A 58,079-nucleotide genomic window follows, 5' to 3' on the forward strand; every position below is an offset into this window, starting at 1 on the left:
CACCACTTCCAGTTTCCTAGTAGTTAGTTTGAGATAAGAGTCTCACGGACTTTCCTATTTGGGCTGGCTTCAAACTGTGATTCTCATATCTCAGCCTTCTGAGTAGCGAGCATTACAGGTGTGAACCACCAGCACCCGGCTTCCTTTCTAAGAAAGTGCTACTGTTTTGCAGGTCCTAAGTAGTGGAGGGTCTTGATTTACAAATTACTAGTAATGTCTATGTGTTTTCTGTATTTTTATCTATTATATAACTTTAAGAGTTAAAAACTAAGCTGGGGCTATGATAGTGTGATAGTGGAATCTCAGGGAAGGTTTTCTGCTCAGAGCAGGACTTGGGGATGTTATTCAGGTTTCCCATGAAGGACAAGGAAAGGAACAACTAGGAACCAAGTCCTACCAGGTCTCTGGTAGTGGCTGAGTACTTGGAAGGATAGATGCAAAGCATATCCCAATACATGCAAATGAACCAAGCTCTCCCAGAATTTGTTTGTTTGTTTGTTTTATCTGTGGGGGAGGGAGCCAGGGGGATCTGCCTCCAATCAGGCACCACAGCCTGACTTTCCTGGGAGAAAGGAGGCCTGGGGTCCTGCAGGCGGCGGGTGGGGATGAGTATCAGCTCCTAATCCTTGGCCTGCTGAGGCCACCACTCTCCCTTATCCCTGCACTGACCCTGGATTCTGGCTACAGCTAATCTCCAGCCCTAGAGCCCCAAGGGCCAGCAGACAGTGCAGTAGCAACATGCTCCTCCCTGAGGTTTGCGGGAGGGGACAGCCTTAATGCAGGGCCTGGGATCCTTGTGGCCTAGAGAGAGGTCTATTAATCCAGCATCACACAGCTTGAGGTCAGCTCAGCAGCTGCCCCTGGCCCACCCAAGCCTGGTCTTTAAGAAGGCTGAAGGGGAGTGGCCCAGTGTCTGGGTACCGTAGCGACGTTGCTAAGCGCAGCGCCCTCACAATCCAGCTGCAACGGGCATTGTCTCTGCACAGTGTTCCCTTCTGGCTGTGCATCAGCCCAGTCCTTCCCCTCCCCCTCCTGCCCACCGAACGGTGGAGGAACACAAGGTCCTTATAAGCCTGTGTACCTGGATCTGTGTCCTGAAAACAAGGTAGCATTGTTGGTGGGTAGAAGCAGAGAAGCCTTTCTTCCTTCCCTGCTCTACCCCCATCAAGTCCCATCCCCTACCTCTGCCACCCCTAGGCACTTTCCCCAGGCCTTGTCACCCTCCATAGTCTAAAGCCATCTTCCTTTCTACTCACCCAGCCCCTTCTCCATCTCTCATCTCCAACGTGAAGTAGGGAAGATAGTAAAATTCCTACTAAAATTCCTACTAAAGTGTAAATGACTGGAAGGAGGTCCTGGGAATATCTGCTTTTTAAAGAGGAGACACTAAGAGTTGTGGATGTAGCTCTGTGGCATAGCATTTCCTTAACATGCCAAAGGCCCTGGCTTTCATCCCCAGCACCACAAAAGAAAGAGAAAAAGAAAAAGGAGTTTGTTTCAATTCAAGCTAAAATAGACCATACACTAAAAAGCAGATGCTACATCTCTAGCTATGTTTCTCCAGTTCAAATCTTCCCTTTCTTCTAAACAACTATCTCTCTGGAGAGTCTGGGGAAAAGGCCAGATGTCTTAAGCAAAGGCATATCCACAATTAGACTTGAGCTCCTTTTCAACTCGTATGTGGCTTCCTTTTCCTGTTTATTCCTTACAAGACTCAAATGCCACCTCTCTTAATCCATTCCCTGAACACCCAATACCAGCCTTCCCATACTGCCAGACCTCTTCTCCTCCTATACTGACTCCTTCACAGCCCTGGGTGCAGAGTGTGTGTGTGTGTGTGTGTGTGTGTGTGTGTGTGTGTGTGTGTGTGTGTGTGTGTGTGTGTGTGTGTGTGTGTGTGTGTGTGTGTGTGTGTGTGTGTGTGTGTGTGTGTGTGTGTGTGTGTGTGTGTGTGTGTGTGATCAGAGTCAATAAGTGCTCGACTCATAGGCTAAAGGTGTGTCCCTGCGTGGAAGGTCTCTGACCAGCAGGAGCCTAAACTGAACGCTCTTTACCCGGTTACCCAGCTATGGCCCGCATCATTGACGTGGTGCCTTGTGACGACCGTTCTGCCCATGTGTATGCGTCCCCAGCCATCCTTCTCCCACTGGAGCGGCAGCGCAACCAGCTGGCCGGCGTGAAGCATCAGCTCTACCACCCAGCCCTGCCCACCCTGCGCCGCATGGACATGGACTCAGTCAAGGCCTGCCTCCCCGACACACACTGCCAGTCCTCCACCTATTGCAGCAAAGGTCGGCACCTCGCCATGCACTGGCACCAGGCCCCTTTGGGTCTTTTGTTTGTCTGCCACTAGTTGGTCTGGTACTCTGCCACTTGAGCCACACCTCCACCTCTAGCGTTTTGTTGGAAGATAGGAGTTTCATTGACTTTCTTGCCCTGGCATGGTCTTCTGTTTCTTTCTGGCTTCAAAATGTAATCCTTGGATCTCAGTTCCCTGAGTAACTAAGATTACAGGTGTGAGCCACTGGCACCTGACTTGTGTGGGTTATTGAGCTAAGGTCTCAAGGCCAGGCTGGCCTTGATCATTCTGCCTTAGTCTCCTGAGTGCTGGGATTACAGTGGTGCACCACCACACCCAGCTGGTGATGGCCTGGTCACAGCAAATTCTCCCATGGTAAGAGACAAGAATCTTGTATGGACAAGTGCGTCTTTCTTGTCTTATTAATGGAGAGAGAACTGTGAGGAGATTGCTATAGTAGGAAAAATAAAAATTGTAACAAGAACTTGTGACCAGTCACCCCTGAACCTCTGGATCTCTCCTAAGCACCCCTTTAGGAGTTCATCCCTGAACTCCTCCTAAGCATACCCAAAGGCCTGTCCCATGAATGAGGGAGAAGATGTGGGTCACATGTGGAGTCCTGATCAGCCAGGTAAACAATGCTGGCTAGAGTCTTCAACAGGTGACAGAGGCCATGTTGGCCCTAATACAGCAACAGAGGAACTGGGCCACCTACTGTGCATGCTGCTGTGTTTAAAAACTTGGCTAAGGAAGTGACCTAAACATATATTGTTTTCTGCCTCCAGTAATCTTAAGCTTCAAATTCTAAACAAGTGATATCAAGTTATCACTTGTGTGTTTGTGTATGTGATACTACTGATGGGACCCAGGGCCTTAGCGTGTGCCATGATAGGTCAGTATTCTACCACTGAGCTACATCCCCAGCCTTGGTTTTTGTTTTGTTTTGGTTTGGTTTTTGTTGGTTGTGGGGCTTGAACTCAGGGACTGGGTGCTGTCCCTGAGCCTCTTTGTGCTCAAGGGTAGCTCTCTACCACTTGAGCAAACAGTACCACTTCTAGTTATTGAGTGGTTAATTAGAGTTAAGAGTTTCATGGGGACTTTTCTGCCCTGGCTGGTTTTGAACCACCAGCCTCAGATCTCAGCCTCCTGAGTAGTTGGGATTACAGGTGTAAGCCACTGGCTCTCGGCATCCCCTAGCCTTGGTTTTTGAGACAGGGTCTCAAGGTATAGCTCAGGCAGGCCTTGACCTTGCCATGTAGTACAGACTGGCCTCAAACTCACAATCTTCCTGCCTCTACCTCCTGAATCCTGAAATTACAGGTGTGTGCCACTATAGCTGGCTCTCACATTATCTTTAAGAACTGCACAGTACAGATGTGGTATGATTTATTTAACCAGTCCTTTAATGATAGAAATTAGAGTTGTTCCCAGTCATTTACTATCACAACACTGCAACGGGTCTTCATCCCACACTAACACTTGTGTCCATATAGGACCACAGAACCAAAATGAAACTAGAGATTTAGGTTCCGATCTCAGACTCCTGGGATTCTTCATGTTAGATTCAGCCACTGGCCCCAACACACCAAATAAAGAATAGTGGTGAAGGACAGAGAAAGATTTATTACAAGGCATAGGCACGCCTCGGGATGAAAGTACTTCAGTCCATCTTCCAGGTACAGACATTACCTTTAGGTTTCAATAGACAAAAGATTTTATTAAACACTCCAGGTCAAAGTGTGGCTGGTTGGTCCTGAAGGGATCATGAAGAAGGGGTTATCACTGTCATCATTTGTAGAGAGCAACTGCTCAGAATATGCAAGACATTGTTGCCTGGTGAGTGGTCTGTACTAGGAGGCTCTGCTGTTCCTTTCTCTTTTTTTTTCTTTTTTTTTGTCGGTCATGGGGCCTGAACTCTGGACCTAGGGGTGTCCCTCAGCTCTTCAGCTCAAGGCTAGCGCTCTACACTTGAGCCATAGCGCCACTTCTGGCTTTTTCTTCTTATGTGGTGCTGAGGAATTGAACCCAGGGCCTCATGCATGCAAGGCAAGCACTCTTCCACTGAGCTATCTTCCCAGCCCTCGGCTGTTCCTTTCCTTGGGAGCTGTTTCCTCCTTGCTGACAGGTTATCCTCAGTCCTGTCCTTCCTAGATTACAAGGACTGCAAGATTAATGGCTCAAGCTGGGCTCCGGAGGTTCACACCTATAATCTTAGCTACACCAGAAGGCTGTGATCTCAGGATCCTGGTTCAAAGCAGAAAAGTCCCCATGAGACTCTTATTTCCAGCTAACCACTCAAAAACTGAAAGTGGAAAAAAAAAAAAAAGAAAAGTGGAGCTGTAGCTCAAAGTGATAGATCACTAGCCTTGAGCAAAAGAGCTCAGGGACAGTGCCCAGGCCCTGAGTTCAAGCTCTACAACTGACAAACAAAAAACAAAAGAATGGCTCAAAGACAGTCACAAAAATGGAGGTAGGGATGCCAAACTTCTTTCCTGCCTTTGGTTGATTTGTGGGCCCAAGTAAGGAACCAGTGCTTTTCAGCAAAAACATTTTTGCCAGGCACCAGTGGTTCACACTTGTCATCATAGCTATTTAGGAAGCTGTATAGCTATTCAAACTTTGTAAGTCATAGTTTTAATTCAGCCAAAGAAGAAAAGTTTGTAAGATTCTTATCTCCAATTAACCACACACACACACACACACAAAACAAACAAAAAAAGCTGTAGCTTGGGTAGTAGAGTCCTAGCCTTGAGTGAAAAAGCTTAAGGGATGGTACCTAAGCCCTGAGTTCAAGCCCCAGTACCAGCACAAAAATAAACAAAACAAATAAATATACATTCTTCTTATGAAATAAAGTTGAGCTATCTATACAATGTTGTGTAGCCTTTTGCTTCTTTTTCAGTCTTGATTTCTAGGAGCTCTTGCAAATATTAGAGGAATTGCCTCATGTAAAATTGGTAGAACTATTTTTTCATTTATCTTTTAACATATTTTGTCATGCAGAAGTGTATGTTTATGCAATCAAAGTTATTAATCTTGTATTTGGCTTCTATTTACAATGACGCTCCTTATTTATAAGGGAATATGCCCACATTTTCCTCTAGTAATTCTATGACTTCATTTTTTTTATTTACATTGATCTGTATGGAACCTATTGTAAAAGATGAAATATGATGCCATTTTAGATGATGAAAAGCCAGCATTTTTTATTCTAAGTTTAAAGCGTAGTGTGAGTAAACCTCTCTTGTGTGGGGGGAACACCTCTTCTCCTTTTATCTTCTCTCCACAGATGAATTTGACAATGTCCGGTTCTCACTCCTGGGGGTCCCCAACAAGCCTCTGCAGTGCTTGGTGAGTGCCCTTTGCCCTGGTCCTGGATTTGCTCCAGGACACCAGCCTGCACTTGGTCCCAAGCCCCTCTGGTCCTGGGCTCTACCCCTAAAGACTGCCCTCAGCTGCCTGCCTGGACCCCACCCCCACCCCCCACCCACCAATCCCTCAGACCAACAGGTCAAATGCCAACTCAGCCCCCCAGCCCACGAGTCTCGCCACCTGCAGTGGTTCTGACCCCTACCACCCCGGCAGGGCATCACACAAAGCGGCCAGAAACTCCACGATAAGTACCGAGAGGGAAAGCTGCAGCCCATCGCTCCAGGCATCAACTGCGTGAGGTGGCCCTCCTACAAGCACGCCATCGAGGACTGGTCCCGCTTCCTGTGCTCAGGAGAGAAGTTCAAGAGGCCCTGCCCAAGCAAGAAGGGTCAGAGGATGCTCTGGGGCGGGAGAAGGGCGGGAAGGAGACCGGGACAGCGGGGAGGGGTGGGGGGGAGGTGAACAGCGGGGAGGGGTGCGGGGGGGAGGTGAACAGCGGGGAGGGGTGCGGGGGGGGGAGGTGAACAGCGGGGAGGGGTGGGGGGGAGGTGAACAGCGGGGAGGGGTGCCGGTGGGGGGGGAGGTGAACAGCGGGGAGGGGTGCCGGTGGGGGGGGAGGTGAACAGCGGGGAGGGGCGGGGACAGCCAGACGGCCCCTGGGGAGCGGAGACCTGCGAGGCAGGAGCCATTGGGCCACCTGCAGGAGAGGCGGAGACCTGCTGTGGGTTCGGAGGCGCTCGTCGCAGGGAGGGGGCCAGGGCCTGGTCCAGTGAGCCCTGCGTCTGATACTGGGCGCTCAGACGGTTCTAGAACGGGAGGAACCGGGTCTGCAGACTGGGCCTTGCCCGGGGCTTCAGTGAAGAGCGCGCTGCGCTGGGAGCAGAACGTAGGCGCGGGCGGGGCTTTGGCTGGTTTCCTGCTGGGCGGGGCTTGGCGTTGGGGCGGGGCCTGTGGGCGGGGCTTGGGTGCGGAAGGCGGGGCTTGCTGGGACTGTGGGGTCCTCCAAGGTGGGCTCTCTCCGCAGTGGAGCATTTCTGCGGCTACGGGGTGCGACGCTTGAAGCCCGAAGTGACCCAGAACTGCCGGGTAGAGAAGGATATCCCCCCGGGGGTTCTGGTGGGAAATGGCTAAGTTGGGGGACAGAGGAGGCTGAGGCCTGGGTTCTCTGGTCCCCAGGGCCAAGATCTCCAGTAGGGAGTGCCGCGGGGGGGGGGGGGCGCGGATGGGGGCCTGGATCCCCCATCTTATTAGCCTCTCCCTGTGGCCCGGTTCAGTACTGTCTCAATCAGAACCCCAATGTAGACCGCTTCGGACAGAAGCCCTTGCCCTACAACGCGCTGTAAGTGACGCCAGGCACCCCGGGACCCCATGTCCGGAGGAGGGAAGGTGGGGTCTTGGTCACTTCCCCGGGCGCATGCCCAATGCTCTTTGCAAATAGAAAGCCTGAGAAGTATCCATTAGTCCCAATATAGCACAGGAAATTGCTATTTCAAAAATACCGAATTCCTACCCAACCAAGCACCTTGTTGTCCAGTCCTTGGTGTCTCTCTGCTTTGGGAATGGAGGCATTAAACGGAGAAGGTTGCTTGTGATCCCTTGGTGGTGGAGGCCCCTTCCCACTTGAGGTCCTCTCTCCATGGTTTTTGTTGTTGTTGGTTTTTGTCTTTTGTTGTTTCCAGGAATGCTTTCAGAACCTTCGGATCCCATTACAGGTAGGGAATGACCTGTCCCTTGTCTCCCAAAGGCTGACCATGTCCCCATCTGGTCGTTTGGGGCTTGCTTAAGGCTGCCCTGGTAGGAGAGGTTGGCACTCTCAGGGTCACCCTAGAGCAAAGGTCCTCAAATGTAAAGGAGGAAGAGTACTGTGAGATCTTCAAGCATCTTCACAATCTGCCCATCTCACACCTTCCTAGCCCTACTTGCACACTTCAGCAATACCAAACTCTTGGTGCTGGCCAGGCACCCCAGCACAACCGTGCACTGTTTTTGCACTAAGTAGTCCTTCCTCCTCTGCATGGGAAATGCCTCTTCACTCTTCCAAGCTAACCCAGATTTCCCATTCCTCCATGAAGTCTTCCCTGGCTCTCTGCTCAGGGAAGAGAGACCACCTCACATTCCATTATCACCTGTGCATCCCTAGCATATGGCACCCAGATTATTTTATTATCATTGTTGATGGGAAGGTGCTTTCCTCATGTACACACACAAGAGAAAACTTTGGATTTACTTCTGACAGAGGAGGTTCACTAAAAGAAAAATTGAGTGAAGTAGTTCATGGTTGGAGATCAGTGGAAATAAGGCTGAGGTAAGGGGTAAGGGGAGGAGCCTGAAAGCCAAGAACAGCCACAACATATAAAAGGAAATTGGGAGCCATGGAAAGCTCCTGACTGCACACGGGCTGAAATAAAACTGTGTTTTTAAAGCTTTGAGGGTAGAAATCTGGCTACACAGGAAAGGACTGAAGAAGGCCTTGATTTCTCCTCAGGATTTCTTGCATCTTTTTTTCTCCACAGTCGTGCCAACTACCTGACTCCCTGGCATTAATCTGTGGAAAGGAGAATGACTCCCAAACTGCTGGACCAAGCCACCTCAGGTCCCCCAGTGGAACAGGGGTTGTATTGTGACACCACCTATCTCCTCAGAAATTCAATTCAGCCTGCCTACAAATAAATCTAATTGGTCCTCAGGGTTATGTGTGTGGGGAATGGTGTGTGTGGGGGTGTGTGTGTGTGTGTGTGTGTGTGTGTGTGTGTGTGTGTGTGTGTGTGTGTGTGTGTGTGTGTGTGTGTGTGTGTGTGTGTGTGTGTGTGTGTGTGTGTGTGGCTAGAAGGTCAAGACCATAGCATGTTTTTTCACCCTTGTCTGTCCCCTGCCCACTCCTTGAGGACTGGTGAAGGATACTTGGTGCCCTTGGGAGGAGTGCCACGGTCTAAGCCTCAAGCCTGGCCAGGGTAGGTCTGGAAGCCAGGCTTCCTTGTGCTCTTGTCTCATGCTTGCGACCACATCCCCACTCCTACCCATCAGAGCCTGAACTTGAGCCCCATGGAGAAAGTGGAGTTGGGGGGGGGGGGCTAGAAAATGACTTATGGGAATCTCTGAAACTCTCACATTAGTATACTCTGGGAGCTTCCTGGCCCCCAAAGTTTCCCTGAAGAGACAAAGGTGGGCTCTGAGAATCTGGCTAGTCCTGTAGCCTCTACTTCCCATGGAGCAGCATGATATAGAACATAAACTTGTATAAGATCCCTGAGATGAAAACATCCTGTTCCCTGAGGTATCACCAATAAACACAGTAAGCAAATCTCATCTGTCCTATCCATGAGGAAGCAGGACTAAACTTCATCTGTCCCTAACCTCCCGGTCCTGCATCCTTTATGTGAAAGGCAGGTATGACAGCCTGGTCAGACCAGGTAGTCCTAGGGCAGAAATCCTTTGCCTGGCATAGGGGTAGGACCTTTATTCTTGGCCCTTGAGGGAAGAGGTTTCCATAACAAGTTTATATTGGAACAAAGAACCACTAAGCTCAAGAACCCCCACATGAAAATCTTTTGGTCCTAGGCAATCTGAAATCATGTTGATCAATCAGTCATCACATGCCAAGTTGTGTATCCACCTGCGTGTGTATTTACTGTGGAAAGGCTCAGTGTTTCCACCTGAGTCTGTGTCCACTGAGGTTGGAAATTCTAGTTCATGCCCTGTCTTTCCCATCTACTAATATCTACTGAGAACTTACAGTACACAAGGCCAGAGTATCTGGAGGAAGGAATTTAAACTCCTCCCTTCCAGCTTTGTTATACAATTGGAAACATTACCACCTTCTGGAGTTTCCTCTAGGTCTCACTAGCGTTCCCAAGAAGTGAGTAGAACCAGTGTTCCCTTTCACAGCTGGGGAAACAGAGGCTGAATCAAACCCTGGCTAGCTTCAGGCCAAACCTAGAACCTAGGTTTCAAGTCTCATGACACCACATGGCATTGTGCACATAATGTAGAAAAAAATTCCCAGATAGTGTTCTTGCCGCTCAGTTTAAAAGCTAATTAAGGTGTTGTGTTGTGGCTTGATAACACAGTAAGTTCTGCCTCACTGATTTGTCATTTCTTCTAGGGACAGAGAAGAGGGGAAATGGTATCTATCTCTACTCTTAAGTATGGGACTCTGCTGATGACAGGGCAGAGGCCTGGGCCTAGAAAACAGACAGGAAGTAGTTTACGATCACAAAGTCCCTTGGGAGTATCTCACCTTCTGCCACATTGTACAGGAAAATATTTTCTTGTATGTGTAGAAGGGAATGTATGACTGGCAAAGTCCATCCCAGAATGCAACCCATGAAACATCTGAGGCCTTTGCCTGGGCTAGTGCTGGGTGGCTAACCAGATGCTGCTTTGGAGGTGTTCCTGGTCCACTGGGACAGAGAAGCAGGCATAGCTTACTCAAACCTAAAACCATATTATTCTGGCTCAGGGCATCCTGGATACCAATCCTTACCAACAATTTAATATAGGAAATTGTGCCTAAGAATAAAGAAAGCATAGAGTAGAAAGAAAAAGCAGGCCTGGTATAGAAGGTAGGTAATTTTAAACCCATCTTACAGGTGGTGATGTAGGCCTGGGGAGATTAGGTGACTGGCAGAGCTGGAAATTGAAGCCAACCTATCTGGTCCCTGAGTCCGCTATACTATATTTTGATGCTTTGCTTCCCTGCTCACAGAGACAAGCCCAGAGCAAGGAAGAGACCAGGGGTGAAGGTGGAGTTTCCTGGGGCTGAGGTCATCCAACTAGGGCTAAGGAGGATAGGATATCTCATCAGAAAGCTCTCAGAAGTTAAAAATCCAGTAGCAAGCAATTGTAGGAGTCCGGGGGCATCTTGTAGCCCCAGCTACTTAGAAGGCTGAGGAAAAGATTGCTTGAGCCTGGGAGTTTGGGACAATCTAGGACAACATAACAAGACTGTCTCAAATGAGGGGTGCAGGGCTGGCGGGCAGAGCTCTAGGAAGAAGCCAGACTTTGGTGGCTCACATCTCTAATCCTAGCTACTTGGGAGGCTATGAATGTGAAGATAGTGGCTTAAGGCCAGTCTAGGCAGAAAGATCATAAGATTCCATCTTAATGGGGAGAAGCTGGGTATAGTGCTGTGTACCTTCCTTACTAGCATACACTCCTAAACCCTAAGGACAGGCTTATTCCTGAGGGCCCCAGGTATCCCGTCGACATCCTCCCAGACATCCCACCAAAGCTTCAACAATGACTCTATTTATCTCTCATAATATCTGGTCAAAGCAAGGATTAACCCTCATCTCTAGCTTTTTTTATATGCCTTTGAAGTCCCCAAAAGATCTTGGCCAAGGCTATGCAGCCAGAGCAGTCAAAGCTTAGGATTTAAACCTATCCCATGTCTAGTCCCAACCCGCCACTCCGGTCCACATAGCTCCCTCCCCCCAAGACCCGCCCTTCCTATAAAGAATGATCAGACAAACAGAGGTCTGGCCTATGATGGTCAATGCCTTTACTTCTAAAGCATACATTGGACTCACTATATATTAACATCAAAAGTGGCTACCTAAAATGGAGTCATTCTTTTAAAAAATCCCAATATTCACATTTATGTATAAGATCCAAAATGACATGAAATTAAACTATACAATGTTATGAATAGTATAACAAACTGCTTTTAGAAAGCAAAATGAAAGAAAAAAATTAGCTGTTGGAACTGTTGCAAGCCTACATTCCAGTCTTTTGAGGCATTGTGAACAAGAACCTGTGCTGAGGAAGAGCTAGCGCCTCCACAGGCCCAGGAGAGAGCTCAGAAAAGGTGGATGTGACTGTTCAGACTTCCTGAAGTTACGGGTGAAGTGACACATCTTCCCATCCCACTGCACCCATGCTGTGTACTCTTCACAACCAGGGAGGATTGGGGTTGGGGGTAGAGCTGGGTTTAGAATGGTCTGCAGGTTGGCTGAACTCCTGGGGAGGGCCCTGGCTGTCCAGCAATATTGGTTGACCATGCACTTGCAAGGAACACTGCCTGTGGGACTCCAAAATCATCTTGCTTCTGTTCCCTACACCCTGGATATTTGCTTCTCTAAGGACCCTGTAGACAGCCAGAGTCCTTGGGGGACTCTAGGAAGACTCAAAGGAGAATGTTCTGGCTTTGAAGCAACCAGATAATGGGAGAGCATTTTGGCAACAGAGATCCCTCAGGTCAGGTCAAGCCAACAGCCAGACTAATAGAGGGATGGTGTTACCACAGGCTAGGAGAGCACTGTGAAGTCAGAGAGGGTACCCACCCACCATGGGTACCCAGGCCTGGCCTTGGCATTGTGGCACCTCTGAGCCTAAACACTTTGGTTCATACAATGTGGAAGAGGACATGTATTTATGTCTGCTGGGGAGATTATGGGCTTGGCCCTACCTCCTCTCAACCTCACCTTTCACATGCACAGCTCTATATGGCAAGGACATGTCCCCCACCACAGACTGGACCCATACTGCCCAAGTGGCGGGGGTACTTCCAAAGCACCTGTACCTGGTTAGCCCCAGGCACAAACCGCTTTGTTCTCTTTTTCCCATGGAGTGCACTGTCCCTAATTGAGGGTGTCATACCTGTTTGCACCTCCTGTTATGAATCCCCTGCTCTCCAGGCAACAGAGATCCCTATCCTGTACATCTTTATTAGAAAACCTGGCTGGGACACAGGGTTGTAGCTTTCAATCTGCCCTCCTTCCCCCAGACAGCAACTTGAAGGAGATGCCTTACCTGCCCACCTCTGGGTCACAGGTACTGCCATACCCCTCTCCTCCTTCCAGACTATATAAGAAGCTGAAAGTTTTGGGGAGGTTGACTTGTTACCTCCACCCCTGGAGTAGACAGGGGCCACCTGACTGCCCCTAGGACTCCAGGCTCCCAGAGATGAGAGAAGTAGATACTCTCAGAGGGTAAATCCCATGATGGGAAAAGGGTTTATGGAATTAGGACTGGCCACAGCAATCTGGGTCCTTTGCTGCCAGGCTGGTGCCAGGGTGACTGAGCAGGTACACTGCCCACCTGCATGGGACCCTTCTGCCCTCTCTCAGGGGCCACAGGACATAGAGCTAGGTGGGGGATGGTGCCATGCAGCCGCAAGGAGGTGAGGCTGGGCTGGGCCAGGTGGGTGGTGCCCAGCCTTAGGGGAGGCATGCAGCTACCTGGTAGGCACCCTCAGCAGCAGCAGCGGCTGCACTATGCTGGGCACTGTGCTCCTGTAGTAGGGCCATGTCCAGGAAGCGCTCACCACACCACACACACTTGAACTGCTGCTCTCGGGCATGCACGCCCTGGTGCTTGTTGAGATGCTCACGTTGCTTGAAGGCCTTGTCGCAGTTGGGACACTTATAGGGCTTCTCACCTGTGTGCACCCGGCGGTGGCGCTGCAGGTCTGATGCATACTTGAAGCGCTTCTCGCAGTCTGGGCACTTGAGCGGCTTCTCGCGTGCTGGGTCACAGCGGTGCTGCACAAACTCAGAGGAAGAGAAGAAGCGGCGCTCACACAGGGTGCAGCGCAGGGGCTTCTCAGCTGCTGCACAGTGCGTTAGCTGGTGCTTCTGCAGGGCCGATGCCCGCTTGTAGGCCTTGTTGCACACTGGGCATTTGAAGGGCCGCTCAGTGGAGCCTGGCAGACACTTGTGCCGCAGCAGTTCGGCTGACTGGTCAAAGCCCTTCTGGCATACGGGACACTTGAAGAGAGTCTCAAGGGTGTGCACATGCTGGTGGTAAAGCAGATGGCTGGGCTGCCCAAAGCCCTTCTCACACAGGCCACATTTGAAGGGCTCCTCAGTCTTGTGCGTGCGCCGGTGCCGCATGAGGGCATACTGCTGCTTGAAGCCCATGGGGCACAGGTCGCATTTGAAGGGCCGCTCGGCACTATGTGTGCGCTCGTGCTGCCGCAGGTCAGAAGGCCGCTTGAATGCTTTCTGGCATTCACCACAGCGGAAGGGCCGTTCGCCACTCGGGGTGCAAGGGTGCTGCAGCAGCTCCGAGGATTCCTTGAAGTGCAACTCGCACACGTTGCAGCGGAACAGGTGGTGTTCGCCGGAGTGCGCATACATGTGGCGCACCAGGTGTGAGCGATGCTTGAAGGTCTTCTCACAGACAGCACACTTGTAGGGCCGCTCTGAGCTGTGTGTGCGCTTGTGGTGCACCAGGTGGGATGACTGGCTGAAGCTCTTGTCACACAGCGTGCACTTGTACGGCTTCTCCCCAGTGTGGATCCGCTCATGCCGAGAGAGCTCTGACAGATGCTTGAAGGGCTTCTGGCAGATGGGGCAGCTGTAGGGCTTTTCAGGCTGTTCTACAGCAGCCCCAGCTGGAGGAGGAGGGGGTGCCACCTGGAGCGATGGGGCCCCCGTACTAGCAGCTGGCTCAGCTGACTCGGCTGGCTTGTAGGTCTTCTCACAGATAGAGCACTTCACCAGGCCAGTGTGGGCACTGTGGTGCTGAGCCAGCGAGGTGAGCAATGAGAAACCCATCTTGCAGACTCCACAGACGAAAGGCTTCTGCTCAGCCTGCACACATTGGTGCTCCAGCAGGTCAGTGGCTTGGTGGAAGATCTTGAGACACTGTGTGCACTGGAATGACCTGTCGTGGCCCACTAAACACTGGTGCTCGTGGGGGCTGGACAGGTGTGCCAGGTCATGACCACACACCCCACATTTAGGGCCTGGCTCCCCTGCTGCCTGAAGCGGGGGTGCATGTTGAGGAGGCTGTAGGCCGGGATCTGGCTGCAGGAGGATGCCATAGACAGCACAGCCCAGGGGGTTCTCAGCTGTACCAGGGGGTAGTGTGTGGTCAGCCAGCGCTGGTGGTGGCTCCGCATGGTGCTGAGGCTGCGGTGGCTGGGGCTGCTGAGGTTGCGTCTGTGGGGGCTGCTGCCAGCTTTCTGACATGCTTGGGAAGATGAAACAGGGTTTGGAGAGTAACGGCTTCAGTTTCCTGCTTAAGGTGACACAACCTAGAGAGAGAAGATGTCCAATCTCAAGGATGGACAAGGACCTCAGACAAGGCACAGCAGAGGACTGATCGAACAGCCTCCGTCACTAAGTAAGAAGACAGACTAAAGGCTGTGTTTACAGGGCAGGGGGCTCTTCAAGGCAGGGTCCCAGCAATGGCAGGGAGGCTCTGCCTTTCCCAGTGATCAGTTCTGTAGGGAAGAAAGACATTGTGAACTTGAGATAAGAACAAACAACCTTTCCCTGGCTCCTCTCCCTGTGCTGCCCACACGTGCCACTCAAACATCAGCCCCATTAGGGAAGGCAGATGTCAGGGGCAAAATCTGCCTTTCTTCACATGCTACCAAAGAAGACTGAGGGCACATCAGCTCATCCAGGCAAAGGGGAGGGGAGCTGTCTCCACTCCCACCCACCTTAGTTCCTCATCCCTGAACTAACTCCAACCCCCATGAGTCCACTTCTAGCTTCCTGAAAATGCTGCTCAGTAAGATATCTCACATGTTAGAATCTGGAGTGATCTGTCCCTGAGGCCTGTCAGCCTTGTTCCCATTTCACTCTAAGTCCAAATGCAAGACATCACTATTCTTGCCCATGTAATTGTAACTCCTCTGTAAGGTATTCTCACAATTAAAAAAAAAAAAAAAAGGAGCTGGGAAGATGGCTCAGTGGTAAAGCGCTTGCCTTCCATGCATGAGGCCCTGGGTTCAATTCCCCAGCACCACATAAGAAAAAAAGCCAGAAGTGGCGCTATAGTTCAAGTGGTAGAGCGCTAGCCTTGAGCTGAAGAGCTGAGGGACAGTGCCCAGGCCCAGAGTTCAGGCCCCAAGACCGGACCAAAAAAAAAAAAGACATCATATTCAGAGAAAGTGCTTGTTAACCCAAGGAGGTTAGGCCACCTACATGAGCCACGCACCGTTTCAAAACCCCTCTCCTGTGTGACAATCCTGCCTACACTGCCCTCCACCCTAGCCACATGCCTATTCTCTCTCCATATAATAGGACTGTTGGTGTTGCTGGGATATGCAGCCATAGACAATAGGCATTAGATGACAAATTCACAGTCCCACCCAGCCTGGATGGCCACAAAGCAGAACTTCCTTACTCTAGTTGTTTCCTAGCACACCACCAAGAAAAAAAAGTTCTAAATTCTCCAAGTGTCTCCATAGGCCATCAGGAGAACAGAGGAAACTGTACTGCTCTCCCTCAGAAACTAGGGTGCAGCAATCTAACCACAGAGGCTTTCTGCTCTGAGTCCGTAACATTCCAGGCATCAATGCAAGGCAAAGCCCACCCAACCCAGGCAACCCTCTAACTCACCACTTTGTGGCAGCAGCAGGTAATGCCAGAAAGAGGGAGGTACTTAATGTCAGAGGCAGCCTACTTCCAGGCTCCCAGCCTCTTGCATTTAAAAGTTTGTATATGTTTGCTCTTGAAAGGAAGAAAGGTAGAGGATGCCCCCGTGGACCAGACTGGCTTCCAACAGTTCTGCAAAGAAACAAATGTCAAGCTAAGAGCTGTCATCCTCAGCATCTTTCAGGGAGAGGGGCAGGTATATTAAGCCTTTAGTGGGGCAGGGAGGCGGAAAGGTGGGCTGCTCAGAGCGCCGTCTAGGTCTAGCTGAGCCAATCCAAGTGTATGTTTTCTTCCTGGCAATGGCTGCCAGCCCCACCCCCTCCCTGCAGCAATCCCACTGCCCACTCCAGTCTTCAACCAGGAAAAGGTGCAGCCAAGAATTCTTTCTGGTCACTCGGCAAATGGGAGGGGAGGCCTGCCCCACCTGCGCCCCACCCCAGCCCTACCTCGCTGGGAAACCGAATGAAAACCGATCACACTCTACCTGGCCCTCCCGGGCCGTGCAACTGAGCTGCCGCCTGTCAGCCTTGGCGCAGGATGGCCGGGCCGCCGCGGCCCGAGAGTGGGGTGGCCGGGCCCGAGAAGGGCCCAGAGCCGCAGGCCCGACCCGGAAAGCGGCCGGTGGGTCGGGCCTGAGGGGCGGGGGAACGGCTGGGCCGGCTTGGGGAAGGGGTGCGGCGGGAGCGGAAGTATCCCCGAAGACGCAGCCCCGGGTGCTCCGCCGCTCACCTGCTCCAGACCGCCCGCGGGGCAAGGCGCGGGGCTAGCGGCGACCAGCTGCTGTCTCGGCCGTCCCTTTATTCCGGCTCCAGCGGCAGCGGCAGCGGCGCGGCCTATGCACGCTGCCAATCCACGGCCTCGCGTAGCGGCGGCCCGCGGACGGGCTTGCGGCGGCCGGAACAGAGGAAGCGAAGCGCGCAACGGGGGTAGCGGGGCTGGGGCGGAGGAGCGCCGGGAGGGCGAGTGGACCGACGGATGGCCTTGCAGAGACCGGCGGACGCACGGGCGGGCGGCGCGGGGCCAGGGAGGCGGGGCCGGGGAGGAGCGGCTGGGCGGCGGTGGCGGCGAGGCGAAGGCGCCCCCTACCGGGAGCCCTGCGGCCTGGCCCGCACAGAGGGCGGTGCTCCGGCCCACAGGCCGCCGCGCTACGGCTGACAGGGGGAGGGCGCCCGGTTCCCACCCACTCCGCTTCCGGAGAGGAGGCGCCCGGGCCCGGCGCGATGCCTGCACCTGACCGCGAGGGGCCTCGCGGAACGTCTGGTTTGGCTGTGAAGAGCGGGACCCCGGGACTCAAGATTACGGGCCCGTTTAAAGAGGGGACCGTGGAACCTGTGCGACGGGAACGCCGAAGCTGAGGAGCTCCAACAGGCAGGCCTCCGCGCGCAGACAGCGAGCCGGCAGCGTGCGGTCCCGGGCGGTCAGCGCGCACGGCCCAACCCGCTCCGGCCCCGCCCGGCCCGGAGGCGGTGCTACACCAGGTCCCGCCCCCGGGAGCACTTCCGGCTCCACGGAACTCCGGATGCGCCGTGAGGTTGCCCGCGGGACCCGCCCGGTAGTCTCGGACGCGGCCCCATGAGCGTGGCGCCCCTGGTGGGCTACAGCAGCAGCGGCTCGGAGGATGAGGGTGAGGCCGAAGCGGAGGCCGCGTCTGCGACCACGGGGTGGATCAGGCCCGGGAATGGACGGCGCCGTCGGTGAGGACCTAAGAAGTGTCGCGCGCGAGGGCGCCATTCCCCCACTGGGACTTGAGGGTCTGGGGCGGCGGGGAGGGCCACGTAGCTCCTAAGGATGGAAAAGCGGAGTGCAGAGGGAACAGAGGAGCCAGAGGACACCCGTGGACACAGCCCCAGAGTACCACCACCTGCTAGGACAAGGCTGGGAGGCAGGAACACGAGATGAGGTCCACACTCGCATCATTGCACTATCTTAGGTGTGTTGGCTCATTGAAACATAATTGCAGAGATAATAGTAGTCAAGGCGCAATGAATGTTCATCGAACCCATTCTGAGCCAGTCGAGACTGAGAACTCCAATGAATAAAAGCCATCAGAGTCTCTTCGCTTCTTGGGTCTTCAGTTCTTAAAAACCTATTCTTGTTGCTAGCATTATCTCAGTTGATCCATCAGGTAGCAACATGCTTTACACGTGAGGAAACTGTTGTACTCCCAAAAGAGAACATTTGCCCAAGATTACACAGCTAGAATATGCCATCCAGCCCATGACAAACCAGTTAGGTAATTGACCTACCAACCACTCACTGCTGCACACCCCAATGTTTCCCATGAAGACCAAGCACCCTGTCTGTTTCCCCATGTTGTTGGGAGACAAGTAGTGGGAAGAGGGCTTTGTGGCTGTCCAGAAGTTGCCTGGAAATCCACACCCAGCCACTATGTATAAGTGATTACAACTTTTGTTGGATGTACAGAGGTAGAGTCCCAAGAATAATTGTGCTTGTTTGTTTTTTTTCTCTTGCAGAAGCCAGAGCCCCCTGCCCTGTGAGAAGCTTCCAGTACCTGAGAGTGTGCTGAACATGTTTCCCAGCACAGTAGAAGGGCCTGAGGATGATTGTACAAAACATGGGGGACGGATTCGCACATTTCCCCATGAGCGGGGCAACTGGGCCACCCACATCTACATACCATGTGAGTTACACATGGAAGGCAAATGGCTGGGACCAATAGGTGGTTCCTAACTACAACTAGGAGGAAGAAATGAGGGGTCCCATGTACTAGTTCTCCCTCTTCCCCCAGTGCTGATGAACAGATGATAAGCAAAAAGTCCAGGCTTCTGAGTTAAAGATAGCACTCTACTACCTACTGCTCTGATATCCTTTAGGACTTGTTGGAGTCTCTGTTTTCTCCCCTCTAAAGTGGGACTAATAGTAATACCTGTCATCTAGGAAAGTTAAATCATCTATGTTAAATACACAGGATAAGTACACGGCATACAGAGTGATGGCTCTTATTTTTATTTTCTGTAGCCTCTCCTGTTACCAACATCCCTCAACTAGTACATTTGTCACAATTGATAAGCCTACATTGGCACATGATAATAACTCAGAGACCATAATTTGTATTAGGGCTTCCTCTTCATGATGAACATTCTATAGGCTTAGACAAACCTGAAAAAGAAAAAATATGCCAGGCACCAGTGGTTCATGCCTATAATCCTAGCTACTCAGGAGGCTGAGATCTGAGAATCATGGCTCAAAGCTAGCCCAGGCATAAATGCCCATGAGACTCTTATCTCCAGTTAACCACCAGAAAACTGGAAGTAGTGTGGCTCAAGTGGTAGAACACTCACCTTGAGCTGAAGAGCTCAGGGAGAGAGCCCAGGCCCAGAGTTCAAGCCCCAGGATTGACAGAAAAAAGGAAAAAAATGTATATACCATATATCATCATATAGAATGGTTTCAGTATCCTAATTGTGGGGTACCTCTTCATCTCTATCTCCCACATGTAGTGCTTTCAATATTGGCAAAGTTGCTTCAGATGTCTGTGTGCATGCTTTTGTATGGATACGTTTTCACCTCCTTTGGGTAAATACTAGGGTGATGGCTGGGTTGTATACTAACAATATGTTTGGTTTTATGAGAAACAACCAGCTGTCTTCTACAGTGCTGTCCCATTTTACATCCCTACCAGCAACAAGAGTTCCTGTTGATCTACATCCTCAGCAAGTGTTTGGTGCTGCCAGTGTTCTGGACTTGGTCCTTACGTAGATATACAGTGATGCCTCATTGTTTTGTTTCCCTAATGACATCTGATGTTGAGTCCTTTCATTTGCTTTCTGCTGTCTGTATGTCTTTCCTAGGATGTATAGTACAGGTTTTTGGCCTGTTTCTAATCAAATGGTTTGATTTCAAGAGTTGTATAGTTTTTTTTTTTTCTTTTTTCTTTTTGGGGGAATAGGGACTTATACTAGGGCTTCATGCTCTTGTTCAGCTTTTTTTATTCAAGACTGGTACGCTACCATTGAGCCACACCTCTACTTCCAGTCTGGTTAATTGAAGATAAGAGTCTTGGGATTTGTCTGTCAGGGATAGCTTCAAACTTCAGTTCTCAGATCTCAGCCTCCTCAAGTAACTAGGATTATAGTTGTGCACCATCAACACCCAGTATTTTCTGTATTTTTATCAGAGGGCAAAAATTCTATTTAATGAAGTTTAATGAAATATATCTTACTAGTCCTAATAACTAATAAGGGATATAACAATCTGAATATAGACATTGGTTTTCTTGATCTCTCGTTCTCTCTCTGATTATTGAGATGGGATCTCAATATATAGCCTAGCCTAGCTTCAAACTCACAATCCTGCCTCAACCTCCCCAGGACTGGGATCATAGGACTAACTCACTACACCCAGCTTCAATTTTATTTATATCTGCTCTATTTTTTTTTTCTCTTCTGATTCTGGGTTTGAACCCAGGACCTTGCACTCTCCCTCAACTTCCTCACTCATGGGAGATATTCTCCCACTTGAGCTACCCCTCCACCCAGCTTTTTGCTCGTTATTTTAAACATAAAGTCTCTTAGACTTCTCTGCCTGAGCTGGCTTTGGACTAAGATCCTCCAGGTCTAAGCTTCTGAAGTAATTAACATTACCGGCATTAGCCACCTGATCCTGGTTTCCAAATTTTATCTTTTCTTCTTACTTTGGCTGGCATAGGATTTCCCTTCGCAATCTGGTAGATTTTTATGCCTCAGCTGGTTAGGATCTGATTAATCACTTCTTCTAAGGGCAGACCATTTTGAGAAGAAAAAAAAAAGTTCCACATGTTTCTAAACTGTTTCTTGTTTATCCCATTCGAGAAGCACATATTCTCCACAAAACTGAGAACCTGGCAGTGTGCCAGGAAATAAACTTCCCCAAAGTGTGTACCTTTCCCCATGAGTTCTCCTGGGGATTGGTACAAGATGTGGATCCAGCAATTTGTTCATGCCCATTTAGGTTTCCTTACCCTGATCCTTGTTCCCGGAGAAGTTTCCCTCATTTGTCATTTGTGAACTCTGTTCACCTCTGGGTGTCTCTCTTGTCTTACAGATCTGAGAAGAGCTGGTTGCTTTCTCAGTTTATTGAGCATTTTATGCCTCATCAGGGTAGTATGACAACTTCCAAGCTTCATACTTGTTTGACTGGAAACAAGAAGTCCCCTGTATATTTCTTTTTTTTACTCAAGTCCTTTAGAATGAGCATTTAATACACTTCTCTAGCCAGAAGTTAATATTAAAATATTATTAGACTAAATAGACATAGACTACTCTCAGAACCAGAGTACCTAAGGCTTCTCTCCGCCTTTGGTTTCTTCATCCAACCATGACCCCTTGGCTAAGGCAAGGGCCTCTCCTCTCCTCTTCCCTCCAGATGAAGCTAGGGAGGAATTCCTGGACCTGCTTGATGTGTTGCTGCCCCACGCCCAGACCTATGAGCCCCGGCTGGTAAGGATGGAGGAATTCCACCTCAGCCTGTCTCAGAGCGTGGTCCTGCGCCACCACTGGATCCTCCCCTTTGTACAGGCCCTGAAAGACCATATGACCTCCTTTCAAAAGTGAGTGCTCCCTCTACTTCCTTGCTCTTCTCCCCTCAAGGCTCCTCCTCCTTTCCTGAGGTGCTTTGGGCTTGGAGCATGCAGTGCATTAATCCAGAAAACAGTCTGGCTCTAAAGGATAGAATGAGGCCCATCTCCTGGGATATGTGCCATGCCATTCATCTTGGTGTGACCTTGGGTATTCCATGAAAGCTTGCACGCTTTCTCTTTTTTAATTTAAAAAGAAAACTTAATTTTACAAAGGGTAGTTTTAAAAATAGGTGTAATAAGTTGGGCGCTGGTGGCTCACACCTATAATCTTAGCTACTCAGGAGGCTGAGATCTGAGGATCACGGTTTGAAGCCAACCAGGATAGGAAAGTCTGAGTCGCTTGTCTCCAATTAAGGACCCAAAATGCTGGAAGTGTATTGTGGCTCAAGTGGTAGAGAGCTATCCTTAAGCAAAATTGCTCAGGAATAGAGCCCAGGTCCAGAGTTCAAGCTACATTACTGTCACCACAAAAAGAAAGAAAAAGAAAGGAAGGAAGGAAGGAAGGAAAAAGGCAGGAAAGGAAAGGAAGGAAGAAAATGGTGTTACCTTATGGTTTGCCTGATTTTTTTCATGATTATATAACCTTTGAAAGTTATAAAAACTGGCCAGGTGCCAGTGGCTCACGCCTGTAATCCTAGCTACTCAGGAGACAGAGATCTGAGGATTGTGGTTCAAAGCCAGTCCAGGCAGGAAAGTCTGTGAGACTCTTATCTCCAATAAACCACCAGAAAACTGGAAGTGGCGCTGTAGCTCAAGTGGTAGAGCACCAGCCTTGAGCTCAAGAGCTGAGGGACAGTGTCCAGGCCCAGAGTTCAAGCCCCACGACCAAAAAAAAAAGTTATGAAAACCGTAATGTTGTGATTCAGAAGTAAATGTCCTCCTCCATCCAGGGGATTTAATTCCTGGAAAGGGGCCAATTCAACATGGCCACTAGTAGAAATGAAGAGCAAAAGGAGAAAGGCACATGAGCTGTCCTTGAACTCAATATCTGCAGCTTCCTGAGCTTTGGGGTACCAGCATAAGCTGCCACACCCAGCTAAAAGTACTGGGGGTTGTTTTTTGTTGTTTTTGGTGGTGGTGGTGGTGGTGGTGGTGTATGTGTGTATTTTATCATAAGCTAATTATTCTGGGTTTTTTCCCCTTACTGTTCTTCCTGAAATATGGTCTTTCTTCTAAATTTCAGATTCTTCTTTACTGCCAACCAAGTAAAGATTTATACCAATCAAGAGAAAACCAGGTGTGTGTCCACCTGAGCCAGAGTCACTACCAGAAGTTTCTTTGAAACAAAGATTGAAGGGTTGTTTTTTTTTTTTTAACCAAGTCTATGACTACAGAGCCACTATTCCAAAATTGGAGTAGTTTTTTTTTTTCCAGAAAAGAACTAGGGGAGCATTGAGAGGAGCATAGAGATAGGGAAAAACCTGTGAAGGTCGGAAACCTGTTTCTACCAAACTCTGATCCCAGTCATAAGTTTGTACAGTCTCCATGGCCTCCTGTTTCCTTGATTCATCCCCTGTTGGGCAGTTTCAAGGCTCAAATAAGCCCAGTGGGTTTTGAAAGGTGGAAAGTACTAAAGAGTTAAGTGACCATAAAGAGGACATTATTGTTACCAAGACTTCAAGGCAAGCGAATTATCCAGTGCACTTATGTGACGGAAAAGGCCCATGCCCTCTTTCATTCCATGCTGCACAAACTCATTAGGCTACAGCGTTTCAAGGAGGGCAGAGTGAGCTGTGAAAGATTCTGCTGTATGAGGAGAGGAGGAGGTAGGGCTTTGGTGTCGTAGAAGCTGGTGAAAGGAAGTTGGAGATGGAAGGTGAAGCAGTAGAGGCAAGAAGGTACACATGGTAGGTGGAGTCCTCTAAGAAGGTTCTTAGACACCAGGGAGGAGAAAACACGAGGTCACAACTGGCAGAGGAAGCTTGAAAATGGGAGGAGGGAGAGAGAAAGCCAGCACGTGGAGCACTAAGGAAGTGAGGTCTGCCATGGCCCAGGCCATTAGACCTCCCACTGGGCCCTAGGCTCCTGCTCAGATGGTTTATGATCTCAGAGACATGTATCATTCCCATGTTGTCTCTACTGCTGCCTCTCCCCAGGACCTTTATTGGGTTTGAGGTTACCTCAGGGCATGCCCAGTTCCTGGACCTAGTTTCAGAGGTGGACAGAGTCATGGAAGAGTTCGGCCTTGCCACTTTCTACCAGGTAATGCACAAACAGTACAGATAATGCATGCACACAGCTATTGTTTCTCCAACAAAGCTGATTCTTCTCCACTCACTAATAACTAGAACAATACCATCCTTTAAGAAGCCCTTATCAGAGGCAAACTAAACGGCTGTCTTCTACTTGTCCACAAAGAGCACACAACCCTGGTGTCTGAGGCTTAGCCAGGTGTAGCCATCCAAAATCCAGCATTTAAGATTTCCTGTAACGTAAGTATACTCAAGATTTGTGCCTTCCACTCCATAATGTATCCATGCTTGCTTCTTGTTTCTTAAGTCATTGTCCCCAGCACTAGTAAAAATCAACCCTTCAGGGAGTTCTGTTGCTTGTTATGACTTAATGCTCCTGCCCTGTGTCCTTCAGTCATACTTGGAGTCCAGCTTGAATATCAAGGTTTTTTTGTTGCTTTGGTTTTTTTTTTTTTTTTCTTTTGGTGCTAGTTGGTCCTGATGCTTAAACTCAGGGCCTGGGCTCTGTCCCTGAGCTCTTGTGCTCAAGGCTATTGTTTTACTACTTGAGCCACAGCTCTACTTTCAGCTATTTTGGTAGTTGAGTGGAGATAGGAGTCTCACCGACTTTCCTGCCCAGTCTGGCTTGGAACTGCAATCCTCAGATCTCAGCTTCCTAAGAAGCTAGGATTACAGGTATAAGCCACCGGCAGCTGGCTGAGTACCAAGGCTTTAAAGAACCATTGGTTTTACTTTTTTAAAAAAATCTTTAAAAAAACATGCTAGCTTTAAAGAATGACAAAATGGAGATAGCTATTGTTGCTTCAAAATAGTAAGACATTCTAGGTTTTGTTCATTTCATCTGACAAGTGTGTCCTGTGCTAGGATGTTTCAGATGAGAAACTTCCATGCCCTACATCTAATGATTCCTTGAGAATGAAAAAGAAAGGCCCTGAGACAGTCTGAGTTGACTCAGGCTGCCACAATAAAATACCACAGAGTAGGGGCTTAAAGAACAGAAATTTATCTTCTTATATTCTGGAGTCTGGAAATCCAACATCAAGGTTGAATTCTGACCCCTGTCCTCCTAAGATGTCATCCCTGGTAGAAAGGAAGGCACAAACAAGCTCTCAAAGAGTTCTCATGTTATAAGTCTAAGAACCAAACCCTCAGGGCTTTATCCATCCCTATCACCTTCCAGTGGCTCCTCCAAATGCCATCACACTGGGGGCTGTAGGGGCTGGGGTGTAGTTCTGCTCATAGCAAGGACCAAGCAGGCTGTGTCTGTGTGTGCCAGGTTCTTAGGATCAGCCCTGAGGGTCCAGTCTTGTGTAAAAACAGGCCAGGATACTACAAGGAGACCCTGACAGTGGTGCCTTGGGCCTAGCATCTGGGTGACAACCACCTCCTTGCCTTCTTCTACAGGACCCTTCATTCCACGTCAGTCTGGCCTGGTGCGTGGGTGACGCACATCTGCAGCTAGAAGGGCAGTGCCTCCAGGAACTACAGGTGAATTCCCAGGCGGGAACATAGAGGACCTAAACTCCAGATGTGATGGAGTAGAAACCGGGGGAGGACAAACTAGGCATCTAATCCCAAGTACTTGGGAAACCAAGGACATGGCAGGAGAGCCCCCACACCTGACCTTGCCAGAATTGTGATCCCTGGGTCAGGAAGACCTGGAGTGTGTTAGCAATTCAGATGCTTTGCTCCTCCCAACTCCCTCTCCTGACCCAGGTCCCAATCCTAGTTTCACTGGTTACTGTGAGAGCTGGGGAATCTCACCTGTAAGCAGGGTCATAAGCCTGACCTCACAAGATTGGGGGGTGATTAGTCAAGATCAGAGAAGCCTGAAGCCTTCATGGCCCAGGACCTCTCAGCGTTGCCTAGCCTCTGAAAGACTTTGTGATACTGGTTATGTTTGCTGTGCCTCTGGGCCTCAGATTCCCCCTAACATGACTGTCCCCTCCCTGCTGGCTGCTGGCTGAAGGAGATCGTGGATGAGTTTGAAGACTCTGAACTGCTGCTGCGAGTGCTAGCTGAACAGATCCGCTGCAAGTCTGGGAACAAGTTCTTCTCCGTGCCTTTGAAGTGAGCCCCAGATGCTTTCCTGGACTCAGGCCACTCTGCAGGCCAAGCTGCAGATAGGGGAGCCTATCAGTACCCATGGAGATGCTCCAGCCTTCCTCTAGGAGGCCCCAGCTCCATTCCTGACTCTTCCTGGGAGCTGGCTAGAGAGAACCTGGTCTCTGGGATTTACAGGTTGGATGCTACTGTGTGGCAGTCATTCCCAGAAATCACCAGTAGAGGGAAGCCTGGACTTTGTAATTCTTGCTCTGTAGTTGTGTTACAAAGAAAAAAATGAGGTTCACTAGGGGATTCCATCCACATCTAGCCAGAACCCCAACTGAAGTCCCTCTAGGCCTACTAACGCAGACTCTGCCTCAGCTTGCATTGTGGTTCCATAGGACTCAGCCAATTTTTTTTTTCAAGTCATCATACCTTATGAAGCTAGGACTTAGGGGCCTCAGTGGGACTGTCACCTCGGTGACAGGAGGGAAGGGAAGCATGGGAATGGTAAGTTTTATAGAAGAGCAAGTTAAGTGTACCTTGCCTGGGTTAGTAGAACTCACCTGCTCCGGTGTAGCCCAGACACAGACCTGGAAGTGTGCCACCACTATTTATCTACGTTTGTCTCCCCATTCTGCACCAGTAGAGGCCATTTCAGGACTAGGCACAGGATGCTAACTTGTAGGCAGCAGCTTTCTCCATTCCTTCCTCCCACTCCCCAGGTGCCTAGGGAGTCTTGAACAGATGTTTCATTTTGGCTTGGCCATGGCTGGAAGCCAGGCCTCCAACACTCTGACCTCTGGCTTCCCCCATCAACTTTCCCAAAGAGGCAGAGAGGTACCTCCCTGCAAAGTCTTCCACCTGCTGTTGTGGAAGAGCCTTCTAAGAGGTGCCCAGAGAATTACTGTTATCAACGCCTCAAGAGGATGAGGCCCAGTCCTTACCAGTTATCATTTGGGTTTCTGATGATGGATGAAGTTATTTTTGTTACAGTTTTAAATTATGTTAAAAATAAAAAATGCATTTTTCTCTTTTCTCACTTGTGTTTTCACTGCTTGTAGTCACTAAGGTGAGAGGATTTTCCTTTGCCCCTACTCTCCTACTCTCTCCAGTTGTTCTCCTGTTTAAGGGGCTCTTCAGACATCCAAGGCGGGTGGGAGAGATATTAACGCTGTCTTAGTAAAGGGAGAGTGGGATCACTAGCCATCCAGGCTTGGCATGTGGCATCCCATCCTTCACAGGCAAAAGCCCAGACACACTATTCTGCTTCCTTACTCAAGGCCTTTCTAGGACTTTCATCTGTTCTTCCAACCACACTCAGAAAAGGGAAGGGGTGGGAATGATAAGTTTTACAGAAGAGCAAGTTAAGTGTACCTTGTCTGGGGCAGGAGAACTCACCTGCTCTGGTGCAGCCCAGACACAGACCTCCAGCTTAGGCCCATTGCTCTCCACTTCCCACACCCTAACCTCATGATCTTGCAGCTCTGATTCCCTTTTCTGGCCCAAGAAATCTGATGCCTGTTCCCCCAGCACCATTACACTGATTAACTCACTGGTCATTTGCTTGATGGCTCTGGCAATGGAGGCCATACTCGAGAGGAGAAGCAGGGAAGGCACGTTTCCTGCCTTACAAGTCACATGATGATACTGGCTGTACAACCACCTTAGACCTGCTCTGTGCCAGGCCTTGATTGGATGCTTGGCTGAATCAGCCCAGGTCTGGCCCCCTCTGCTTAGTGGGAAAAACAGGCGAGGTGTACTGAGAAGAATCCTCATTCCTAACCTTCCACTTCCCAAATGACTGGCTGGGGCTGCTCCCCTGGGGGAGGCGGGCTGGGCTAAGGATGGAATCGAGTACAGCCACTTTGAGAAATGGGCCAAGATCAATAAGCGGCTCTTCAATGGAGAATGAAAGGTGGTGATGGGGGAAGGAAGCAGAGCTTGCTGAGGGGGAGGGGCTGGGCACTGGGGCTTGGCAGGTACCCAGACCAGGAGTGTGCCTCCAGAGCCGAGCGCACTCAGCCAGCACCACACTGCAGAAGCCACTGGGTTCTTCCATACGAGATGTGCCCCCCAGAAACCTAGTAGACAATTGGGTGATAGACAAGAGACCCAAGTGGATTAGGGTCTGCCCCTGAGTGGGTGGTATGCATGGAAGAAATGCTCTTGATGAGCATTTATTACACCAGGGAGTGTGCAAATCAACACATCTGGCCTCATTCTCAGATGTTCCCTGCAGGGCAGAGAATGGTCATCTCAAGGCCTTACTGGCTGAGTTCCACCTGACAGTCTGGCCCTTTCCATCACCTCTCCAGACCACCCCAACGTTGTTTCCAAAGGAGAGAGGAATTACCTCCATTTGTTTGTTTATACTTTGTCTTGGCACCAGAAGCCCCAAGGACTGCCTTGTTACCAGGCCCTTTTGCTTGCCTCACCTTGTGCTAATCACTAAAACTGAGTTTTGCCAGAGAGAAAGTTTATTCACCAGGCAGCCAAGTGTGTGAAGGCAGGAGCCCCAAGTCTCAAATCCACCGCCATAGGGATAGGGGTTAGCAATGTTTTGGGGGTAAAGAAACAGGGTGATCTGAGGTGACTAGACAAAAGGAAAAGCGGAATCGTTCAAGACCTCCATGTACATGATGTATTGGGAATCCACATAGGCCCAGTCAAATGGTTTCAACTGGTTTGAGTTCCTCCAAAGTCTGAAACAGCCATTGCCTTCGTGGCCCAAACACCTGTGGGTAATCTATCTCAAAGCTAATGATAGCACTGATTACCTGGGTAACCCCTTCAAGACTGGTGTGAAAGCAAGCAACTAAAAGTGAATGAAGCTGCAAAGTTTTTGTAGATTTGGCTTTGGTTTTATTTAAATGCCTGAGGATTCCATTGATCCCTGGCAGAATGGGGTCTTGGGCCTCCTTGTAGCTCGCCACAACTTTCATGCATAGAAGAACCTCACCTATTAGCTGGGCCAGAGCCCTCCTTTTATAAATAAGGAAACAAACCCTGAGAGATGAATAGCATGCATTAGGTTGCCCTGGAAATAGGGCAATCACCCAGTGATTGACTTTTTTTTTTTTTTTTGGGTCAGTTGTAGGGCTTGAACTCCGGGCCTGGGCACTGTCCCTCAGCTCTTCAGCTCAAGGCTAGCCCTCTACCACTTGAGCCACAGCGCCACTTCTGGTTTCCTGGTGGTTTACTGGAGATAAGAGTCTCACGGACTTTTCTGCCCCGGCTGGCTTTGAACTGCAATCCTCAGATTTCAGCCTCCTGAGTAGCTAGGATTATAGGCTTGAGTCACCAACGCCCAGCTAGTGATTGACTTCTAATGCAAGGCTTTCTGTACAAACCTCCTGCCACACACCAGGGTCTCAAAATGAAACTGCTATCAAATGCTGTGTCTAGCTAGGCTTTGATGCAAAATATTCTAAGAATAAAACAAGGAGAAGGACATGGAGGAGTCCTGGTATAGATGAAAGGATATTAGAAAATATGGGTAATGTTTAATACTAGATGTTCCCCCTCTGTCCTGCACGTCCTACTCAGATTTTAGTGGCTAACTGACAGGGTAGAAACCTAGTCACCTTACAATGGATAGTTGTATATGATATAGTTGTAGAGGAAGCCATTTCCTTAAAGCAGGACTGACAACAGGAAGGCACCTCTCTAAAGGGAATGAAAACAATTACCAGACTTGTCTGAACACAAGGCCTCTACAAAAGTTGCCCAAGTTCCTGAACTCCTTTCTTACTATAGAAAATAAAATTGCAATGTGTTCTGGTTAAACAGGGCAACTCTGTGTGTGTGTGTGTGTGTGTGTGTGTGCCTGTGTCTGTGTGTGTTGTTCTATGACTGAGCCCTATGGTCCATATATGAAGACCACTGTACCTTCCCCAAAAGCAAATTTCAAAGTAGAGAATTTAGAATCCCATTTCCATTTCCTGTATCCTCATACACCTCAGCCCCCGAAGCTGGTGGAAATGGGTTTCATTCCCTCCCTCTTCTCCAAGCTCCTTTCCCAGGTAATCTCTGCCAAGCCACCTGGTACAGTGCCAGGTTGGTGCTTTTTCCTCACCTAGCAGGTGGATTCCAATAGACCTTTTCTAAGGCGCCCTGCCAGGTCCCACTTCCGGGGAACGAGAGTGGTTGGGGGCGTCTGCAGAGCCAACTAGAGAAAACCACCCTAAGAAAAGCTACCATTTCCGGATCTGCGGAGCTAAGTGAGGTCTCCGTCCCCTCGCTCCAACGAGCTCTGCCTTCACCTGTGACCCCACCTGCCAATCCAGGGTCTCGCCACGCCTTTGACCAGGGGCCTTGGCGTCCTACATCCACACCCATCAGATCTCAAGCTGCTCCCGGAATAAACTTAAATCTGGGACATAAACTCCGCAGGAAGCTTTGCCCCCCCCCCCCGTGCTTTGTCGGACTGTTTTGTCAGACATAATAATGGCCAAGGAGTGACTGTCTTCTGCTTGGAAATCTAATTTGTGTAGGTAGACCAGGAACCAGATTCTTTACGCAACCCTCACCCCCAGCTCGTTGAGAACTGGAGACTCAGATTCAGAACTATGCCCACATCCGAAAGGCAGGGAAGTGGGGATGCGGGACTGCAACCGTGCCCCTCTGGAACCTGTAAACCTGCCCTCTGCCCGCCCAACCTTGCGCCTAAGGAAAGTTATCTGCAGAGACAAAGACTCTCGGGCTTTTTTAATGGAGGACCCTGGACAACCAACTTCTAAACACGTGCGCGTGTAGTGTGTGTGTGTATGTGTATGTATGCATGCATGCATGTATGCGTGTATGCATGTATGTATGTGCTTACGCTTAAAAGTAGGCACTTGGGGTATGTCCCCAAGCCCTCCTGCAAGCCTACCTCTGCCCCAGGGTTTTCAATACCCAAACCAACCGATGGGAGAAGGCGGGATCTTCATTCTTGCCCTTCAACGGAGACCACGCCTTCCTTGCACCCTCTCTTCGCGTGAGGTAGAGTTGGGGGGGCCCATCCTCGCTCTCTGGAAGCTGGAATGAGAGTAACGCGGGGGTGGGTGTTGCTACACTTAAGGAAGAGTAAAAGGACTACCCACCTGCCAGGGCAACCCCATTGCCGGCACCTGCCACTAGGAAGACTTGGGTTAGAGTACCGCCCCCAGCCCCCGCTCGGGTCCGTGCGCCGGGAGCGCACTGGCCCTTTAAAGGCCGCCGGGAGCGGAGGGGAAGGCTGGGAGCGCCGGGAGCCACGCCGAACTCGCCAGGGACGTCTGGCGCCGGCTCCCTGGCTCTCGCTCGCTCCCGATCGCTCGCTCTCCCGGGCCGGTCCCCTGCGCTCCTCCCGGGATTGCCTGGGGACCCAGGCCCGGTAGGGCACGGCGGCGAGCAGAGTCCCGAGGCGGGAGGCGCACGCTCCGGGCAGCGCCCGGCCCTGGGAATGGACAGAGGGAGCTGGGCACGCAGGGGGCGCCGCGGGACCGGGCGGCCGGAGCGCTGAGCCAGACAAAGGCTCCGGAGTTGCGCCGGGCGCAGAGAGCGAGGGGCTGTGCGGTGGACAGCCCCGGCCGGGCCCTGCCCGCTTCTCCTCGGGCTTGAGGATTTGCCGAGGGGACCCGGAGCCTGAGTTCCACCGTGCGCCCTCCGGGCCGGGAACCAAGGACCGTCGCAAGTTTGCCACACGAGCGTGGGCACCCGCTCGGTGCCCGCGAGCGGGCGAACCCCGGGGTGCAGCCGGGAACATGGGCAGCGATCGAGGCGCGCCCGCACGGCCGGGCGGCTTCCGAGGCGGCCGGGAGGCGGCGGCGCGACCCCGGCTGCTGCCGCTGCTCCTGGTGCTCCTGGGCTGCCTGAGCCGCCGCACCGTGGCGGAGGACGCCGAAGTCCACGCGGAGGTGAGGACCCCTGCCCCGCGCGCTCACCGGGGGCCCGGGCGGGGGGGGAGGGGAGCCGCGCCCCCTGATCTAGGTGGGACTTGGTGGGGGAGAAGGATCGGGAAGAAAGGAGCTGGTGGGCGCCCTACCCAGCCCGCGCTCTGCAGCGACCCGCTTCCCAGCCCCGGGGCTTCGCGCTCGCCCTCCACCCTGCAGCTGCCCCGGGCATTGACCCGCCCAGCCTGAGTCCCAGGAGCCGCTTCCGCCGCCCCCAACCCCGGACTCTGATCCTTCCTTCCTTTCTTCTTCTGCAGCCGATTCCTCGAGAGCCTCGCTGGCCTCGCACGGCGCTCTTCGCGAGTGGGGAGGGGGCTGCGGTGGGGGCGCTCGGGCGGAGCTGGGGCTGGGCAGCGCTCCCGCTCACAGAGCCCTTAGTCTGGTGGCGCCGCGGGCCGGGGCGCGGGGCGGGGGTGACCCGCCGAGGCACCAGATTCGGGTTGCAGCGGCGCTTTGGCGACTTTGTTGCGTTCTTGCGCGGAAGCCTCCCCACGCCCGGATAGGGTTCAAGGGAGAGAGACCTTATCTCCCTTCCTCTGCCGCCCCACTTCTTCCCACCAGCGCTCCCACACCCAGGCGGGTGTAGACAGAGTAGACTCCACGCCTTTTCTTTTTGGAAGGGGGGAGGGGTCCCACGAGTGACCATCACCGATCGGGGTCCAATCAGCGCCTTCAGCTCCTGGGGGTACCCCAGCGCCACAGCCCCAGAGCACAGCCAGGGTCCGTTCTTCCCCGACTTTCTAAGGCCTTGCTCCCTGCCCAGTAGATGAGAGGGCTGGGTGAGGAATAGGGGCCCAGGACCAGTCTGGAGCTGCCTCTGCGCCGGGCTCCGGTAGACTCCCGGCCTGGGTGCCCTTGGGCTGCCCAGGCTGCAGGCTCAAGCCAGAGCTGTTTCTATTTGCAGTCTGCTGCGCTCCCTCCCAGCTCCCGCGGCTTCCCCACCTCCCTAGTCTGCCTGAGAACATTTTCCAATGGAAGCCGAACGCTTCGCCACCCTGCTTTAATGTAAAATGTGAGGAAAGGGCAGGGAATTCCTCCCAGACTCCTATCACATCTCCAAAACGGTTCTCCCACCTGCTCTGCACTTCCTCCTGGAGCAGGCCCCAGGAGCCCAGCCCAGCATAGCTTACAGGAATTGCCTGTGCTCCAAGCCCTGAGTGATAGAGGAGGTTGTGGGCGTTGACTGACATTGGAAAACTCACCTTTAAGGAGTTCATCATCTGTTTAGGGGCGGCAACCCCACTCTGAGCAGTGAACAGACCAGTCTAGGCTTCTGTGTCTGTGCATTGTGATTGGGCCTCTGAGTGTGCCAGGCAGAAGCTGAAGGGCTGGACCTGTGATTCAGGGGCTTCCCGCTCTTTCTTTTGGCTTCAATTCCATCACTCCTACACACACACACACACACACACACACACACACACACACACACACACACACCCCTCCTCTCCACAGAGGAAGTCCCCACAGCTCACACACACACACACACACACACACACACACACACACACACACACACACACACACACACACCTCCTCTCCACAGAGGAAGTCCCCACAGCTCAGTGCCTCCTGGAAAGAGAGTCCTGATAGCATTAAGGCCACAAGCCATGGCCCTAAGCCTGTGGTAGCCTTGGCTAGGCATTGTGTCTGTATGTAGCCCTACTCTTGGGAGACAGTTTGGGTTAGGCCTGGGCTATGGACTGGGGATGATGAGGTTAGAAACACAGTGGATAGAGTGCTGGAGATAGGTTGGGCTGTTCTAGGTCCTAGAGTTAGCTTTGGTGTATATGTTGCTGAGGAAGGCCTAGTCCTCTTCCAGATCTGGGTCCAAAGGGTCCAGTGGTCTCAGCAGCCAGTCCATCTTCTCAGAGACTCCTAGGTCCAGCAGTACCAAGTCCAGACAGCCTCCTGCACAAGGGTCTCACTCCAGAGTGGCCACAACTGACCCCCAGGCAGCTCATGACCAGGACCTTCTTTGAACACTTTGGCTCCTAAACCAAGGCCAACCCCTGTCTCTCTGTTTGGTCCTAGCTGGGATGAGGGGTCAGGAAGGCTGGCCTGTGCTAGGAGAGGGCAGGCTCACCTGCAGCCTTCCAGGCCCAGCTCCCAGAGGCCCAGTCAGAGCTACTCTGCCTGGTCTCCCCTGCCTGATGTCAGATCTTAGTCTTCAGCTATTGTGGCCAAATGAGCAGAGCTTTTCCCCCAGTCAGGTCTCTGTCTGGCTTACACTTGGTCAACTTTCGTACCTTTAGTTTACCTCAGAGCTCTGTCTCTCCCCACCCCTTCCTTCCCTGTGCCCTAGGCATAACTTCAGGCTCTCAACCTGCCCTGTGGTGGTGACTCAGGCTGCTAGAGTTCACAGGTGTGGTGCCACCTGCACCAAGACACAAACAGACCCACTTCCCTGGAACAGACCCAAATGTCTTTCTGCCAAAAGCTGGCCACTGAGAGGGACACACAAAAGGAGCTGTGGGATCCGTGTGAGTTCTTATTTTGACCTTCAAGAGCTGACTGGAGATCCACAGTCCCCAGTTTTTCTGTGTGTCCATCACTACAGCATTTCACTGCTGGTCTCTGGGGGCCTCCCTGTCCCCTGGTGTTAATACTCTTTCTTAACTATGCAGAAGAAACTGCAGAGGCCCCATGCTCACCCTTGAGAAGAGGATCATGGCAAGGGTCACATTCCTGGAACCAACTGAGACTGAATCTTCTCAGCTCTCTTTGCTGCTAACATACAGGCTCCACTCTATGCAGTCTGGGTTATTTTGTTGTGTTGAGGGTTTTCTTGTGCCTGCCCTGGGACTTGAACTCAGGGCCTAGGAACTATTCCCTAGGCTTTTTTGCTCAAGGCGAGCACTCTACCACTTGAGCCACAGTTCCACTTCCAGCTTTTGTGTGTGTACACGCAAGCAAGTCTTGCGGACTTTCCTTCCCAGGCTGGGTTTGAACTGAAATCCTCAGATCTCTTGCTTCTAATTTGTGAAGCCACTGGCACCCAGCAGGAGACCTGCTGTGAATGGCAAACCTAGGCACTGGGATTTGATGGGACCATGCCTTTCATTCCACCCCTATCCTTGTCTCTGGGTTTGGGTTACCCTCTTGGCCCTACCAGCTGCCACCCTGTGCTTTGCTCAGAGAAGATACAGGCCACTGTCACATCTCGACACAAACATTACTTTTATCCTTACTTTTGTCCTACACAAGGAGCAGAGAGACCTTTAAAAGACATTCCCGAATGTGGACAGAAAATCACAGGTAAATAATCCACCCCCACCCTCACCCCTTCAAGAAGACTTCCTCCTAAAAGCCAGCCGCTGCCGCCCAGATCCCTGATGCCAGCCAACAATGCTGTGGGCACAGAAAAGCACCTCCATGCCCCTTGTTATTTGATCCAGATGTTTCTAGCTATTACCACCTCTGCCTTCCTGTGGGATTCGTTTCTGGCTGAGGCTAGGTGTGGTGGTCCCTGGGGGGCATCACTGCCTCCAAGCTCAGAACAAAGTAACATCTTGGTATCATCTCAAGTGAGACCGTAAGTGGCTCACACTGTTGGACAATCAGTTGGGGCAAATCCTATAGCCAGCACTGCTTTGGATCAGAGATGTATGATCTGAGCAGAAGCAAAGAGAGGCTGGGGGAACCCCTGGGAGAACCTAAAGATAAATGTAAGGTCCATGCACCCCTGAGGGCAGCTGAGATACACAAAGAGAAACCTCTGGCTGGATAAGACCCCCCCCAAGGGGTGGGGAATCAACTCTTCTAGGGGCTGCTTCTCAGGACATTGGAACTGAGGGTGCTTGGAGACCCAACAGCCGTAGGACTGGACCCTCAAAAGAAAGGGACAGGTTTTGCTGCAAGAGAAGCTGAATAAAGATAATACAACATAATTTTACAAAGAGGGGTAGAGGCTTGTGAGCTAGGCCTGGCTCAGAGAAACATAGCATGATGCTACTTACCAGACTCTATTCCCCTTGAAGAAACAGGAGGAATGAACAGAAGGCCCAGCCTCTTCTCCTCAGAGGTCAGGGTAGACAAGATAGACGGGTGAGGACCTGGTACAGCCACAAGCTAGCTCCGGGAGGTGCTACTCTGGTTGAGCTGCCAGAACTTTCAAGCCTGAAGGCCAAAGTCTCTCCATCAGCTCTCCAGGGCTGACCTGTGGTTCTGGACATTGCCTTGTCCATTCCCCAGAAACAGTTGTGTCATGGAGGTGTGAAGATGCCAGCTCTGTATTCCGTACCTCAAGCTCCAGCACCGGGTACATAGGAAGCTCTTGAAAACTCCATATTACAGGCTCCTAACTATGCAGGAGGTTGAGATCTGAGTATTGAGGCTTCAAGCCAGCCTAGGCAAGAAAGCCAATGAGACTAATCTCCAATTAACCACGATAGATAGATAGATAGATAGATAGATAGATAGATAGATAGATAGATAGATAGATAGATAGATAGATAGATAGATAGATAGATAGGTAAAAGCTGGAAGTAGAACTGTGGCTCAAGTGGTAGAGTAAAAAATGCCCAGGGACAGTCCTGAGCCCCAAGACTGGCACATACACACAAAAAAAAGGCAACCAAGAAGATTCTGTTTATATGGGACTAAAGAACTGGAATTTGAATCCAGATCAGTCTGGTTTATTTGGAGTTTCACGCCCCAGGCTGAGTTAAAGGCTTCAGGTTCAAACCAAAATGGCCCGCCCTTCTGCCTTCAGGCAGGAGCCAGCTGGGCCTGAGCCAGTGAAAAGGAGGGTTCCGTGGTAAGGCCTGAACTGCCTGAGCTGTGGGAGCCTAGCCTCCCCCCTCCCTACCCCCACCTCCACCCCCCAGCACCCAGGCCTGCCCTATTGGCAGCCCTGTTAGGAGTGTCACCTACAGAGTGATTTCCGGGTGAAATCCCAAAGCCTGGCCCCCAGCTAACCTAGAAACTCCTGGCAAACAGAGGCCCGCCCTTCTCTCTCCACCCCTTCCCGCCCACTGGCCAAAGGACCCATTTGTTTTTCCTCCAGGTTAAGGCTGGGGGTGGGTGGGGGAAGGGCTGGCCTGGGCGAATGCCTCCTTCCTACTTCCCTGGCTGGATGTCCCCACCACCCAGAGTCCCAGCCACCTAACCCTGGAAGGGTCTTTAGATGCATAATGGCAGGCAACTCCAGGGCCCAAGTCAGCAAAGGTTCCAGAGCCCCTTACCTATGGACCATGCTGTCCTAAAGGATGGAGAAGCAAGCCCTAAGGATGGATGGCCTGGTCATTTGGGCTTTCAGCCCTGCCCTTGGTGACCCCATTTGCAGAGGAGGGAAGGAGTTGTTTTAGTCACAGTCCATTTCCCAGAGGTCTGTTAGGTGGACAGACAGCTCTGCCCGGGAAAGAGCTTTCCAGGGTGATTCTTCTCCGGTGGTTTTAGCCTGCCTGGTGTGGAGCTGGAGCCTGTCTCTGGGAGGTTGGGCTGGATGAATCCTTGGCCCAGCTGTGGTCCCTGGTGGCCTCAGAGCGGCTCTAGCTGGGCTGATGGCTTTAAAAGACTGTGAGTAAGAATGGGACTGTGAGACGAATCTCCAATTAACCACGATAGTCTCTCTGGGTTCCCTTTGGTGGGAGGGTGTCTCCCGCCTCTGTTCTGTCAGCAGCATGAGTGGGTGTGCAAGCCTTGGCCCACAAGTGCTCCACAGCAGCAATATGAGCCAGGGGATGGCATGGTGTGGCCCGTTCAAGGCCATGATCACCCAGGGTCTGATAAGGGGCCAGAGGAGCTGGCCCCTTGCCCTGCCCCCACAGCTGCTTATGGCACGATATCGATCTCTCTCAGACCAGCTCTCCCTGCCGGCCTGCTTTGTCCAGTACTGTCTCAGCAGTCTTGGGAGAGGGTTGATGTGGCTCGGTGCCCAGACCCAGCCAGAGAGGATTAGATACCCTCCCCCAGTGCTCTGAGAAGGACCAGTGTCCCTGCCTCGGGCCAAGAGGAGTCTGAGAGGCACTTCAGAAACAGCCAAGGCTGACTGGTTTAGTTCTAGTCTAGATCAGCTGTGTGGACCCTCTGTGGGCAATGCACCCTCTCTGAACCTTGCTATCTGTATAATGGGAATGCTTACCACCCTCTCAGAGAAGGTGGTGAGCATTAAATGTGGTGTCAGTAATGACTTATAGGATGGGGTCTGGAGTTCAAGAAAGAAATGGCTGAGAGTCCCATTGTTAGGGTCTCCTGCAGCAACCAAACTCAGGCTGCTGATGGAATGGGTCTAGTGGCCCCAGAGTCCCCCCCCATCCCATCCCCCTCCCCTCATCTCAATGGATAGTGGCCAACATGCCCTGTGTCACTCTTCCTACTCTTCTGCCCGTTACTGACTTGCCCTGAGCCTCAGTTTCCCTGCTTGAGAAACATTGCTTTGCCTATGTAACTCACCCTTCCTGTGACATGAAAAGGGGCAGTTTTTACAGCCAGGTACAAGAGCTGAACACAGCCTCCCCTCTCCCTCTCTGGGACTGGCTGGTCACAACCTCAGACTTGTTCCCTTCCTTTGCCCTGCGGGTAGTGGAGCCCAGGCCCTGTGCCAGCCCCACACCCAGCGGGGTCCCACCAGCATGGCCTCCATGCCTAAGCTTCCCACACTGACCATGAGGTAGAGTGGCAGGAAGGGGGAAAAGCCCACAACCCTATGGGTAGTGTCTGCGGCCGCCTGGCAGATTTATTGGCACTTGCCATTCAGCTACTCTGAGCACATGCTTGCTCTAGTCTAGCTTCACCATGGCGTCGGACGTTTGTGCAGTCTATGCCAAGGCCGCAGTTCTGCTTTGTCCCCTACCACCACGGAAGACACCAGAGTCCCTCAGCCTCCCTCCCACCCGGCAGAGACATTTGTCACCAGCATGCTTCCTGGGGACTCAACGGGGGGGCTTGTCTGTGCAAAGGAGGGTTCACGCACACCCTTGGGAACTTCCTGGTATCCCTGAGCTGGCACAGGCCTGTCCCCCCACTGGTCCCCGGAGCTCTCTGCTGCAGACAGGTCCCTTCCCCCATCTCCCCTGTAGTTCTGCAGACAGGCTAATCAGCTCCTCGGGTGGCCTGTGATTGCGCTCCCGAGATATTTTTACCTTATGCAAATAGGTGACGCAGAGGTGCCCTCATCTGTCAGCAGCCAGCCCGCCCTACCCCACCTCCAGCTGGATGCCTTTTGCCAAGAGCTGGCCAAGCCTGTGGGCATGCCCTCTGGCCTCCCCACACCTCTCCAGGAAAACCACATTCACAAGGGGGCCCACAACCACCCATCATAGGGACTGGGAGGGGGGAGGGGGTGGGATTCAGGGCTTAAAAGGACAAGGCCAGCAGCTGACAGAGACAAGGAGAGTGGTGGAAGGGCCAGGGGCTGCTCCTCTCCAGCTGCCCTGTACAATGGCTCTGTTGGAGTCTGGCCAGTTGAGGGGAGGGGATCCTCCAGTCTTATTGAGAGAGGCAGAAATCTGCCAGCACTAGAGACAATCAGATAGATCCCTGGCCTCTGCCATTTGTACACTTACTGGGCACTTTGCTAGGATTGCAACAGGCCCTAATCAGCCTCTTAGTGAGGCCGGGCTGGAGCATAGAAGCATGGAGTCACATCTCCATGTGGCCAGGTCCAACGTGCCCAGCTTTCTGGGCATCTCAGCCCAAGCCTCTGCCTTGCTGTGACTCTGCCTCCCTGCCCCGGAGAGGTGCCTGCACACCCAACCTATGACTAGCTCAGCCACTCTGCTCATCATGCCTGGGCCTGGGCAGGGCTGGGCTGGCTCGGACTGGGCAGACACACAGAGGAAGCAATTGCCTGAGGAGTTGGATGTGACAATTGGCGGCAGGCAGATGTGTGGGCATGAGCCCCGCCCAGGGCAGCCACTGTGTCTAGCTTTTATCTTGCCTCGGGGTTTGGGATGGACACCTCTTCCGTTTCAGAATCACTCAGAGCAGGCCTTCTGGTGATCAAGAAAGGTAGGAAGGACAGGCTTGCATGTGGTCAAAGGCCCTTAGCAGCCTCTGGCCTCTGTTCCCCACCTCCCACATGAATACCATGTTCTTAGCCTCAAGGGCACAGGCGGGCAGGACCAAAGGCTCCTTCTTACCATTACTCAGCCAGACTCACAGTTCTGTGTCTTCAAGTAACTCATCTGCTCCAAGACTTGCAAAACAAAGTCTCCTCTGTGGGCTCCATAAGCCTTAGAGGACAAAATACGTTAGCTGTGTCCCCCAGCCCAACTCCCAGCTGGCATGTTATCTGGTAGGGATAAGGTACTCAGAAACACTGGTAGGAAGAATGGGTGAGCAGACAGATGGACAGACTGGCTAATAGATGAACAGTGACTAAGATTTTCCCAGCCAGCTCTGCAAAGAGATGTGCATCCCCATTGTTTGCTAGAGGCTGTGTCCCTCACATCTCACAGTGTTCCTTGTTTGGCAGATGAGGAAACAGAGTCCCAGACACACCAAAGAGTTTGTAGCAGAGGAAGGATTGGGCCTCAAGCCGTTGTCCCATCCTCTTAGGCATGGATGGTGCCTGACCCTCTCTCCTTCCTCCTGGAAATGTCAGGGTCTGCTGGCAACAATGTCAGGGCTGGTTTTCCTGCATGGTGAGAGGCTAGAATCTTGAAAGATTCTGAATCCTTAAGGGTCCTTAGCAGCCTGTTTGAAGCCATAGGGATTCCCTCTGGAGGGGCCAGTGTAGTAATGAGGGCCGCTACTATAGACTGTGCTCATGGACACAGTTTTGTTCTAATGGGGACAGTGAACCATAATCACCTAAGTGGAGAATGTTTTCTTCATTTTTATTTGTTTTGCTGACCTTGGGGTTTGAACTCAGGGCCTAGGTACTGTCCCTAAGTCTCTTTGTGCTCAAGGCTAGCACTCTACCACTTGGGCCACAGCACCACTTCCGGCTTTTTCTGAGAAGTTGATTGGAGATAGTCTCACACAGACTTTCCTGCCTAGGCTGGCTTCAAATTGCAATCCTCAGATCTTAGCCTCCTGAGTAGCTAGGCAAAGTGGAGTATATTGTATGTCAGATGGTGATAAGTGCAGGCCATGAGGACAAGGGGCAGAAGGTAAACCAGTAGGATCTTCTCTACACCATGAGGAAATGTTAAAGCAAAGACTTAAAGGAATAGGAGGCAATAGACAATGGGAACAGCCAGTACAAAGTTTCTGAGGCTGAAGCCTACCTAGCTTGATGGATGGAGGAGTGAGCTCAGAAGAGCTAAGGCAGAATGAGGTAATGAGGGACCAGTACCTCCTAAAGAATGGGCTTTTCCAGTCTGGAGGGTCCTTAGAAAGCTAAAGATTGACCTCCCTTATGACCCAGTCATACCACTTCTAGGCATCTACCCTGAACAACAGGACACGTGCACCTCCATGTTTATTGCAGCACTGTTCACAATAGCTAGGATATGGAAACAACCCAGATGCCCCACCACAGATGAATGGATCCAAAAATTGTGGTATCTATACACAATGGAATATTATGCAGCCATTAGAAATGACAAAATAATGGCATTTGCAGGGAAATGGATGGAGCTAGAAGGAATCATGTTGAGCGAGGTAAGCCAAGAGCAAAGAGACAAACGGTACATGGTCTCCCTGATAAGTGGATGCTAAATCCAAAATGTTAGGTGATACGACAAAATTAACAGGACTTAAGAAACAAAGAACTCCCACTCATCTGGTCGAACCACTACTAAATACCCCCATGCTGCTGATCACATGTATTGTGTATATGTGTACACCATTATATGTTATAGACTGTGATAGACAATTTGCTCCAGGAAAGTTAGAATGAACTTGTGACTTTAAATGAGCATCATTATTCCACAATACTGTGAAATTTGGGAAATTATGTAATCACTTAATCACAATTAAAAAAAAAAAAAAAGAACCTGGGGAAGGTAGGGAGGGAAGGGATGGTCTAGGAGGAAAACAATGGAGGGGGTAACAATGCTCGTTAGGAAGTGTACTCATTACCTTGCTCATGTAACTGTAACCCTCTATATAGTATCTTTACAATAAAAAATTAAAAAAAAAAAAAAAAGAATGGGCTTTTCCTCTGAGCAGGGGAGACTTAAGGGTTATAAATAGGATTGAGCAAAACCTGCCTTGCAGGTTGGGTGAGAACAGTACAGAGGTTCACATGGGCCCAGGCAGGAAATGATGGCAGCTCTTCCAGGCTGAGAGTGGAGGTGGTAAGGGTTGGTTGAGGCTGGCTGTGCCTATTTGGAGGGATTAGAGCCAGGACTGGCTGATAGGATGATACTTCTTTGCAGAACTGGCTGCGGCTCTATGGCTACCTGCCCCAGCCGAGCCGCCACATGTCCACCATGCGCTCGGCTCAGATCCTGGCCTCCGCCCTTGCAGAGATGCAACGCTTCTATGGGATCCCCGTCACGGGTGTGCTGGATGAAGAGACCAAGGAGTGAGTCCCTCCCACCTGCTCCCTCCGGGACACCCACAACACCTGCTCTCCTGATGGCCTGCTTTCAGGAGGGCTCCATGTGTGGTGTTTCCAGAAAAAGAGTGGCCTAGATAAGAAATGATTTGGCCCTCCATGCCCGTTCCAAGTGGTTGCCTGAAGCCTTGTGTTGAGAAATCTCCAGAGGCAGAATCCAGGGTTGGCAGCAAGAATGTAGTGATTGATTAGTGATGTCTGCCACAGGCATACAATAGGGAGGCCCAGTACATAAGCTCTATCCCACAAAGCCTTGCTCTGATTCTAATGGAGGTAATGATACCTTTAGAAACAGTGTGACTAACTAGGGACAGGAGGCCTCTGGAACACCCCTCCCGTGCCTGGGTGGCACCTTTATTGAGCCACTTGTGGGCCCTGTCTTCTAACACAGGACCACTGTGCCTATGTTGCTGTAACTCATACTTACAGTCTCCCTATCACATCCCTGTGATGGAGCCTGATTTGGGGTGGGATGGGGGGGGGAGTGGATCTGGGAAGAGATGGACTGCCTGGAAGAGGTGGAGCCTTAGCAAGCATGTGTGCTGGGGAGGCTCCAAACTCACCCCTCCATACCCATGGCCCAGGTGGATGAAGCGGCCCCGCTGTGGGGTGCCAGACCAGTTCGGGGTGCATGTGAAAGCCAATCTGCGAAGGCGGCGGAAACGGTATGCCCTCACTGGGAGGAAGTGGAACAACCGCCACCTGACCTTCAGGTAACAACTGGCCCAGGGAGCTGGCCTAAGTCAGGGCTGAGCCCCAGGCTTCCTCTCCCATCAACCACCACAGGGGCCCATTGTAGATGGTCCCGTCTGCTGCCATGCTGACATATCCAACTGCGATCTATGCAGCATCCGTCCAGGGAGGGCTAGGACTCTACGCTTCTTCTGCCTTGTCCTTCCCTGCCCCTTGCTGGCCAGCAGTCTGAGCTGTGGGCTCAGACCCTGTGGCCTCCTGCATCGGTAAGGTCTGGCTGCAAAGCCAGGTTTGGGTTCAGGTATCCATAAATGCCAGGCAGCAAGCCTCTTCCTTTCTGTTAAATCCTTGAGCAACTCTAGCCTAAAGTGGTGGTCCCCAACAGTTCCCTTCTAGGCACAGCCCCTCCCTGAGTGCTATCTCCTAAGGAAGAGCAGGCGTGATGATACACATCTGTAATCCCGCCAGGAAGCTGAGGCGGGAGGATTTGTGTGATTTAAGGTCAGCATGTGCTACATACTGAGACCCTGTCTCAAAATAAACAACCACAACAACGAACTCCCCAGCTCTCATGATCATTTGGAGCTCAGGTCCTGGAGTTAACTTATGGCACACCAGTCAAACTTCCTTTCACATTTTCTGGAAGCATCTGCAGCAGCATACTCCATCTAACTTGAGCTCCCCATCATGGGCAGACTCCAGGCCACCTGGCCTTCAGGCTAGGGAGAAATGACCACTCCTTGTCCCCTGTCTTGCAGACGATGAAACTGAAATCAGAGATTTAAGTCACTTGCATTCAGCCTGAGATAAAGTGGAACTAGGCTTTGAACATGAGTTAGCATTTAGAACTCCTTGGCCTATTTCCCAAACCTCAGCCACCTGTACCCCATTTCCTAGGCCCTTCCCTACGTTCATTTACTTCCTGCCTTATCTGCCCCTATGCAAGCTTACTCAGTGATCTTTTAATGAGCTATGGGGTTTGAGAAGTCCTAGTACACGTCAAAGTACGGTAACAGCAGTGACGACCTGGTGTGCTGCCAGAGAACATGCTAGCATTGGACAGAGAGGACGGTAGCCTGAGGGCTGTGTATCCACTCACATGTCCCCCCCATCCTACCTGCAGCATTCAGAACTACACGGAGAAGCTGGGCTGGTACCACTCGCTGGAGGCGGTGCGCAGGGCCTTCCAAGTGTGGGAGCAGGCCACCCCCCTGGCCTTCGAAGAGGTGCCCTACGATGACATCCAGCTACGGAGGCAGAAGGAGGCTGACATCATGGTACTCTTTGCCTCTGGCTTCCACGGTGACAGCTCACCATTTGATGGCACAGGTGGCTTTCTGGCCCATGCCTATTTCCCCGGCCCTGGCCTAGGTGGGGACACCCATTTTGACGCAGATGAACCCTGGACTTACTCCAGCACTGACCTGCATGGTAAGGACAGCTGGCTAGGGTAGGGGCAGGGCAGGCAGGCAGCGCTGGAGCAGGGCCCAGCCCCTGCAAGTAGGCTCAGTCCCTGCTAGCGGGCTCAGCAGTTATTGGTTCAGGAGGGGAGCATGTCCCCCTGTTCAGGTCTCTGGAGCCCTGAACTTGGCCTCAGTCTAGGCCAGGTGGGAAAATAAGGGTTAGTTGAACCCATGTCTCAGATAGGCTAACGTCAGAAGCAAGGGCAGGATCTTATGTCAGCCTCCATCCAGAGTGGGTGGCCAGATCCTGGACCAACCCAGAGTGATTATGCTGCCTGCCCCATCACAGGAAACAGCCTCTTCTTGGTGGCGGTGCATGAGCTGGGCCATGCACTGGGGCTGGAGCACTCAAGCAACCCCAATGCCATCATGGCACCATTCTACCAGTGGATGGACACAGACAACTTCCAGCTGCCTGAGGATGACCTGAGAGGCATCCAGCAGCTCTATGGTAAGAAGCCTTTGTTACCCATCGATCTCACCTCCCAGCCCTACAAGACAGGCTGTGCTGCTGACCCCTTCTGTAGATGACCACTTGCCTGGGCCCCTCAGTAACGGATGGTGTCAAACCCAGGGCTGGCGATGCTATGCCTGGGCCTCGCTTAGAGCCATATGGGCAGATGACACAGATGACAGAGCTTTTTTTCTTCAGCCTTTGCCACATTCCTTCTAGATCATAGGGGTCCTGCTGTACCAGGTGCCATCTTTCCCGCTACACTTCCTCGAGGCCTGGTTCTGAGGGTCAAGGCCTGGGCTCTGCACTAATCCTGAGCTCCCTTAGGGAAAGCAGAGACTGGGGTCCAGTGGGAAGATTGATGAGGGGGTTGCAAAAAGGAGGTGTCAGGACCCCCTCAGGATGATATTGGGTGAGCGAGGGGCTGCTGTGAACAGACAGGACCTTTTCCTGTGTGTGTGCCAGATGGTCCAGGGGCCCTGGGGCCACAGACTCTGAGTAGGAGAACATTGCATTTGGCCTGGTTTCTGGGGTTGGGCTGTTCTCATTTCTTGCCCCGCCCCACCTCTTTCTGCAGGCACCCCAGATGGTCAACCACATCCCACCCGGCCTCTTCCCACTGTGACACCCCGACAGCCAGGCCGGCCAGATCAGAGGCCCCCTCGACCCCCACAGCCACCACCTCCAGGAGGGAAGCCAGACCGGCCCCCCAAGCCAGGCCCCCCTGTCCAGCCCCGAGCCACAGAGCGACCAGACCAGTACGGCCCCAACATCTGTGATGGGAACTTTGACACAGTGGCCATGCTTCGAGGAGAGATGTTCGTCTTCAAGGTGTGGCCCCAGCCTCCAGCTGCCTCCCTCAGTCCCTGGCTTAGAGCAGGACTGCTCCTGCTCAGCCCACCCAGGCCTTTGCCTGCCTGCCTGCCTGGGCACTGCCTGCCACCCCTCAGCAGCCCCTGGGGGCCATCAGACCCTTTCCAGTTGGAAAGATCATGTAGCAAGTCCAAGTGCCTTCTTCTAGCCCAGAGAGTTTCCCCAGGACTGCCCTGGCTCTCCTTACACTGTGTGGTGCCTTAGTAACCCTCCCCTCTCCATCCCTGCCTTCTATGGGGGTGGAGCCTCCCCCAACCAAGGCAGCTTGTAGATGCTGCTCACCAACATCCATCTCCCCCCCACCAGGGACGCTGGTTCTGGCGAGTCCGGCACAACCGTGTCCTGGACAACTATCCTATGCCCATTGGCCATTTCTGGCGTGGTTTGCCCAGTGACATCAGTGCAGCCTATGAACGCCAGGATGGGCGTTTTGTCTTTTTCAAAGGTAAGCTGAGGCTAGGTAGCCTTCAAGCCCTGATCTTTGGAGTTAGAGAAGAGAAAGGTAAATGGCTATAGTTTATGTGTGGTCCTGTGTCCACACTGTGGGCTTACTCTGAGAGCCTGGCAGCCAGGTGAGGGTGGAGAGATACAAGCCTGGGAGGTGGCTGACCTCAGGCCCTGGAATCCAGAGGCCATGCAGGTCGGAATGAGTAACAGTGTATCATCCATCTTGATCACAGAGGCTTAGCCTCATTTCCCTTCCTCCTCCCTCTTCCTTCCTAAGAATGGGTTCCTGGCTGGGCCTGATTGCTCACATCTGTAATCCTAGTACTGAGGAGACTGAAGCTGGAGGATGGAGACTTTGAGGCTAGCTTCGGCTATCCAGTGAAACTATGTCTTAAGACCCCCCAAAATAAGACAAGTCAACAAAAAAGAATGGGTTCTTTTAAGAGTAGCCTGGCCCTCCTAACCAAGTCCTTAAGCCCACTGGGCAGGAATTTTATAGTGTGTCTGCAGAACATTGAGGAGAAGCCCCCTCAATGGATCCATGGTCTCCAGCCCCTGCTAGCTTGAGCCTTCAGGCAGAGTTCCCTGAAGACAGGATTCAGTTCACACTAAAAGCAGGTTGTGTCAGGCATGGGGAGGGCTCACATGTATAATCCTAATTACTCAGGACGCTGAGATGTGAGGATCAAGGTTCAAAGTCAGCCCAGGTGAGAAAGTCTGTATAGACCCTTTTTTTTGGGGGGGGTCCGGTCGTGGGGCCTGAACTCTGGGCCTGGGCACTGTCCCTCAGCTCTTCAGCTCAAGGCTAGCACTCTACCACTTGAGTCACAGTGCCACTTCCGGCTTTTTTCTTTTTGCTTATGTGGTGCTGAGGAATCGTACCCAGGGCCTCATGCATGCAAGACAAGCACTCTACCACTGAGCCACATTCCCAGCCCTGTATAGACTCTTATCTAAAATTAACTAGCAAAAAGCTGCAAGTGGAGTTGTGGTTCAGGTGGTAAAGCACCAGCCTTGAAAAAAAAAGGTAAGCCCTAGTACCTGAGAGGAGAGAGAGACACACACAGAGAGTGGGGGAGGGAGGAAAAAAGGGAGGGAGGGAAGGAAAGAAAGATAGGTTGATTCCTCTGAACCTCTGAGGTCAGGAAGACATCCCATGTGTAGCCTGTTGGTAGGAGTGTCAGACATTAGTTTAGTACCTTCTGTGTAGACATAGGTGAGCTGTGTTATGTTATATTGTCCTGAGTGTATGAAGGTCAAGCATGCTGTGTGCATGTGTGTGTTGAGATGGGCAAGTTTTTTGGTTTGTTTTGCTGATCCTAGGGCTTGAACTCTGGGCCTGGACACTATCTCTGAGCTTCTTTTGCTCAAGACCAGCTCTCTACCCCTTGAGCCACAGTGCCACTTCTGGCTTTTTCTGAGTAGTTTATTGGAGATAAGAGTGTCACAGGCTTTTCTGCTCGGGTTGACATTGAATCACGATCCTCAGCCTCCTGAGTAGCACCCAGTTGCAAGTTTTTGCATGAATGGTCTTTGGGCCCAGAAGAGCATTTCCTGTGCCCGGCCCTCACCATGTACACCCTTCAACCTCGGCCCTTCCTCTCTGATTCCTCCTGCAGGTGACCGCTATTGGCTCTTCCGAGAAGCGAACCTGGAGCCTGGCTACCCCCAGCCATTGACCAGCTATGGCCTGGGCATCCCGTACGACCGCATCGACACGGCCATCTGGTGGGAGCCCACGGGCCACACGTTTTTCTTCCAGGAGGACAGGTTAGCAGAGCTCCCCTTCTCTAATGATAGGAGGTGCCACCCTCTGGCCTACCCAGCCAGAGCCTGCTGCCTGAGGGGGATGGGCCCAGCCAAGAGGGACTTGTAAGTCCACAGCCTGGTGCTTCTGGTCACAGGTACTGGCGCTTCAATGAGGAGACGCAGCATGGAGACCCTGGCTACCCCAAGCCCATCAGCGTCTGGCAGGGAGTCCCCATCTCCCCAAAAGGAGCCTTCCTGAGCAGTGATGCAGGTACCAGGCCAGCCTCTCTTTCACATACATATGGGAGATAGTTCTTGTCTGGGTATGCCTGGGACACCCAGGCCTGTCAGGCCATTCTGGCCCTCCCTGCATTATTACAGAGAACGTGAGCAAAGGGCTCAGGGGTTGGGGGTGGGGGGGACAAATGCCAGCTCAGGGTGACTCACATGCATAGCTAGATGCTCAGAATGCCCTGCTGCCCACACAGCACAGCAGCTCTGGGTCCCAGTGTCTGGGAGGTGGGCATGGCTCAATGTGTGATGGACTGGGCCCTCTCTCTGGGCATCTCCTGTTAGCCCGGAATAGAAGCCTGATCTCTGTCATTATAATTGAGCTACAGAGAGCCATAGCTCTTTTATTTCTCCGTCAGGATGCCTAGGGCAGTTAAGAAAACCATTCGCTCCAGGTCTTGATTCTGGTTGGGTAGGCTCTGGGGAGAGCCTGCTTTGCCAGTGCCCCACTAGTCATAGGCTTCCGTGTGTGGGCAAGTCAGTGTGCAGCTGCTCTGGTCTCATGCTCAGCAAGGCACAGAGTTCACCCCTTGCTTTGAACCTGGCCCTTCCCAGTGTCCGTGGGATGCAGGCCAGATACCCAAGGACAGAGAGCCAGGCCAAGGTAGTGTCAAGTTGCACCCCAGGTCCACGTGGGCTCCAGGCTGCACAGCCAGCACGACTCCTGCTCTGTGGGAAGAAGCTAATCCCAGGCCAGGCAGCAGGACTACCTGACGGCAGCCTTAAACCAGCAGCTGCAGGTCCCTTCTGTGCCCTGTCACCCTGGATCTAGACCTCTTCTATAAGTTGCAAAGAGGCAGATTTCAAACTGCTCAGAGAAACAAGTAGAAAGGGGGTGTGTTTTTGTGTGTTTTGCAATGCTGGAGATTGAACCCAGGGCCCCTTGTTTGGCAAGTGTTCTACAACTTGAGCCATAGCCCTAACCCCCCTTTATTTTTAATGTCGGTCATGGGGCTTGAACTCTGGGTGCGGGCACTGTCCCTCAGCCCTTCAGCTCAAGGCTAGCACTCTGCCGCTTGAGACACAGCACCACTTCCAGTTTTCTGGTGGTTTATTGGAGATAAGAATCGCATAGACTTTCCTGCCCGGGCTGGCTTTGAACCATGATTCTCCGATCTCAGCCTCCTGAGTAGCTAGGATTACAGGCGTGAGCCACCAGCACCCAGCTCTCTTTCATTTTTGAGATAGGATCTTGCTAACTTTTGCAGGCCGACCTCAAATTCCTGATCCTCCAGCCTCTATCTCCCAAGTAACTAGGATTACAGGCTTGGACCACCATACCCACCTTTTTGTTTCATTTTAGTTTTGATGCTGGAACCCAGGGTTGTATACATTAAGCAAGCCATCTATCACTGGGCTACAAACAGCCTCAATCCCAAGGAGGGTCCTTAAAGCTGGGGCCCTTTCTGTTGGACCTAGTTGGGGAGGGTCTCTGGCTAGTGGGCTGGGCCAGACCTGAAGCCACTTTGGCCTGTTTGTCCCCACAGCCTACACCTACTTCTACAAGGGCACCAAATACTGGAAATTTGACAACGAGCGCCTGAGGATGGAACCCGGCTACCCCAAGTCCATCCTGAGAGATTTCATGGGCTGCCAGGAACACGTGGACACCGGACCCCGATGGCCCGATGTGGCACGTCCACCTTTCAACCCCGACGGAGATGCACAGCCTGGGGTGGATGGTGACAGCACAGATGGCACTGTGGGCGGTGGGGCTGGTGAGGACAGAGACAGGGACAAGGACAAGGAGGGGGGTACTCGAGTGGTGGTGCAGATGGAGGAGGTGGCTCGGACGGTGAATGTGGTCATGGTGCTGGTACCTCTGCTGCTCCTGCTGTGCGTGCTGGGCTTGGCCTTCGCACTGGTACAGTTGCAGCGCAAAGGTGCGCCCCGCGTGCTGCTCTACTGCAAGCGCTCCCTGCAGGAGTGGGTATGACTTCACCCCCTGGGCCTGACTGGCTCCACCCCCTGGGCCTGACTGACTCCACCCCCTGCCCATCGCTCCTCCTTCCCACCTGGTGCTCAGGGCTGGCCATCTCCCAGCCACACAGTCCTCTGTCAGTCCTACCCTCCTTGTTTATTTATGCCCAGGTATCTCCTTTCTTTGTGGCACCTTAACTGAGTGTGTGTTTCTGCTTTCCTGACCCGGGGAAGGTTGCTGCTTAGAGTTCTCTCGATGTACTTCTGTCTGTAGCACACAGGGAAGTACCTGTGGCACGGACACAGCCAGAGAAACAGAGGACAGAGGACAGAAGCCCACCCAGGGCTGTGCAGCGTCTTCCTGCCCTGGCTGCTCCTCACCCTGAGCCACAGGGCTATCATAGATGCCTGTGTTTGTCTTGAAGGGGCCCAAATAGGGCCCCCATACTTTTGGATCTGCCTTAGGAAGACCCTGTTACCCAGGGACACCAGAGCCACAGCAGTATTCACTGGCCTCTGAGTGGTGAGGCTCTGTCCCATCCTAGAGGAGCGCCTCTGCTCCTCGGGAAACTATTTGAAACACTTCCCTAGAGCAGAAGGTTCAGACCCTTAGAAGAGCTTTGTCCAGGTCTTCCCAGGCCCTCTGGTGGAAGGGATCTCAGCAAAGGTGGAAAGCTGAGTCCTGCCTCCCTCATGCCCAGAGACCCCAAGCCACATTCCACAGGAGTCTGTGTGTGTGTGTGTGTGTGTGTGTGTGTGTGTGTGTGTGTGTGTGTGTGTGTGTGTGTGTGTGTGTGTGTGTGTGTGTGTGTGTGTGTGTGTGTGTGTGTGTGTGTGTGTGTGTGTGTGTCCATCCTGAAGCTTGAACTCAAGGCCTGGGTGCTTTTTCTTGCTCAAGACTAGTACTCTTATCATTTGAGCCACAGCTCCACTTTTGGATTCTTTATTTTTATTTTGTAGTTTATTGGAGATACGGATCTCACGGACTTTTCTTCCCAGCCTAGCTTTGAACCATACTCCTCAGATGTCAGACTCCTGAGTAGCTAGGATTACAGGCGTGAGGAGCCACTAGTTCTTGATTCAATGGTTTGTTTGTACACTACTGGGATTTGAATTCAGGGCTTTCCACTTGCTAGGCAAGCTCTCTACCACCTGATCCATGCCCCAAGCTCTTCTTGCTTTTTCAGTTGTTTTACAGAGAGGGTTTGAAACCCTCTCTGTAAGGCCTGTGCTGGCCTTATATGGTATCCTACCTGTACCTCCCTGTAGCTGATATTACAGATGTGACCCAACATACTTGGCTTGTTTTTGAGATGGTCATGCTAGCTTTCTACTCAGGCTGTCCTGAATCCATGATCCTCCCAGTCTCCATCTGGCTAGTAACTGGGTTTACAGTGTTTTTGTTCTATTTTTGAATATGATTATAAATTCACTGGGGCCCCTGTCCCTTCCGCATCTTTTTTTCCCCTCCTTTACATTTCACTAATCTCCAAGTAAAAGAATTAAGGTGTGAGGCCCCAAGTTCAATCCTGGTACCACCAAAGAGAGAGAGAGAGAATGAAAGCATTAAAAGGAAACCAAAAACTGTGACCACAACTCCCCCAGCTGAGCATTTCCTTCCAGCCTTTTCTCTCATTTGTGCAGCTTGGTGCTTCAAAGCCTCTGACACCTGGGTTTAGCCCATTCCTGTGGTAGTACAGTGGCCTTAGGGGGTGGCCAGCTGTGGGGATGAACAGAGGGTGCTGGACACATGCTAAGTGTGGTGCTGGCCCCAGCCGACCAGCATGTTCTTCACTTACGTTTTATGGGCCTCAGAGAAGGTAGTGACTTAGCCAGGGTCACAGAGCTAGGAAACCCCATTGCTGAGACCAGACCCAGGTGGATCAACCTGCAGGCAGCCCTGCACTACTGGGCCACCAAGAGGAGGATAGAAACATTCTTGGATCTGAGACCCCTGGGTCTCCAATAGAGCCTCCTTTCAGGCTGAGCTGGCCAGGCCTCTTCCTCCCCCTCCATTTGGCAGAAAAGCCTTTTGTTGTGGTGCACACAGAGCCCATTCTCTGGCCAGCCCACGGAAGGAATGGCTGGCTTCCTGTCCATCACAGCCGCCCTGGCCCAGTGGGACCCTCATGTAGGTCCCAGAGGAAGAGCATCCTGTGCTTCTGTGTCCTCCAGTCCTGCCTCTGGGGCCCTGGGCTATCAGACTTTATATCCCCCATCTTGCCCCCCCCCAATCCCAGAAGTCAGAAGGCAGCAGGAGATGGTCATTTCCCAGCTATCCTAGCAAACACTGGGAGTCCTGAGCCCCAAAAGATGGTATGGTCTGTCCCTCAGCCCACCTCTCAGGGCTGAGGCCCCCTGCCAGGCTGCCAGCCCTATCCCAAATGGCCCCTGCACTTGCCTTTAGGGTTTTGCTTCTTCTTCTTTTGGTTCCTTCTCTAGAGAAAACCCTTCCATGCACTTTTCATTCTGTCCACACTGCACAGATTTTTCAAATTGCAGCCTGCCTTTTCCAGATTGCCACCCTGCCTAAACAGGCCTGAGCCCAGCCTGCCCACAGCTACAGAAGCCTAGGTGGCCCACCGTGGCTCCAGGCACAAGATATGTCTGTCCTTGGGTGAGTAACTTCACCTCTCTGAACTCAAAAGTCTACAGAACAGGCTGAGAGGTATGCCTTGTTCACAACAGTGCTGAGGTTTCACTAGACTGACACTTTGACAGGTAGAGAAGCTATGGCTGGAGCCGCTGGTGTCTTAACATCTCTGTGGATATGCAGGCACCCGCTGGGCAGCGTCACCTCCTCTCTGAGGCATTGCTGCCCCTGGGATCCAGGCCCCACCCTAGTCTCCCCTGCAAAAGACCCACACCTCCATCCCCGTCAGTCCCAGGCTCACAGGACAACCCATGCCCCCCACACCTCCCCACCCTGGTGCCATCACAGAGGAAGATGGCCAGCCGTGAAGTCATTCTCAGCGCACAGACAGGACGGGCCTGCTGCACCCTAAACCTATGGTTTCAGGCCAGAGCAACCAACCTGCCCAGTCAGGACTTACCTAAACCCAGGCAGCCACCTAGGTAGGGGAAGCTAGCCAAAGATCCCAGAGTGGACCTTTCAACTATTCTTCCCAACCTCAGACAGCGGCCTCTCTCAGATCTGCTTCTTGGGAAGATCTGAGAGGAAAAAAAGATGGCTTTAGCTGAAAAAGCTAAAAGGTTCAGTAGATTAGTCAGGGCCAAAGGCCCCTGGAGGACATCTTGCAATGGAAGGCATTGCTGGCTTGGCAGGGACCGTAGTCTGGCTGAGACCAGGCTATGGAAAATACAAGATTCTTTTTTTAATCCCAGTTATAAAGAATAGAATGTCCCACCACCATCCTTCCTAGCTCTTCATAGTCCTAACTGAGATCTATTCAGGTCTGCAGACACCCACAGTGACTGCAGGTCTTCTCTGATTGATCAGATCTATACCTCAACTTCGTAGGGGCAACCAATCACCAACCCCTGGACACAGATTACACAATGGATTGGGTAAGAAGACACACAGAGCAGCAGTGGCCTTTACTGACATACTTCTGTGAATGAAATTCTTCCTCCTCATCCTCCATTGTCTTGGACTTCATTCTCTGAAGACAAGAACCCGAGAAGGCCCCAATGGCAATGTTCACAGTGGAGCTTCAACACTGGCAGGCGTTGTCTACTGCTGAGCTGTAACACTAAGCAAGTGATGCCTGCTACAGGCTACAACCTAGCAGCCTCTGCCAGCTGTGGAGTGAACAGGTTCTGCCTACTGCAACCAACAGTAGAATAAATTCCTGTACTAAGGGCAGAGCTGTAAGCAGCCCAGGCTTTCTGAGGAAGGGCAGTTGTGTGCCACACTGGCAGGCACAAAGGAATGCTCTTAGGCAGTCTCTAACAGGAGACCCCTCTCTAAAAGGAAACTTCCCCTCCATATATAACATCTGGTAGATGTGACTCTATCCTTAGTAACTGGACAGACTATCAGCATCCCAGGGTGTAGGTCAAAGTGGACAAAAACATGTTGGGTAAAGCGACACAAGCCTGTCATTCAAGCTGCTTGGGAGGCAGAGATTAGAAGCCAACCTGGACAAAAAGTTAAGTGAGCCAGGTGCTGGTGGCTCATGCCAGGCTATGGAAAATCTTAGCTACTCAGAAGGCCGAGACAAGAGGACTGCAGTTCAAAGCCAGCCTAGGCAAGAAAGGTTATAAGACTTCTCCAGATAAAACCCGAAGTGGAGCTGTGGCTCAAAGTGGTAGGAGCTAGCCTTGAACAACAAAAAGCTCAGAGGTAGCACCCAGGCCCTGAGTTCAAGCACCATGACAGACAAAAAATAAGTGAAGTATGCTATGTCAACCAATAAGCCAGATGTAAGGTACATGTCTATAATCCCAGCTATACTGGAGAGGCAAGGGTGGGGGGATTCATGGTTCTGAGTACAATGTAGGTTATAAAACTATATCTGAAAAATGACCTAAAGCAAAAGCAGCCACCAAAATATTTTTTAAGTGTGCACAAGAGGAAATTCATATGTAGCTAGTCAAGACCTTCTTGTGACTTTTTCTGGCACCCCTGGGAAAGTAGAACCCTCCCTGCTGGCATTTCTGAGCATCCAAGGTGAGTTAAGCCACAGATAGGCTGTCTTGGCACACAGATGTCCTGCCTTGGAGTGAGGCCAGCACCAAGGGAACAGCCTTGAAGAGACACAGAGGTTCTGAAAGGCTTCTTTTTTTATCTTGTTGTTCGTCGTGGAACTTGAACTCAGGGCCTGGGTGCTCAAGGTTAGCACTCTACCACTTAGAGCCACAGTGCCACTTCTGGTTTTCTGGTGGTTGATTAGAGGCAAGAGTCTCACAGATTTTCCTGCTTGGGCTGGCTTTAAACCATGATCCTCAGATCTCAGCTCCTTGAGTAGCTAGGATTGCAAGGGTGAGACACTGGTGGCCACTAAGGCATTATTTTAACATCGATCCAGTCATATCTGGAGCTCAGGTGCTCTAGGCTCATATGACCAACAGTCCCCAGCTGTGCAAAGGTGGATTAACAAAGCATGCAGTAGAGAAAGTCTTAACATCGTAAATGAGGTCGTGTTGGCTCCCTCCTGGCTCCTTAAAATAGTATAGAGTGTGTCATCAGACTTGGAACAAATTCAAAGCCATACCATGTAACCTGGCCCTGATCTCTCCCTCTCCCTTCACCACTTCCTTGTCAATAAACTCCCCTGATTTCTTTTTTTTTCTTCTTTACTTTTTTTTTTTTTTTTTTTTTTTTTGGTGCTATCTGGGGCTTGAACTCATAGCTCTTGTACTCAAGGCTAGTGCTCTACCACTTGAGCTACAGCTTCACTTCTGGCTCTACCCCCTCCCCTCCCCCACACCCTGCTTTGGTGGGTAATTGGAAAAAAGGGCCTCACAAACTTTGCCTGGGCTAACATCAAACCATGATCCTCAGATTTCAGCCTCCTGAGTAGCTAGTATTGCAGGAGTGAACCACCAGTGCCCAGCTAACTCCCCCGGTTTCTTTTTCTTTCTTTCTTTTTTTCTTGCCAGTCGTGGGGCCTGAACTCTGGGCCTGGGCGCTGTCCCTCAGCTGTTCAGCTCAAGGCTAGCGCTCTACTACTTGAGCCACAGCGCCACTTCCGGCTTTTTTCTTTGCTTATGTGGCACTGAGGAATCGAACCCAGGGCCTCATGCATGCAAGACAAGAGCTCTACCATTGAGCCACCTTCCCAGTCTCCCTCCCCCCCCCCCGTTTTCTTATAACACTGAATGGTTAGGTTTTGTCCTATCTACTGCCCTAGGGCTCTGTGAGTTCTAGATCTGTACTTGGTTGAATGCGTTCTTGGTCATAGAGAATCCACAGCATCTCACCAAATCGCAGGATCACAGGCACCTGATCCTGAACTCTCAAATGCTGAGAACCAAGATTTGCTCTAGGAATCCTGAAACAATCACCCCCGCCTTGATAATGCTGCCTAAGACAGCAGAGACACCTGGATCTTCCTAAGCCTCCCTGGGAAGCAAATCATAGCGAGTGGCTGTTGTATGACAGCCTTTTTATTTATTTATTTGTCCAAATTTTTTATTGTAATTAAGTGGTAATTTCCCAAATTTCACAGTATTGTGGGATAGTGATGCTTAGTTAAAGTCACAAACACATTAACAGCCTTTTTAGATTGAAAAAAAATCACTGAGAACACCAGAAATCTCTACCTTCCTCCCAAACATACCCTCTCTGTTTGTGTGTACATGTGTGTGGTATTGGGGTTTTGAACTCAGGACATTGAGCTTGCTAGGCAGGTAGTCTACACCTCCAGTCCTTTTTGCTTTGTTTGTCAAATAGGGGGGAGGTCTCAAGACTTTTGCCTTGGCTGGCCTTGAATTACAGTCCTCCCATCTCTCCCTCCTCTGTAGCTGGGATTCCCATGAGCCACTGCACTTGCACATACTTTGCAGCTTCATGTAAACCTTCTAGGTGTTTCCTCCATTGTGTGTTAATGGTGCACTTTGGGCAGGTCAGTTCATACAAGCACAATGTCTCCCTGCCTTTCCTCATGTGACTGAGCATGAAATTTAGGTGAGAAGTGGCAGGCTGGGACAGATTTCAGTTTTGACGTTCTTTGCTGCTTGAGTCTCTATGAGCCTGCATTCAATGTCCACAAGGATGAACCACATGGCTGCAGGAGACCCGAGCCTCCCTTGGAGCCCCCCCAAATTGTTACCATCAACCTCCTTTGGAGGGTGCACTTTATGGATATCCCCAAGCTCCCTTGGCCCCCATCAAGACCGTCACAGATCGTATGAGGCTATGACAAACAGGTCCAAGGCTAGCTCTATATTTTCATAGCGGAAGACTCTCATTTCAGAGGAGTAAAAGCACTGGCTCAGGGCCCTGGGGTGAGTGCTATGCCCTGGGCCCAGCTCCTGCTTCTCATGTTCCCAGCCTGTGTCAGTCTGCTTTCCATCACTACAGTCAATACCTGACATGCACAACTTAGAAAAGAAGCCTTTTCTAAGCTTACCATTCTGGAGGTTCAAGTTCATGACCAGTTGGCACTATTGAACTGGCCTGTGGTGGCGCATCCCCCTCCTTTGGAGCCAGGGAGAGGAAGCAGCTGAGTTCCCATAATGCCCTTTGGCCCTCCTCTGAGGGCCCATCACCTACAGGCCCCACAACCTTCCATCATCACCACCTGGGACCAAACCTTTCACATGTGGACCTTTGCAAGAGTCACTAAACTACGCCATAGCCCTTCTCATTTACTGAAAGAACATCTGTGCTCAGGTGCTTAGGCTAGACAGTCCGCTATGGGCAGCACAGAGAGCCACTCATGGGCTCACACCCCAAGCAGCGAGACCAGCAGGCACAGAGACCCTGAGGCTGAGGCCAGGTGCCTGCAGCTCACTTGAGACTCCATCTCCAATTAACTAGCAAAAAGCAAGGCTGAAGGCATGACTCAAGTGGTAGAATGCTAGCTGTACACAAATGAACAAGTGTGAAGCCTGGAGCTTAAGCCCTGGAACTAGGAGGAAAAAAAAATAGTCCCTTAAACTGAACCAGGCTGACATGTGTGAGGACCAGAATGAGGAGAAGGAGATGGTGAAGAGAGAGAGCAAAGCCAGGCCACCACCCCAACTTGGACAACCGATCATGAACATGAACCTCCAGACACACCTTTTCTCTGTATGCATTGTGTTTGTCAGCTGTTTGCTCTCGTAATGGAAAGCTGACTGACACCAGGTCCAGAGCAATGGGGTCATGGGTACTTTTTCCTCCCTCTTCTTTCCTTAGTAATGTGCCTTGCTGAAATGAATGATACTTGGTTGGAGATATTTGCAGTTAGTTACCTACCCAGTAGGAGCCTCTGGCTCAAGCATCTTACCTGAGCTCTCAGCTTCCTGGCCTTAGCTGTGTGTGATATGGGATTCACTCCCCAGAGCTGGGTGATAGGGACAGTGAGCAAACCTCAGCTTACTGGCTTGTTGGC

The 58,079-nt window shown here is 51.6% G+C and overlaps 4 protein-coding genes across 9 annotated transcripts; 3 read left to right on the top strand and 1 right to left on the bottom strand.

Annotated features, from left to right (window-relative positions):
- The first annotated feature begins 998 nt into the window (after positions 1 to 998).
- Positions 999 to 8,357, top strand: Spmip8 (sperm microtubule inner protein 8). 3 transcript variants are annotated; one of them, XM_069992666.1, is made up of 8 exons: positions 999 to 1,105; positions 2,067 to 2,291; positions 5,589 to 5,650; positions 5,885 to 6,059; positions 6,696 to 6,757; positions 6,946 to 7,010; positions 7,351 to 7,383; positions 8,185 to 8,357. In XM_069992666.1, the coding sequence occupies exons 2-8, from the start codon at positions 2,069 to 2,071 to the stop codon at positions 8,213 to 8,215; spliced, it is 651 nt and encodes a 216-aa protein (XP_069848767.1). In that variant the 5' UTR covers positions 999 to 1,105; positions 2,067 to 2,068; the 3' UTR covers positions 8,216 to 8,357. The 3 variants fall into 3 exon arrangements, with proteins under 3 accessions (XP_069848767.1, XP_069848769.1, XP_069848768.1); XM_069992668.1 differs by having other exon boundaries at positions 2,133 to 2,291; XM_069992667.1 differs by lacking the exon at positions 7,351 to 7,383.
- Positions 8,358 to 11,147: 2,790 nt separating this feature from the next.
- Positions 11,148 to 17,375, bottom strand: Znf319 (zinc finger protein 319). Of its 3 annotated transcripts, none has more exons than XM_069992413.1 (3): positions 17,332 to 17,375; positions 15,967 to 16,134; positions 11,148 to 14,840 (listed from the first exon to the last, which is right to left on the bottom strand). In XM_069992413.1, exon 3 carries the CDS (start codon positions 14,584 to 14,586, stop codon positions 12,829 to 12,831), a length of 1,758 nt encoding a protein of 585 aa, XP_069848514.1. In that variant the 5' UTR covers positions 14,587 to 14,840; positions 15,967 to 16,134; positions 17,332 to 17,375; the 3' UTR covers positions 11,148 to 12,828. The 3 variants fall into 3 exon arrangements, with proteins under 3 accessions (XP_069848514.1, XP_069848512.1, XP_069848515.1); XM_069992411.1 differs by lacking the exon at positions 17,332 to 17,375 and adding an exon at positions 16,732 to 17,159; XM_069992414.1 differs by lacking the exon at positions 17,332 to 17,375 and adding an exon at positions 16,449 to 16,484.
- A 40-nt stretch (positions 17,376 to 17,415) lies between these two features.
- Usb1 (U6 snRNA biogenesis phosphodiesterase 1) lies at positions 17,416 to 26,857 on the top strand. Of its 2 annotated transcripts, none has more exons than XM_069992415.1 (7): positions 17,416 to 17,696; positions 18,477 to 18,643; positions 21,367 to 21,550; positions 22,764 to 22,817; positions 23,677 to 23,782; positions 25,177 to 25,260; positions 25,742 to 26,857. In XM_069992415.1, the coding sequence occupies exons 1-7, from the start codon at positions 17,575 to 17,577 to the stop codon at positions 25,844 to 25,846; spliced, it is 822 nt and encodes a 273-aa protein (XP_069848516.1). In that variant the 5' UTR covers positions 17,416 to 17,574; the 3' UTR covers positions 25,847 to 26,857. The 2 variants fall into 2 exon arrangements, with proteins under 2 accessions (XP_069848516.1, XP_069848517.1); XM_069992416.1 differs by having other exon boundaries at positions 25,695 to 25,769.
- Positions 26,858 to 30,908: 4,051 nt separating this feature from the next.
- On the top strand, positions 30,909 to 55,338 carry Mmp15 (matrix metallopeptidase 15). Its single transcript, XM_069992417.1, has 10 exons — positions 30,909 to 31,700; positions 42,005 to 42,153; positions 42,771 to 42,899; positions 44,003 to 44,310; positions 44,632 to 44,793; positions 45,374 to 45,627; positions 45,976 to 46,114; positions 47,736 to 47,886; positions 48,021 to 48,136; positions 49,644 to 55,338. Exons 1-10 carry the CDS (start codon positions 31,548 to 31,550, stop codon positions 50,090 to 50,092), a joined length of 2,010 nt encoding a protein of 669 aa, XP_069848518.1. The 5' UTR covers positions 30,909 to 31,547; the 3' UTR covers positions 50,093 to 55,338.
- The last annotated feature ends 2,741 nt before the right edge of the window (positions 55,339 to 58,079 follow it).

Source organism: Dipodomys merriami, unplaced genomic scaffold (genome assembly GCF_024711535.1).
Source record: "Dipodomys merriami isolate MVZ:Mamm:240054 unplaced genomic scaffold, mDipMer1.0.p SCAF_41, whole genome shotgun sequence".
Taxonomy (NCBI): Eukaryota; Metazoa; Chordata; class Mammalia; order Rodentia; family Heteromyidae; genus Dipodomys; species Dipodomys merriami.

Bases quoted from the DNA above. Each gene is read 5' to 3' on its own strand.
- Spmip8 (XM_069992666.1), top strand. From the start codon at position 2,069: ATGGCCCGCATCATTGACGTGGTGCCTTGTGACGACCGTTCTGCCCAT. The intron at 2,292-5,588 runs GTCGGCACCTCG...TTCTCTCCACAG, and splicing joins CTCCACCTATTGCAGCAAAG to ATGAATTTGACAATGTCCGG. The intron at 6,060-6,695 runs GTCAGAGGATGC...CTCTCTCCGCAG, and splicing joins GCCCTGCCCAAGCAAGAAGG to TGGAGCATTTCTGCGGCTAC.
- Znf319 (XM_069992413.1), bottom strand. From the start codon at position 14,586: ATGTCAGAAAGCTGGCAGCAGCCCCCACAGACGCAACCTCAGCAGCCC.
- Usb1 (XM_069992415.1), top strand. From the start codon at position 17,575: ATGAGCGTGGCGCCCCTGGTGGGCTACAGCAGCAGCGGCTCGGAGGAT. The intron at 23,783-25,176 runs GTAATGCACAAA...CTTCTTCTACAG, and splicing joins GCCTTGCCACTTTCTACCAG to GACCCTTCATTCCACGTCAG. The intron at 25,261-25,741 runs GTGAATTCCCAG...TGCTGGCTGAAG, and splicing joins AGTGCCTCCAGGAACTACAG to GAGATCGTGGATGAGTTTGA.
- Mmp15 (XM_069992417.1), top strand. From the start codon at position 31,548: ATGGGCAGCGATCGAGGCGCGCCCGCACGGCCGGGCGGCTTCCGAGGC. The intron at 42,154-42,770 runs GTGAGTCCCTCC...CCCATGGCCCAG, and splicing joins CTGGATGAAGAGACCAAGGA to GTGGATGAAGCGGCCCCGCT. The intron at 48,137-49,643 runs GTACCAGGCCAG...TTGTCCCCACAG, and splicing joins CTTCCTGAGCAGTGATGCAG to CCTACACCTACTTCTACAAG.